General features: G+C 48.7%; 4 protein-coding genes and 1 long non-coding RNA gene across 7 annotated transcripts in view; 3 read left to right on the top strand and 2 right to left on the bottom strand.

Moving 5' to 3' along the window:
- Positions 1-2329: 2329 nt before the first annotated feature.
- LOC148936183 (uncharacterized) lies at positions 2330-6301 on the top strand. 3 transcript variants are annotated; one of them, XR_016139699.1, is made up of 9 exons: positions 2330-2958; positions 3023-3293; positions 3389-3598; positions 3698-3828; positions 4178-4354; positions 4448-4729; positions 4907-5006; positions 5132-5338; positions 6159-6301. It is a non-coding gene; the product is annotated as an uncharacterized LOC148936183 (long non-coding RNA). The 3 variants fall into 3 exon arrangements; XR_016139698.1 differs by having other exon boundaries at positions 4448-5006; XR_016139700.1 differs by having other exon boundaries at positions 4448-5006; positions 5132-5350; positions 6159-6252.
- On the bottom strand, positions 5990-15620 carry LOC148936182 (uncharacterized). Its single transcript, XM_089078691.1, has 5 exons — positions 15528-15620; positions 11589-15180; positions 10926-11507; positions 9744-9860; positions 5990-9494 (listed from the first exon to the last, which is right to left on the bottom strand). Exons 1-2 carry the CDS (start codon positions 15618-15620, stop codon positions 13111-13113), a joined length of 2163 nt encoding a protein of 720 aa, XP_088934817.1. The 3' UTR covers positions 5990-9494; positions 9744-9860; positions 10926-11507; positions 11589-13110.
- A 12592-nt stretch (positions 15621-28212) lies between these two features.
- Positions 28213-28872, top strand: LOC148936181 (uncharacterized). The gene has a single exon (XM_089078690.1). It carries the CDS (start codon positions 28213-28215, stop codon positions 28870-28872), a length of 660 nt encoding a protein of 219 aa, XP_088934816.1.
- A 30380-nt stretch (positions 28873-59252) lies between these two features.
- Positions 59253-59801, top strand: LOC148936180 (uncharacterized). The gene has a single exon (XM_089078689.1). It carries the CDS (start codon positions 59253-59255, stop codon positions 59799-59801), a length of 549 nt encoding a protein of 182 aa, XP_088934815.1.
- A 793-nt stretch (positions 59802-60594) lies between these two features.
- The window catches only part of LOC148936179 (uncharacterized), a 5588-nt gene continuing 5234 nt past the window's right edge, over positions 60595-60948 (bottom strand). Inside the window, exon 1 of the mRNA XM_089078701.1 lies at positions 60595-60948. This exon is cut by the window's right edge and continues 5234 nt beyond it. The gene's annotated coding sequence lies outside the window, so the exon portion shown is untranslated.

Raw genomic sequence — 60948 nt, 5'->3', positions numbered from 1 at the left:
GGCGATTCGCCCAAATGGGAGCACCGTAATAAATTACGGACTGCACGACAGAGGCATACAACCGTCTCTTCCTCTGTCCCGGTCCCTTCAGGTTCGGCATCAATCTACCAACGGCTCCTACCAGTTTCCTTACGCGTGGGATGACATACAACAAATGATCCCTAAATACGAGTTGCATGTCCAGAATGAGACCTAGATATTTGATCTTATTTGCTACATTAACTGTTGTTTCCCGAATTTTTATTTTAGGTAGAGTATCCGGCAGGGCAAGATTCCTTTTGCAAAAGACCGCCACTTCAGTCTTCTCAACAGCCACGTTTAATCCCAGTTTCTCTATTCTATTGACAACTGTGGCTGTATAAGCTTCCGCTCTGTGGATCGCCGTCTTAAAATTCTTGGCCACTGAGACTAAAAGTGTATCATCAGCATAATATGAAATGTGACATCCTTCAGCGTCGTCATCTCCAGCGAGTATCTGGTCGTATGCTATGTTCCATAATAGCGGTCCCAAAACCGAACCCTGTGGGATCCCTCTGGTGATCTGGAAACTTCTCAGATCACCATTCTTATCTGTGTATACTGCTTTTCTGTTGCACAGGTATGCTCTAATTATTGTTCGCAAGTAATCCGGGACACCTTTCCTTTCCAGCGCCATCATTATAACATTCCAATGTATGGAATTGAACGCATTTCTGATGTCTAGGCTAACCAGCACCGCGTAACAATTACCCTTGTTTGCAGCATCAACTATATCCAGTACCCTCCTTATGGCGTCTATCGTGGATCTGCCACTTCTAAAGCCGAACTGATAGCTTGAGAGCAGGTTGCCTTTCTCCAAAAATTCGCTCAACCTATTGGCTATTAATTTCTCAAAAAGTTTACCTACGGTGTTCAACAGGCAAATTGGTCGAAACGAAGACAGGTTATTCTTAGGTTTGTTCGGTTTATTCAGAAGTACCAGTTTGGATACCTTCCAGTCAGCGGGAAAATATGATTCCCGGAGGCACCTCGAGAACATTTTAGCAAATACCTCTCCCGCAAGTCCAACCGCAGGTATCAGAATCCTATACGTGTGCCCATCTGGTCCTGGGGACTTTCCATTGTTCTTTAGCCTGTTTGCTGCAATTTCCAACTCCGGAACGGTAATTTCCGGGACATCGCTCAAAGGCGCACACGGACGAAGACTCCAAGGCGCATCACGACCATCATCATGCGGAAAGAGATGCATGATAACTCTACCCACAAACTCCGGTTCAAGGGTCTCACAAATCGGAGGAGTGAGTGCTCTGAGTTTCCCGGTGACTATTCTGTAGGGACGACCCCAGGGGTCACTCTCTATTGAGTCAATTAGTTCCTGCCATGCTTCGTCCTTGGCTCTTGCTATGGCCGCCCCGAGTTTCCTCCTAGCCGCCTTCATTTCTGTCCACAATCGTTGCCAAGTCCATCCGTCTTTACGAGCCCGCGCTCTGGTGTATCTTCTTCTGGCCCTCCTGCATTCCTCCCGGAGCCCCGCGATGTTCTCACTCCACCAGTAGACGCTTCTTGCCCGGGCGTCCGTAAACTTTCGGCATTGCGACATTGCATGCATCCCTGACTATTCTCATTACTCTTTGTATGAGAAGGTCCAAGCTCATCATATCGACTCCCGTTAGAGTCCAAAAACCCGCATGAAGTGACGCCAGGAATCCGTCTTTATCGAGCTTACTAAGGCTCCACCTAGGGAAGTACTGGGAGTCTTCTTGGAGCCACCGTGTGGAATATCTATAATTATAGTCTTATGATCAGATGCGTTGTACTCGTCCGAAATACTCCAATTCGGAGTTAAGTTCCACAACAGACCATTGCCCCATGCCAGGTCAACCGTCGAGCTTCCCTGCGCCCTGCAGCACGTAACAACTTCAGGAGTGTTCAATAAGTTCAGTTTTTGCCCACAGGACCAGTCAAAAAGCATCCTTCCACGAATATTACTGCTTATGTCCTATTCATGGAAACGTGCGTTAAAATCCCCAGCCAATAGAATATACATGTTTTTAGCGGACGCCATAATGTTCAATAAAATTCCCAGGAATCTTTCAAACTCCCTAAGGGACCGACTAGGAGCAAAGTATACGCTTATAATTAAATGGTTGTCGGCCCTGGCCGCCACAATGCCCGGAGCAGAGTCATATAGTTCCCAATTATACGCGAACTTGTCGTAATAAATAAAGCCGCCGTAGGGGGGTTGTCATTCGATAAAAGCCATCTATCATTGTTCCGGCTCACAAAATATGGTTCCGAGATAACAGCAACGTGAGCCTTTGCCTCGATAATCGTGTTAGTTATTAAGTCCTGTGCTGTCGAGCATCTATTAAGGTTAACTTGAATAATTCTCATTTTGTGAGCTCAATGTCCATATTATTAGTGTCATCCGGATTATTCAGTGTATCGTTCCCGTGCGTACTGTTATCCCGACTGGTAGATTTCCTCTGCGGCGATTGAGATCCGTTGAGCGATCTATCCCTCAAATTATGAAGAGGACCGGGTAACACCGGCGGACACTCGTCACTACCAGCCCTATGTCCGTCAGGTAGGCCCCTCTCACTGCACACAGGACAGTGCGGGCGACATTTACATCTATTTAACTTATGTGTCGGATCTCCACAGATGAAGCACGAGCCAGATCTGTCAATCATGCTGGGACAACGATGTCTGGTGTGTCCTCTGGCGAAACACTTGTAGCATCTAACAGGCCTGGTCGGGAGCAGGTCCACTCTGACGGCCCTGACCCATCCCAGCTTCATACTGCCAACACCAGAGAGTTTAAGCGCGGACTGCAATGGGCATTGCACCCAGACGATTCCAAGGCCGTCTCTGGCGATCCTAATTGGACCGACTCTAACTGGACTCTCCGGGGGACAGCAGCCAGACGCAGAGATCTGCTGTCTAATCTCATCCGCCGTAACTGAATCGTCAAATCCCGTGAGTCTTAAATCTGCATTTCTATTTGGTCTATTGATCCTGACTCTTGGATCATCTATTACAGTTCTCATCTTTTCGACCAGTGCGTCAGCCTTTTCGGATGAGTCAGCATCTCTTAATTCCAAAAGAACTCCACCCGAGAGGGTACGTCTGACCCTGGTGTCCAGACCCTCAAGCTCCTGGTGTGGGATATTCTCTCTGGCCTTTCCAAGTATAGAAGCATATGACGGGCCGCCATCCTCCACGACTATTGAAACAGCCGCCGTATTAGGAGAAAACGCCTTCGGTTTGGCTCTCCTGGGAGCCACCGGACGTGGAGTACGCTGTGGAACTGGGTAATTGTCCTTAACCCTATCAGTTTGCTCATTTCCTCTCCCGAAGTCTGCATTCGATATACCGTTACCCGATCTTCTTCTCTTATTCCTTCTAGGAACTTCCCACCTCTCCGAATCCCTTCCCCCTACGTCAGAGGAAGATGCCGGCGTGTTATCCGCCAGTGACGGCATCAGACGTGGTCTCGGATGTTTTTCCATTCTTTCGCGTCGGATCTCCGGGATGTTGGATCTACTCGGCTTCCTATCTTTGGCTACTTCCGAATCATCGAACAGCAACGACCTCATCGCGTCCGTGAAGCGAACAAGTAGTTCATTCGCTACTTTCCGTTTTTCATTTCTACTATTGTCTGCCTTGATGACATTTCTACTGTTATTCTCAGTGTAATTAGTATTCTTTGTTCTAGTTAACTCCCGTGCCGCCGCAGAAGGACGACTACTAATTCCCTCATCCGAGCGAAGTCTGGCAACGGCAGAGTACGCTGGACGATCCACAGGATTGCTGTCAAAGGAGGACCTCTTGCTGTTGAGTTTATCCGTAAGTACTTTTACAGACTATCTAAGCATCCTATTTTCCTCCTTTAATTTATTAATTTCTTCTTTGAGCTCCTGATAATGGACTCCTTGTATAGCATCCTTATTTCTAGCCTCTTTCCTGGAGACAATATCCTCGATTGCTCCTTTCGCCGACCAAAGGTTGACTTTCATCACCTTACTAACCGGACCCTGCAAAGAGCTAGATTTCCTCCTGCAATTCTCCACTTCGCTGAGCCATTCCACAACTTGATTTCCTGCATCGGCTACACTGAGAAATTTTATCATGTTCTTTCTATCCTCAATTTCCAGTTTCTGTCCTATAGTTAGACGATCTTTCTCTTTATTTCTAGGAGAGGAGCCCAGTCTTCTTTTCTTAGATCTACCAGCCGAGTAGGCAGGACTCTCGCCAAAGTTAGCGGAGGATTCCATGCCTGCGTATGAGTATGAAACGAAGCTTACATCGTCGTCCGACTCGATCAGACTGATCACTTCATCAGTTTGCCCGTTTATATCTTTGCTGCATCCAGGTAAATTGCCAATTTCTCTATCCTTGCTACGGGAACTATTTTCCATAGGATAGTCGACATACTCTTGTGACCTGTCTACGTTCGCAATTCCAGGATCCGGGAATCTGGCCGAATCCAACTCCACATTGCTAGAAGTCTCCTTGGGATAGGAGTCATCCCTGCCAAATTTCTGGTCACTCATCTGATCAGATGATTCACCACCTACCTGCCCTACGCCAATTAACGAAGACCTACTGGAGGCAGGGACTCGACCTCCAGCGCCACGACCCTCCTGCTTTCCCACTGCAGGAGGGGTCCCGTTGCGCGATGACGACCGCACGGAGAGCGGGTTCTCCCCACGAGGCCGCCTCACTACCATCCGAGAAGCAGCGGGGGGTGATTTTTCAATCATTTTACTCATTGTTCATAAGTTTTAATTGATTTTTTTGACAGGAGTAATCCTCTCCTGTCCCGCCATTGTTGTGTTGAGGGGGGACATTTCAACACAGTCGTCAACAGAAAGACTATCCAGTAGATACACAAAATACAGCACACAATTTGATTTGTTCACAGAAGTAATCATCTCCTGTCCCGCCAGTGTTGCATCGAGGAGAGAAGTCTCCATGCAGTCATTGAAAAAAAATATCCGTCCAGTAGAAAAGAAAAAGCTCAGGTAAGAGACTTCTGGTGATATTTAAATCACATTGCTCACTAATGGCTGTATTAATCCTTCATTTGCTGCTGTTATAATACTGGTTTACTAATGTATAAACTGTATTTACACATGTTTATTAACAGATATAGGCCAGCTGGGACAACAACCTTCCACTGCTGCTCCCTCATGATACAGTGGCATGCCGTATCCAGTGAGCCCGAGAGATCAGATTCGATTATTTATATCGGTATGGACTACGCATACCTCAAGAGCCACATCGTTGGAAAAGAGCGAGCCTGAATTACACAGGACTTCAACGACTGGATGAGGTGTATGTTCAGCAGAACAATGTAAGTTAAAATGTACGTTCTTATGCTATAAACAGGTCTCAAACCTCGCTGCGTTTAAGAAAGACTATATAAACGTCTCGACTAGCGCATAAAGTTCCAAATCGTATCTTAATTTTTATCACTTAATGTTTCCAGTCATGTTGTATATACATAAATGATAATAACTAGTTAAAACAGTACACATAAAGACAAGAAAATAAAGAACGACTTAACACTACGTTATAATTAATATCAAAAGGTGGAAAAGATCAAAAAAGAATAGAATATAAAATTATAATAATATGTAAATAAATATCAGAGAATAGATGAACAAATGACACATGTAATGCTCCTATAAAAGGAAAAAGTTATAAAAATATACCGAGATCAACAAATCAGCAATACTTATAAAAATAACTTAATAATTAATTAGATAACTAACACTAAGTAATAACTGTTTATAATTTAACAGTTAAACAAATGATAAATAACAAATAATAACAATAAGAATAAAAAATTAAAATATTCGCAAAACATTAACACTACAACTCAACATGACTATGGAAACAAAAATGCCAAGTTCAGAATTATAGAATTAATACATATCTCAATTAAATAGAAAAGCCACTACCAAGAGATATGATATTCTCAAGAAATAAGTACAATAGTAATCTCGTTTAATTACATTTAATAGATGTGTAGACAAAGTACATTCTCACTGCTATTACTAGTCTAGCAAAGTTAGTATCGTAGACAAGAGATTTATTTTTGTAAGCAACAGCAATACAATGCATATGTTTTACTCAAGTACATAATATAATGTTAATCTTATTTGTTTCAGCAATATTCATCGAGGGAGAGACCCATATGCCATGAGCATCAAGCTACATCTCAGATTTATTACTAAAGATCTGATTGCGAATGTGATAACCAATGTAATTGATATTTGTAATACTTAATTATAATAAAGACAAATCGAAATAATATGTTCTTAGATTACTTTAACACAAAAAACATACATATGCGGATGGATTAAGATAATTAATTGACAATGACAATGTATAATAAGCTATCTTTACGCTTTTAGAAAAAAAAAAAAGATTTGTTCTAGTTCAAAAAACTGAATAATAAGAAATTGATGGATGCATGAGAGGTTGTAAAGTGCAATCGTCGTAGAATACATCCTGTTCTCACTCAAATAATTAAAGTAACCAGTTCAGACGATTATATTACTTAGACATATAAAATAAGTAAATAAGTACATAAGTAAGTAAATAATAAGTAGGAAATAAGTACTGCGCTTATAGAAACAAAAATAATAGTGTTAATGATGAGGCACAAGAAAGATATAACATAAATCTTGCAGTACAGATAAATTAACCTGGCTAACTAAAAATTACGCTATCAGACGATACAAATTAGAGCAAATAAGAATAATAATCTAGACTATACATATATATATATATATATATATATATATATATATATATGCGTGAAATGACTTAACTATTTATAAAAACAAAAATGCCAAGTTCAAAATTATAAAATTAATACATATCTCAATTAAATAGAAAAGCCACCGCCAAGAGATATGATATTCTCAAGAAAAAGTACAATAGTAATCTCGTTAAATTACATTTTATAGATTTGTAGACAAAGTACATTCTCCCTGCTATTACTAGTTTAGTAAAGATAGTATCGTAGACAAAAGGTTTGTTCTTATAAGCAACAGCAATGCAATGCATATGTTTAACTCAAGTACATAATATAATGTTAAATCTTATTTGTTTCAGCAATATTCATCAATGGAGAGACCTGTGCCATGAGCAGCAAGCTACATCTGAGATATATTGCAAAAGATCTAATTGTGAATGTGATAACCAATATAATTTGATATTTGTAATACCCAATTATAATAAAGACAAATCGAAATAATATGTTCTTAGATTACTTCAACACAAAGAATATACATATGCGGATGAATTAAAATAATTAGTTGACAATGACAATGTATAATAAGCTGTCTTTACGCTTTTAGAAAAAGATTTGTTCTAGTTCAAAAGACTGAAGTGAGTGTGAAGTGAGTATCAGAATTATAATAAGAAATTGATGGATGGATGAGAGATTGCAAAATGCAATCGTCGTAGAATACATCCTATTCTCACTCAGACAATTAAAACGACTAATTCGGACGGTTATATTACTTAGACATACAATAATAAGTAAATAAGTACCCAAGTAAGTAAGTAATAAGTAGGAATAAGTACTGCGCTTATAAGAACAAAATAATAATGTTAATGATGAGGCACAAGAAAGATGTAGCATAAATCTTACAGTACAAATAAATTAGCCTGGCTGATTAAAAATTACGTTATCAAACAATTCAAATTAAAGTAAATAAAATTAGTAATCTAAACTGTACATATATATATATATGCATGAAACAACTTAAATAGTACGAATTAGCGTGATTAGAATATATTTCTTATCTTATCTTATGATTATAACGTTTTCGAAAGTTATTCGCTCTATTATAAAATAATCGCCAAAGTTATATTAAATTCCATCAAGTACAAGTACAGCAAGATAAGCTGAATCGTTAAATAATTCAGACTGTGCCATATAATCTCAGTTGCTACATAACCATTTAATCATTTCCAGACAAACATCCCAGCCCCATGAAAAAGCGCAGGGAAACGACAATAAAAAAGAAATTTAATAACGTCAGACGATAATAAAATCAATTTATGAGTATCATACTCTTCCCAAAATAGCTCATGTGGCGCATAAATTAAGTATCAAGTTCCGAGTGAGAATATTACATATGCCATATTATACGTAATCATTTCAATTTTTCTAATATGTTTGTATGTAATAAGCCTGACTATAGTCAGTTTCTAGTTAACAGGTGTAGCCTACTTAGTAAAAATATAAGACTTAATCGGTATATACAGCGTTAATATAACTAATAGTAATGATTATTTACAGGAACTTAACTATAATAGCTCGTATGTATCCTATATTACAGCTTTAGGGGCACAGTCATTACCCCTGTCAAGGAGGGAGGCAGACGCCAGGCAAAATCAATTTCAAGTTTTCTCAAAAGTATATCAATTATCAAAGCAGAGGCATTACAATAAGGCCAAGGCGTATGAAGTTTATCAAAATAAATAAACTTAACTTGATTAAACCTTACGGTGTTAGAGCAGATATGTTCCCTCCCACAAAAGAATCCACAAAAAAAATTTTTACATGAAACAAAGCCAAGATGACTGAAGTAACAAAAGATCGGCAAAGATCAAAAGAATCGGCAAACGATATTACTCAAAAAATAACACACGCGAAATGAATATAAAGATTTCATTAAAATTTCCATGACGTACGCAACAGAGACTTTTCTCAAGAATAATATCATGATAATAGAGACGTAGTACTTGACAACTATTATCGATTGATCAAAGAATGGCATGGCAACACGTAATGTAATGCAATTCTATCCAAATTACATCCAGATTACATCTAATCTAAGTTCAATATGTCTAATTCACCTCTAGTAGAACTGAATAAACTGAGATTTGTACTATGTTAACACAAATGCCATCCGTGGCGCACAATACTTAGCAAAATCAATCCATTAAGTAAACCAAGATGCTTTAAACAAAAATGATACACAATACGTCAATCAATTCATCGGTATAACGAACGTTAGCTAAGATTAGAATAAAATTAATACTAATAAAATGAGTTATAAAATTATGTAAGTACAAGTGGATCGATTATTTGCAAAGTATTCAAGAACTAAAATTAAACTATAACTACAGTAACTAATTATTGACTAAAAAAGAATTAACGAAAAATATAATATGATTCGGACGCAAAATAGTTAATTAAACGATAAGAGTGTTTACAGAAGACGGATTCGTGGATTGTACGTCGAGAGTGAAGTAGAGCTTGTGTTACCACGCATAAAAAGCCAAATTGCAACATGCCGGTATCAGCTATCAAGTAGAGATGATTATATCAAATGCTCGAATGAGAAGTCTCTCAATGCAGCCCATACGTGTGCTCAGGCACCGAAATATAATATCTTGGGGTCGATAAAAATGCCAACAATAGATCCTTGGTAAGTTCCCGGATTACACAAGGCTCAATGGGTATAAAGTACGCTGATTCACTTCTAAAAAAGGAGAATAGTAAGTATTTATGAATATTAAACGCACATATAGTTCTCATCGCAGATGAGAAAAAACATTAATAAGGATGTGCCGCTTTTATGGGCTAACATCCTAACATTTAACGACACATATATGATGACTATATTTAGTAATTATGAGTATGAAACAATATTATATTCGAAAGTGATAAATATACCATCACTGGTAATAATAGCAAGTAAAAATAAAATGTGTGATATATGATTATTTACCTTGTGATTAAAAATACTGTCAATATTAAGAAACATAGAGGCATAACAACCTCAATTATTATATCATCAAGAGAAGACAATGACAAAACAGCACAGGAATCACAGGACAGCATCACACTGCAAAAAATTCACATATTTATACCTAAACTTAATTAAATTGTACTTATTATGACTAAATCGTTATATAAAAAGGCTTGAAATTTACTAATATGCTGAGAAATTAAAAAGAATGGTATATCAAGTACTGTCAGGTTATGACTGCTCAGTGTTGCCAACCCAAACATGACAGGGAGCACAAAGTGTACACCTCGTGTGCTAGACTATCCGAGAGGTGGCTCCCTCACACTCAATTCAAAGTTATAGAATATATGATAAATTACAAAATGTTTATTAAAAAAGATCAAGATCTTATAAGATATACTAAAAAATACATAACGTAGGTGTAAAAAATATAAATTATATATCAAAGATTGCAATGTGATGCAATTACGAACAAGAGACATGAAATACGGCACAAGGTTGCATACAAAATGAAATTTTTAAATAATCATTAATTTCGCAAGTCAACTCATAATGAGATTGCTAAATTAGAAAACTTGAATGTACATGAAAAAGGCACAGTAAATATAATGACTGAGTATAGATATTGTCATTGAATAAAAAAATAATCCTGTAAGGCTTGCGAACTTACGATAGTACATGGTGAATCAGCGTAGCAAGATAATATTACCATTACATTCAATACGTTCAATAAATAGTTCAATAGAAATATATAAACATATTCATAACATTATAACAAAGCAGTTAGAGTGCATATAATTTAAAAAGTTCATCAATTTTTATGCGACAGGCAAAGTTTCATGTTAACCAACTAAGATGCTAACAGAGTGTAACGACTCTACAATTTGACATATACATAGCAAATCTATATTATCAAGTAACAAGCTAGCAAAACTAAACGAATTTGTTGAGAAATTGCATATCTTCAGATTCAAAATTACAAATACTTAAAATCTTTCATACATAATAAGAAAAGGAACAAAGATCAGCCACGTGGCATAGATTATAATAAAGTGAATCAAAAAATTATAAAAATAGATAAGAGATTACGTTGAGCACTCCACTGCCAAATAAAGATACAGAGTAAAATGATACCAATTAATAATTTATGTAAAGACATACCGCTAATGTGTAGGCAATGCTTGTCCCAGATTGTTTTAACCTATTATTTAGATCCATTCAGATGTTCCATAAATTCCGCAAGATATCCTCATCGAAGCAGGAGAATGGAGGACATCCAGGAAATGAGAGCACGGAAAAGAATTCCAGATTTTCCAACCGATTTCGACACACCGCACTTATTTTCGATATATTTCCAGAGAACTAAATGATCCGATTGTTTCACAAAATTATAAAGCAACAAACTCCGCGCAGAACAAGAGATGGCTGCAATGACAAACATTAATGGCACTATGTATGGAGAGGAAGTAACAATGACGCAACAATTATACGTAGTGGCCGCCGTTTAGCCATCTTGCCAGAAATGTGAATAAGACGGCGAAAGACGGCCATCTTGGACACATGCCACGTACGACATACAGATTGAGTATTACATCATAATTTTTATAAATTAATTAGAGACAAGTACGATACTTACGATGATTATACATCATTGTTAGGAAAAATAGCTTTAATAATTATGACAATTATGGACAGATTTACAAGAAGACGTAACAGGGGAGCCTGCCGTGGCTGCAATAATCCCTGGAAACGGGAGATCTTCTGTCTAAGTACGATTAATATGTAAAAACATACAATTAACACAATTAATCATGCAAATTATACCCTAATTTACACCAAAAAATAGCAGGAATCCAATGAATAGAGTAACGTATATGAAAAGTCACATCAAAACTTATCACCAAGCACAAGGAGCGGAGCACGAGACACACACGTCCTACCATCACTGCAGCCACGAGCAGACTTTTTTTTTTTTTTTAACGAGGGGAAATGCCGTTAAGCGGCACGGAGTGTGGGACTCGGGACACCCGCAAATGAGCGCACGCCCCCCTACCCACTAAAACCCCCCAGGGGCTCGCGGACGCAAAGTGAGGGTGACCGGGGAACACATGCAGTACACATCCCGGCCACCCTCGCGTCGAGGAGTCTAAGACCCCATCAAAGGGGCATAATGCCCAAGGGCGGCTGAGGCACAGAAGGTGTCTCAGCCACCCGACACAACTACGTGTCGACCTGTCCCGAGCTTATTGCTCTGGTGGGGCAGGTCGACTACGTAGGACCCGCTGGGGGAGAGGGACCTCTCCCCCAGGAGAGGGAGGAGAACCTCCCCCACACCGGGCCCTTTTATCCGGCGGACCCTCGGGCGAGCTGCCCGGGGCCGCCTCTACCTCCATCTTCACCGCGTCGGCAGATCCCTGACTAAGAGGAGTGGCCGACACGGTGGGTTCCACGGTAACCCCATCCCCAGAGGGATGGGGCTCCGGGCGGGCGGGAACGCCCCGAACGGGGACGCAACCCGGACCGCCGGTGGCGTGAGAGGACTTACGTCCCCCCACGTTGCAGGAGGGGCAGAAGGACGGATTTCTACAATCCGCCCGTACATGCCCCTCCTGCCCACAATTGTGGCAGCAGAGAGCCAGGTCGCCACGACCCGAACACCTCTGCTGCATATGTCCCTGGGCCTGGCACCGGAAACATCGGAGTGGCCTGCCTTTGAGCAGGTCCACCCGAGCCGATGCCCAGCCCAGGACAATGCGACGCCCTCTCGCAACGCGAAGGGCCGCGGCTGCCGGACATTGGGCCCAAATAGTCCCAAGACCGGAGCCGCCGCTCACAAATCTCGGCTGACCGGTGCGGACGTCGGCAGCCCCACAGCCGCCTACCGCCGCGATCCGGTCAGCCACCTCCTTGGCAGTCACGGATCGGTCAAACCCGCTAATGCGGAGGTCAAACCTCCGCACGGGCCGACCGATCCGGACTGTCGGGTCCTCCTCGAAGAGAGCCCCCATGCGAGACGCTAATTCGTCCGCAAGGGGGCCCGCAGTAGCGCCGCCGGGAACCTCCATGAGGAAGGTCCCGGCCCTCGAGCGCCGAGGACGGATACCGTCCGAGATGCCCACCTCCTCAAGGGAGATGGCATCCCTCGCCCGGGCGATTACGTCCTCCAGCCGACGGTCCCCGGACACCGCGACCGAGATCGCGGCGGATCGGGGGATGCGTTTCCGGGCGGTGGAGAGGGGCATAATGCCCGCCCTCCGACCTCCCATTGATTGGGATGGTGGGGGGACAGGCGGGGAAGGAACTTTCCCGGCCGACTTCCCCCCCTTATTTCTCTTCTTCCTTCCCTTCACCACCACGGGGGGAGGAGGCTTGACAGCCGCCGGGGCACGCGGAAGACCGACACCGGCCGAGGGAGCAGAAGCTCCCGTCGATACCGGCGCGGCCCCACCGCCCCCCTTTTTGGCTGACGGGGGACAATAGACCGAGGTCCTAAGGCCTTAGGTCCACTCCCGCCAGCAGCTCCGGGTTTAAGGGTAGGTGGGACCGAAGTCCCACCAGCACCCTGCCGGGCCTTCTTTTTTCCCCCCTTTTTGCCCTTAGAGGCAGGAGGGGGTGGATGGAGAGGAGGAGGAGGAAGGGGCAAAACACCCCCAGCAGAAACCCTCCTGCTGCTGCGTCTGACGACGGTGGACCAAGAGGCCGCACCGCCGCCAGTAATAGGCTCCGGGACGGGGAGCGAAGGCCCCGCCACCGGAGAAACAACCATCTCCTCGGGGGGAGAGGGAGGGGGCGTCGAACCACCCCCAATGTCCCCCGAGGGACCACTCTCGATGTTCCCACCAGCTCCCCAAGAAGATGAAGGACGCTGGATGGGAATGGGGCTCCTCTTTTCGAGGGCCCCCACTCGAGCAGCCAGGCCCTGGAGAGCCTCGGTCATCCGGTCTAACGTCCGGAGAACCTCGGTGTCCAGGGCCTGCTGCGGCGCCACAGGGAAGATGGGGCGGAAACCCCGAGTCTCCCCGCCGCGCGCCTCTTGGCCCAGAGGGGGACCAGACCCGGCTAACCGGGTGGCCACACCCCCGATGAAGCCCAGAACTGGAGAGACGCTACGCAAATATTTATTTGCGCTTCGCGTCTTCTCCAGCTCTGCGGAAAGCCGCTCCACCTCGTCCCTGAGCAAGCGATTCTCGCTGGCCAGGGACGAGACCTTGCTGGGATCCGAAGACGATCCCATCCGTCTCGCGACGGTCCGGTATGAGGCATAAATAGTCTCCCGGAGAAGGTAGTGTTTCACCTTCATCCGCCGCGAGACGGATCCCTGGAGAGAGGAGGAGGAATTTCGGTCCTTCTCCAACTCATGCAGCCACTGAGTGGCGTGCGACGACACCTCGGAGGGTGCCATGTGCTCGATTTGTCGAGCAAAATGCTCGAACTCCCGGCGCTGGTCGCTGGTCATGTTAGCGACCGGGAGCGAGCCCACCCTGTCCTCATCCGAGGATATGTCCTCTTCCACCACAAGGCGGCGAGTGACGGAGAGGTGCGGAACCTTTCTCCTAACACCCACCGCCTTGGGTAGAGGATCCCCACTGACCCGCGCCCTCTCGATCTCTAAGACCGTCGGGGACGCGGGTCGCATAGGGGCCGTCCCTTCTTTGCGGGTGCGGCCGCTATTTCTTTTTAGCGGCCTGGAAGGGCCGAGGTCCGAATCGGACTCCATTGGAGCCCTTAGCCCACTAGAGCCAGGGACTCCGACGACGGCAATCGGGGGACGGACCACCTCAATCGAGGTGACCGAAGGCCCGACAACGGCGGGAACCGGCGCTGCCCCGCCGGATGACACCCCCCCTCCAGAAACCGAGGGAGGAGGATCAGAAGCCGCATCCACCCTGGATCCCAAGCAGACCACAGGTGTGAAGAGCTCATCCGCTCCTCCCCTAACCCTCTCAGGAGTATACAGAGGCCCGAAAGCCGCTGGATCCTCCTCGTACTCCGAGACCCAGTGAAGGACTGAACCCTTAGAGTCCGACGGCTCGTCGTCCCAACCTGGGACGCAAACAAACGCCCCAGATGGCGTGAGACGCTCATGGAATCCCGGGACGTCAGGGGTCAACCCCACGAGCGTACCCGGAATATCACGCCTGAAGACGATCCGGCCGCCAAGGCGTCTCCGAACCGTCTCCCTAATCACACCCCTACGGAACTGGGTGCGCCGTGTTACCACGGCCCCAGGAGGAATCCGTGGAATGCGACCCAGTCCAACGGCACAAGGCCTGAGCCTTGTATCCTGGAGCGAAGCTCCACAAGGCTCATACAAGCCTTCTCGTGCGATAGCCAATGGGCTAGCGAAGCTCGCCGACAACTCCGCTATCCGCCCGTCGTAAGATGACGACGTGGGGAGACCGGGACCATACCCCCCCTAACACGCCGGGACCTGGGGCTCCGAAACCCCTCGCCCAGTAAATTCGAAACCTTTTGTTGTCCATTTCCATGATATTTATGAAAATGGTTTAACTTCGGGGTGGCCTTCCCCTAGGTCGGTTGCCTTAGCCCGGCTAAGGAGCCCGACCTGCCCCGTAACACACCGTGCCGCCGGACCCAGACCTCGGAATATGTCCGAGCGGCCCCGACGGCACCCAGACTGTGGACCCTGCCCCGGAATACGTCCGAGCGGCCTCACAGCCCGTCTCCCGGGGGGAGCAAGCCCTCCCCCCATGGCATGTGTCTGCCGCACTGCCAGGAAGACTCAGCGATGCAGCGACACGCCTGCGGGAACACCCGCTCGATGGGCCTTAGACCCTGCGCCTCGCACCCGGGCTTTCCCGGGGCAGAACCCCGGTACTGCCAACAGGTGGTCATTGGAGCAGGGAGCCCCCTCACCACGACAAGGTGGCCCATCACGAGGGGGGCCACGAGCAGACTTTTTTTTTTTTTTATTGAGGGGAAATGCCGTTAAGCGGCACGGAGTGTGGGGCTCGGGACGCCCGCAAAAGAGCGCACGCCCCCCTACCCACTAAAACCCCCCAGGGGCTCGCGGACGCAAAGTGAGGGTGACCGGGGAACACATGCAGTACACATCCCGGCCACCCTCGCGTCGAGGAGTCTAAGACTCCACCATAGATGGGGTATTAAATGCCCCAAAGGCGGCTGAGGCACAGAAGGTGCCTCAGCCACCCGACACAACTACGGACTACTAGAGGATTTACGTCCCCTCACGTTGCAGGAGGGGCAGAAGGACGGATTTCTATAATCCGCCCGCACATGCCCCTCCTGCCCACAATTATGGCAGCAGAGGGCCAGGTCGCCACGACCCGAACACCTCTGCTGCATATGTCCCTGGGCCTGGCACCGGAAACATCGGAGTGGCCTGCCCTTGAGCAGGTCCACCCGAGCCGATGCCCAGCCCAGGACAATGCGACGCCCTCTCGCAACGCGAAGGGCCGCGGCTGCCGGACATTGGGCCCAAATAGTCCCAAGACCGGAGCCGCCGCTCACAAATCTCGGCTGACCGGTGCGGACGTCGGCGACCTCACAGCCACTCACCACCGCAATCCGGTCAGCCACCTCTTTAGCTGTCACGGATCGGTCAAACCCGCTAATGCGGAGGTCAAACCTCCGCACGGGCCGACCGATCCGGACAGCTAGGTCCTCCTTGAAGAGAGACGCTAATTCGTCCGCAAGGGGGCCCGCAGCAGCGCCGCCGGGGACCTCCATAAGGAAGGCCCCGGCCCTCGAGCGCCAAGGACGGATACCGTCCTAGATGCCCACCTCCTCAAGGGAGATAGCATCCCTCGCCCGGGCGATTACGTCCTCCAGCCGACGGTCCCCGGACACCGCGACCGAGATCGCGGCGGATCGGGGGATGCGTTTTCGGGCAGTGGAGAGCGTCATAACGCCCGCCCTCCGAACTCCCGTAGGTTGGGATGGTGGGGGGACAGGCGGGGAAGGGACTTTCCCCCCCTTATCTCTTCTTCTTCTTCCCCTACACCACCCCGGGGGGTGGAAGAGGAGGAGGCTTGACAGCCTTCGGGGCACGCGGAAGACCGACACCGGCCGAGGGAGCAGGAGCCCCCGTCGGTACCGGCGCGGCCCCACCGCCCCCCTTTTTTGGCTGACAGGGGACAACGGACCGAGGCCCTAAGGCCTTAGGTCCACCCCCGCCAGCAGCTCCGGGCTTAAGAGTAAGTGGGATCGAGGTCCCACCAGCACCGTGCCGGGCCTTCTTCTTCCCCCCATTTTTGCCCTTAGAGGCAGGAGGGGGTGGAGGGAGAGGAGAAGGAGGAGGGGGCAAAACACCCCCAGCCGAAACCCTCCTGCTGCTGCATTTGACGACGGTGGAGGACCAAGAGGCTGCACCGCCGCCAGTAATAGGCTCCGGGACGGGGAGCGAAGGCCCCGCCACCGGAGAAACAACCATCTCCTCGGGGGGAGGGGAAGGGGGCGTCGAACCACCCCCAATGTCCCCCAAGGGACCACTCTCAATGTTCTCACCAGCTCCCCAAGAAGATGGAGGATGCTGGATGGGAACGGGGCTCCTCTTTTCGAGGGCCCCCACCCGAGCAGCCAGGCCCTAGAGAGCCTCGGTCATCCGGTCTAACGTTCGGAGAACCTCGGTGTCCAGGGCCTGCTGCGGCGCCACAGGGGAGATGGGGCGGAAACCCCGAGTCTCCCCGCCGCGCGCCTCTTGGCCCAAAGGGGGACCAGAGGGGACCCGGCTAACCGGGTGGCCACACCCCCGATAGAGTCCAGAGCTGGAGAGACGCTACGCAAATATTTATTTGCGCTTCGCGTCTTCTCCAGCTCTGCGGAAAGCCGCTCTACCTCGTCCCTGAGCAAGCGATTCTCGCTGGCCAGGGACGAGACCTTGCCGGGATCCGAGGAAGATCCCATCCGTCCCGCGACGGTCCGGTATAAAGCATAGATAGCCTCTCGGAGAAGGTAATGCTTCACCTTCATCCGCCGCGAGACGGATCCTTGAAGAGAGGAGGAGGAATTTCGATCCTCCTCCAACTCATGCAGCCACTGAGTGGCATGCGACGACACCTCGGAGGGTGCCATGTGCTCGATTTGACGAGCAAAATGCTCGAACTCCCGGCGCTGGTCGCTGGTCATATTAGCGACCGGGAGTGAGCTCACCCTATCCTCGTCCGAGGATATATCCTCTTCCACCACAAGGCGGCGAGTAACGGAGAGGTGCGGAACCTTTCTCCTAACACCCACCTTGGGTAGAGGATCCCCACTAACCCGCGCCCTCTCGATCTCTAGGACCGTCGGGGACGCGGGTCGCAAAGGGGCCGTCCCGTCTTTGCGGGTGCGGCCCCTATTTCTTTTTAGCGGCCTGGAAGGGCCGAGGTCCGAATCGGACTCCATTGGAGCCCTGAGCCCACTAGAGCCAGGGACTCCGACGACGGCAATCGGGGGACGGACCACCTCAACCGAGGTGACCGTCGGCCCGACAGTGGCGGGCACCGGCGCTGCCTCACCGGATGCCACATCCCCTCCAGGACCTGGAAATGGGGGGTCAGAAGCCGCGTCCACCCTGGGTCCCAGGCAGACCACAGGCGTGGGGGGCTCATCCCCCTCTTCCCTTACTCTTACGGGGGTGAACATCGGCGCAGGCGTCGACGACCCCGCCGATATAACCGGAGGCTCCTCAGCCCCCGACTCCTCTGTGACGGAGTACGGAGAGCCTCCCCACCGCCGTCGACACGATCGAACGTCCCGGCTCGAATCCTCCACTCGAAGAAGACCGGGACGTCGGAGGCCAAGCCCTCAAGCGTGCCCGGCACTTCTCTCCGGAAGAGTATCCTACCGCGGAAGCGCGTGCGGATAGTCTCCCGAATCACACCGCGGCGGAACTGGTACCGCCGCGTAATTACGGCCCCCGAAGGAACCGGTTCGATAGGGCCTATATTTACGCCCTCAGGCCATGGCCTGAACCTGGTGTCTTGGACCGAGAGCCAACAGGCACCAGAAAGCCATCCTCAGCGATAGCCAATAGGTTAGCGGAGCTCGCCGGAGACTCCGCTGCCCGCCCGTCGTAAGATGACGACGTGGGAGAGACCGGGACCATACCCCCCCTAACACGCCGGGACCTGGGGCTCCGAAACCCCTGTAGCCCAGTAAGTTTGTACCCTTTATGTTGTCCATTTTCATGAATATTATGAAAATGGTTTAACTTCGGGGTGGCCTTCCCCTAGGTCGGTTGCCTTAGCCCGGCTAAGGAGCCCGACCTGCCCCGTAACACACCGTGCCGCCGGACCCAGACCTCGGAATATGTCCGAGCGGCCCCGACGGCACCCAGACTGTGGACCCTGCCCCGGAATACGTCCGGGCGGCCCCACAGCCCGTCTCCCGGGGGGAGCAAGCCCCCCCCATGGCATGTGTCTGCCGCACCGCCAGGAAGACTCAGCGATGCGGCAACACGCCTGCGGGAACACCCGCTCGATGGGCCTAGACCCTGCGCCTCGCACCCGGGCTTTCCCGGAGTAGAATCCCGGTACTGCCAACAGGTGGTCATTGGAGAAGGGAGCCCCCTCACCACGACAAGGTGGCCCATCACGAGGGGGGCCACGAGCAGACTAACCTAACCTAACCTAACCTAACCTAACCTAACCCTTTTTTTATAGAGGAAATCTTCCAGAAGACCAGTGGACGAAACTGGGGGGTGTGAGATTCAAGTGGGAGGCACGTCTAACGAAGAGCCTCCCAGCTTTGCATACCCACTAGAACCATCTCTGTCATCGGCCGACTGTTAGCGAGGGAGGGTCCTGGAACGTTGACAGACAACTCATCACGGACTCCTCCCAGTCACATTAACATTGACAACCACGATCCGTCCAGTACATACACAAGAACAAAAGTGACACATACACACATGCCTATACACAAAAGACCCAATGATCCATTCCCCCTACAAACAATATGTAGTTAGAATGGCTCTACAAGGTCCCTGGCGCCTCTCACTGGGCAGTCTCTGTACAGCCCTCTCGTATATCTCCTTCGCGCCCATAACAACCTCCGCGAATCGGTGAAAAGCCTTCCAAGCTTCCCTGCTATCTATTAGTGAGGTAATTAAATCATAGGCATTTTCAACATTACCAATTATTCGTCGAAGTTCCGCCCTCTCTCTGTTCCATGCAGAGCACTGGAACAGATCGTATCCGGTTCTCGACCGTTGCACCAGTCACAATAGGAGTGGGGGGCTTTCCCAATTCTATATATATAGGAAATCGTATATCGAAAACGCCGTGACCTCCCAACAACTGCGTGGTCCTGAAAGTGACCGCCCCGTAGTCGCACCCGGTCCACGCCCCAAGCCTCTCTCCCAGCGCAGAGACTACCCTATATCCAGGCGTATGATGATTGACGACGTCTAGTAGCTGTCGCCATTCCACGAGGGCCTCGGAATCCGAATCCGCCCTCAGACGGGCTCTGTCCTGTGGGGACAAAGGGTTCCCCGTTTGCTTAGTTATCCTTCTGATGTTCCAGTACAGTCTGCGGAGCTTCCTCGCCCTAACTTCGAATGGCAAGATGTCAGCCAATAAGAAGGATGAGTTTCTAGAGAGGGTACGATATCCCGAGATAACTCTCGAGGCTGTCTGTCCGAGAGAGCCCTAGAGACTTCTTCGGACAACAGCGACTTAAAGTCGAAACTCTTGGCCCAGACAGGTGCGCCATAGAAAATGATCGATTGAAGAACCGAAGCATATAGGGCTCTCCGTCTCTGGCCCGGGCCCCTCAGGTGTGGCATCAGCCGGACCAGGCCCAGTGAAATTCCCTTCATTTTTTTTTGGAATCAGAGCCAAGAAGTGCTCTCTAAAGCTAAACCTCGTATCCAGAATAATACCCAGATATTTAATCCTACATCCGACGGGGACCCTCGCCCCACCAAGGTTCAACGATCTGGTGCCGGGCATGAAAGGGGATCGCCCCTTAACAAAGATGGCAGACTCAAATTTATGTGGGGCCATGGTAAACCCCACAGCCTGGATCCTATTAATGATCATGATGGAGGCCAACTCCGTACGCGTTTTAGCCAATTCGAAATCCGGAGCCTCAGCAATCACTAGAGTGTCATCGGCATAACAACAAATTGAGCAGTCAGGAGGAAGGAAGCCCTCAAATAAGCGATTAAACGCTATGTTCCAGAGGAGTGGCCCCAAAACCGACCCCTGTGGAACCCGCAATTCACCTCTATCTCCTCCAATTCGCCATCCCTATTAACGTATGAGATTCTGCAATCCCTCAGATAATCACTCAGCGCGCTATATAAATAGTCGGACACCTCAAATTCCACGAGAGCTCTAAGAATTTCAGTCCATGGGACAGAGTTAAAGGCATTCGATATGTCCAGACTCACCGCAACCATGCAGTGGTCAGCAGCAAAGGCCTTTCTAACCACCTTTGTGAAGCGATGTATAGCATCTATTATGTGGATCGGCCCTGTCGAAAGCCAAACTGCCGGGTCGACAACAGCTCTCTACTTTCGATAAACAACGTGAGTCTATTGGCTACAATTTTTTCGTAGATCTTGCCGAAGGTATTAAAAAGACATAACGGTCTGTAGGAGGAATACAAATACAAGTCGAGCGGTTTGTTCGGCTTCCTAAGCAGAACCAATCTGGCGTGCTTCCACTCGGCTGGGAAGACACCAGTTCGCAAGAGGCCGGTGAAGATTGAGCAAACCAGGTCAGCACAATACTCGAACGTACCAGTCAGAGTCCGGTACTTTATGCCATCGGGTCCAGGGGCCTTTTCATTTCTCCTGAATCTGGCCACGACCAGTCGCAGCTCCGCCAATGTCACCTCCGATGTTTCCTGGAAATTGTATCCTCTCTCAGGCCTGTCCACATCGCCAGCCAATGGAAAACAGCGCACGCACAGTATTACGTATAAAGTCCGGCTCCAATGATTCGCATACGGGCGATGAGTAGCCTCTCAGCTTCTTGTTGACTATTTTGTAGGGCAGACCCCACGGGTCGCCCTCCAAAGATTCCAACATGTCGTCCCAGGCTTGATCTTTCACTATGGCCTGTTTCAGTGCCTTCTGCAACCCTTTAAGTTCCCGCTGCATCGGCTCCCAAACTGGTCTTGTCTTGTGCCCTCTGGCGCTGGTAAATCGTCTGCGTAAAATTTGGCACTGCTGTCGCAGCTCCTTAATCTTGCTATTCCACCAATATATTGGTTTTTTATTATTGTTGCATTTCCGAATGCGAGGCATTGACAGATCGCAGGCGCGTCGCACAACAGAAGTGACTCTCCTAATAGAAGTCCCTAGATCCTCCTCATGAGGGTGCGCCCAAAAGCCAGCGATCATTGCTGCCGCAAATCTGTCTTTATCCATTTGTTTCGTGCTCCATGTAATAAATAAAAATCGCTTGTTAACTCTCTGAACCGAAGGGATGTCAATTCGGTAGTCAATTAATACATGATCGGTATACACCATATCATAATCATTACGTATCCTCCACGATCCAACTGAGAAATTCATTGCTGGTGAGCACAGAGTAAGATCGACAACGGAGGACCTTTGAAGTCGAATACAGGTAGGTACTTCAGGTTCGTTGAGCAGGTATAAATCCAGCGAAGAGGCACATAACAATTCCGCGTATGTTGTTGAGTCTGTCCCACGTGTAGGATCTGGCATTAAAATCGCCCGCGATGATTAACTTTTTATTTCTGAGCGGCGCTATGAATGACCTTAAGTCTTCCAACACGAAGTCAGAATATCTCACATTCCGGTTAGGCCAGATGTAAACACTGACTAAATGTAGGGCTTGACACAAGCCGGGGGGCGGTGCTCCGCCCATGGGAAGAGTTTTTCTGGGATGACTGCGGGGCCGCTCGGACGTATTCCGAGGCAGGGTCCGCAGTCTCCCCGTAAGGCCATTGCGTGGATGGGCCATGAGGCCGCTCGGACGTATTCCGAGGCAGGGCTCACGGCCTAGGGCCACCGGGGCCGCTTAGACGTATTCCAAGGTCTGAGTCTGGTGGCCGGTGTAGTCTTGGGCACTCGCATGGGGAATTAGGGTCGGAGACTCTGCCTCCCTCGGAGGGATGTGAGGAATGACCCGGCCCATAGCCCCATGTGGGTATTGCACCCGTAGAGGCACCACGCTTGCCCAGGGCACCGCGACACGGGGATGATGCCGTTGTGTGGACCGGCGATGCGGATGTTACATCCCCGCATCGCCGGATAGCCCACGTGACAACTCCGGGTCACGTGCGGGGAATACCCACTCCCGGAGCGGCGGACTCACCCTCGAGATCGGATCCGATCGGAGAGGGGTCGCGGTGTGTGTGTTTATATTACGCAACCATGGCCAATTATAACAATTTCTAAATGTGCCGTCTTTAAGGGAGTCGCCCCCTTAAGGCGATGTTTGGGGTAAAGGATCCCCACCACGGGGTGAACCCTCGAAAGGGATACCCGTGGAGGTCCCGGCGGACCTGTCTCCGGATTCTCCGGAGTACAAGGAGTTCTTCCGGTTGAGAGGTGGGGGGGAGGGATATCACGTACCCCTCCTCGGGCACGACATCGAAGGAGGATCCCACCCAGCTGCGGGCTCAACCTCCCCGACGACCTGGGCCTCGTTTCACGAAGCCCAAGGCTCCGGAAGGAGATGGTGCCCCCGGCGCCCTGAAGTCGTCTCCGTCTATGGAGTCGGTGACGTCGGGCGTGTCGGCGGCTTCGGCTAGTTCCGGAGCCACTAAGAGGCCAGCCGCAAGCTCACCCTCCGGTGACGACGAGGTAGAGGTGGTGGGCGAGGAGCTGCCCATTTCGGCCTCCCTTCGCCCCCGCAAAAAGGGAAGGAGCAGACCAGCCATAGACCCCTCACACAAGGGGATGTTTACGGCGGCCAAGCGATTGGAGGCCAAGACGAAGAGGAGAGATGAGAAGGACGAAGAGGCCCTCAAGGTAGCCCTTGACCCCCAGACGCGCCCGGCACCCAGCAAGAAGCTGGACGCGATAATGGGCGCGGAGAGGGACATGCTGGAGGATCTCCGTCAACAGTCCACCGCCTCGGTGAAAGGACTCACCAGAGGGGCGGTGAACAAAGTGAGAAAGGTGGCTCAGGGCTCCAAGAATCTCAAAGGCGAGTGGCAAAAGCTGCTGTGGGATGCCACAGCAGAGATGGCCGCCGCCTGCGAGGTTCTGTACACTAGAGCCCTAGAAGTCTGCTTCTGCCCGAGACGGGGAGCGAAGGCTCCTAAAGGAAGAGATCTGGCAGTTGCACAGAGACAACGCGGACTTACGCTCCACGATCGAGGAGCTAAGGACGGAGCTGCGGGAGCTAAAAAGCTTTCGCAAGCGCAGGTCCCCGCCCCTAGTAGATACTGGGGCAGGGGAGGGCGGGAGGGGTACGGGTGAGGGAGATTTCTCCCCCCTGTGGAGATAAGGACGACGCGGAGGGGAGGGCCACGGATAGTTAGCGTGGAAATCTTCCCCCCCGCGTCTTGACCTTTGGCTCGAAGGGCACTGGGGAGGCATCCCCTCCTACCGTGACGGGAACCGCCGATCGGCGCTCGCCTCCGACCCGGAGGACCGGCGAGGGAGCTCCCCTGACAATCGGGGATTTGGAGGGGGCATTGGGGAAAATTCTCCCCGTTATATTGCTGGGGATGGGCATTAGTGCCCCTCAGTCTGCCCCCCTGGGCCGCCACCCTCCCTCACCCGGTCCCCCAGGAGAGAAAGCTCGGGGAGGACGAAGGAAGAAGAAAGGAAGGGGGAATCAAGGGGTGGACCCCTCCTCCCTTCCTAATGACGCAGCGGCGGGACGAGCGGTGGGGAACGTTTCCCTCCGGGGGACCCCCCGCCCGCCCGACGAACTAAAGACCCCGGCCATACGGGTGTCTCGCTCGACGGCAGCCCCCACTCCGGACACTGGTCCGGCGTCGTGGGCGCAAGTGGTGGAGAGGGGGAGGAAGAAGGGGAAGGGAGCTAAGGGGGTCCTCGTGACCTCCAAAACCCCCAACTTTCCCCCCTCCCAGTAAAAGACAGGGGAAAAAAACCCCCCGCACCGCAGGCCCGCCAGAGGCAGCCTACGGGGAGAACTAAGTCCTCGCGGGGTGAGGTTTCTCCCCCCCAGGGAAGGACGGCAGGGAGACCTCCGGGGAGGAAACCTCCGGACTCAGCGGCAGTCATTCTGACTTGCCCCCCTGGCGGATATGAAGAGACGATGCGTCTCATCCGCCAGAGGGTGAGCCTGGAGGAGATAGGTATCTCGGGGATACGCCCGAGACGAGCAGTACTCGGGGCTCTAATACTAGAGGTCCCCTGTCAAGATGGTAGGGCCAAGGCGGATGTCTTGGCCCAAAAGATGAGGGAGGCTCTATCCGGCCGCGACGATCCAGCGGCCGGAGAAAACTGCCGAGATACGGGTCAAGGATCTGGAAAACTCGGTCACTTCAGAGGAAGCGGCGGGAGCTATCGCGTCCCGCCACAACTTGGAAAGGTCCCTCATCAGAGTTGGCGAGGTGAGGCGTGCACCCGGCCAATGCGTTGGCGGCAGAGGGACGGCTGACGGTGGGCTGGGCGGTGGCCCGGGTGGAGCTTCTGGCGGCGCGACCCCTGCAGTACTATAAGTGCTTGGGCATGGGTCACGTCCGCCAGAACTGTCCTAATAAGGAGGACCGCAGTGGTGTCTGTTACTGCTGTGATGAGGCTGGCCACCGGGCCAATCAATGCAGAGGGAAGGTGGGATGCCTCGTATGCCGCAATGCCGGCCACGGGGCTGACCACCGTGTGGGGGATAAAGGGTGGCTGGCAACCCAAAGAAGGAGGCGACAGGCCCCTCCCCCCCTCCCGTGGTGATCAGCGCAGTATCACGGGCCGTGAGCGCGCTTAAGAACGCCCGGAAAGGTGAGGGAGAGTGGTTCACCCCACCCCCCCTCCCGAGCAGGACTTCCCCCTCCCCTACCCAAACGGGATTTGCCCCGCTATAGGGGAGGGGGCGAACCAATGGATGTGGGCCTGGAGGAGGCTACGACGGCCGTGTAATGGCCACTAGTCTCTTCCATGCCTGCCGGGCCCAGAATTTGTTCGTCCAAAGCCTGGCAGAGCATGGTTGTATTTTGGGAATAGCCGCCGAGCCCTACCGGGTCCCCGAAAACCATCTACACTGGTTCGGGGACCGGACGGTGGTCATTGTGTGGAGGCCAATCGCGGGCCTCCCCTCTTGCTCCTTAAGGGAGAGGGGGAAGGGCTTCGTCGCGGTGCAATGGGGGCTCATCTGCGTTGTGGGTGGTTATGCCCCCCCCGAGCTGGAGCCTCGTCCAGTTTGAAGATTACTTGGGGAGAGCGGGGGACTGCGTTCGCAGATTTCTCCCCCGCTCCGTTATAGTTGCCGGGGACCTCAACGCAAAGTCTGCGTTGTGGGGTTCCCCGGTAACAGACCCCAAGGGCGAAGCTCTTCAGAGCTGGGTGGTAATGCACGCACGCATGGGCCTGGTAATTTTAAATTCAGGTCACATGCGTGCGGCACAATGGGGAGTCACACATAGATGTGACCTTGGCGACTCCCCCGGCCGCGTGCATGATTAGGGATTGGCGGGTGGAGACCTCCGTGGAGACTTACTCCGACCATCTGTACATCTCCATGGGGGTCGACACCCGCGCGGCAATCGCCACCGGCCGACGGGGGGCGGCCCACGTCTCAAGAAGATGGACACCGACCGCCTAAGGACGGCGGTGCTCGCGGCCACCTGGCACGGCAATCGCCAGGTGGCCGTTGACGTTGAGGAGGAGGCCGAGAGCGTGGTGGGCATCGTTGCGGATGCCTGCGATGCATCCATGCCACGCTCTCGGCCGATTCGGCGGCGGGCTGCTACTAGTGGACGGCGGAGATTGCCCAACTTCGGGTCTCCGTCGCCCATGCCAGGAGGACGTAGCAGCGAACCCGCCGCCGGGGGAGTGTCGACTTTGGCGTCGCCCATGACGCCTACCGAGCCGCACGGTGGGCGCTGGGCGGCGCCATAAGAAAAGCGAAGACCGAGGCCTGAGGCGAGCTTATCTCGTCCCTGGAAATGGATTTTTGAGGGTGCCCATACAAGTTGGTCCTGGATAAGCTGAGATCATGGGCGCCCCCACTTACCGAGAGGATGGACCCCCAGCTCCTAGACAGGGTGGTGAGAACTCTCTTCTCCCGGGGAGACGGTTGGTCTCCCCCCCACCTGCCCCCGACCCGCGAACCGCAGGATGCGGAGTGGTCGGAGGAGCTGGGGGTGACCGGAAACGAGATGAGAGAAGCGGCCAAGAAGCTCGGCCGCCTCAGAGCCTCCGGCCCGGACGGTATTCCGGGCCGCGTATGGGCTTCGGTCATGGATGTGGTTGGTGCTCCCCTGAGGCACCTGTACGACAGGTGCCTCGAACATGGGGCATTCCCCCGGATATGGAGGAGGGCCAGCTTGATCCTCCTCCATAAGGAGGATAAGCCGTTGGACACTCCTTCGGCGTATAGGCCGATCTGCTTGCTCGACGACGCGGGAAAGCTCTTCGAGCGAATTATAGCGGCCCGCGTTGTCCAGCATCTGTCCCGAAATAGCCACAACATCTCGGAGGAGCAGTATGGCTTCCGTGGGGGGCGGTCGACGATAGATGTGATCGACCGCGTTAAAACCCTCACGGAGGCCACAACTGCGAGGGGGAGTTGCGCTTCTGGTGTCTTTGGACATCTCGAATGCGTTCAACTCCCTCCCCTGGGACAGGATAAGGGAGGCGGCTCAGTACCACCGCCTCGCTTTATATCTGCAGAGGGTCCTGGGTGGCTATTTCCGGGACAGGATGCTGGAGTACGTCAACGCTGACGGACTCCAGCACCGCAGGAGTGTCACGCGCGGGGTTCCGCAGGAGTCCGCTGGGGGCCCCTGTTATGGAACCTCGCGTTTAACAGGGTGTTACGGCTTGCCCTCCCCCCTGGCTGCCACGTCATCTGTTACGCGGATGACACGCTCGTGGTGGCTGAGGGGGACGACTGGGGGAGTGCCCTGGCGTCGGCGAACGATGCCGTCGCCAGTGCCGTGCGCGCGATCAGCGCCATGGGACTGGAAGTGGCGGCCCATAAAACGGAGACCATGTTTGTTTATGGCCTCCGTGGACCCCGCGAGGGTGCTGATCGATACGGTTCCCGTGGAGGTGGGACCCTACCTCAAATATTTGGATCTCACCTTGAATGGCTGATGGGGGTTCAGGAGACATTTTGATTCCCCGAATGGAGGCGATGGCTAACAAGCTGAGCCGCCTCCTACCCAATCTGGGAGGTCCGGGCGCCAAGGTCAGGCGCCTGTATGCGAACATCGTCCATGCGGTGGCCCTGTATGGGGGCCCTGTATGGGAGCCCACTAATATGGGCTCAGAGCCTGGCGGAGGAACAACGATGCCTCCGCCGGATGTGGCAGGTGCAGCGCAGAATTGCGCCGCGTCTCGCCAGGGCCTATAGGACGGTATCGCATGCGGCGGCCACGGTCCTGGCGGGAACACCCCCTTGACCTACTGGCATTGGGGCACGCCAAAGTCTATCGGCGTATCCGCCAGGTCAAGGAGCGGAGGGTCGTCCCCACTGCCAGGATCGTGGAATCTCTAAGACTGGAGGTGCGACGGCGGGTCATCGAGAGCTGGAAGGCTCGACTCCATGAACCCGCCGTCGCTGGCGCCCAGACGATAGAGGCCATCCGGCCCTGCCTGGAGGACTGGCTCGGCAGGACCCACGGGGGCTTATCCTTCCGTCTTGTGCAGATGCTGACAGGCCACGGATGTTTTGGCTGGTACCTGCACAGGATCGGAAGAGAGTGCACGGCACGGTGCCCGCACTGTGCGGCAGACGAGGACTCCGCGCAGCACACATTCGAGGAGTGTGATGCTTGGGTTGCGGAGCGCGGGGTCCTTGTCCCAGTGTTGGGCGGTGACTTCTCCCTGTCGACCATTGTCCGATGCATGGTCGAGACTTGGAGGGAGGTCTCCTCCTTCTGCGAACGCGTAATGTCGCAGAAGGAGGAGGCCGAGCGTCGTAGGAGGGAGAAGGAATCATCTCTCTCCAATCGGTTGCCCGGACGAGATGGGGGTATTGCGGCGTCGACTAAGAAGGCGCCAGCAGTTCCCCCTTGTCGATGATTAGACGGCCACTCGTATATTTGGGGGGGCTTTCTTCCCCCCCTCTATGTTAGGCCTGCCAACCGGCCCCCCCTGAATGGGGCCCATGGGATGACCTTCTCGTGTCCGGTGGACCCGAGTAGACGCACTCAAAGGGTTCAATACTCCCCGATCACGGAGAGTTGCGCCAGGGGGGAGGTGGAATATTCCTACCTCCCTCCCCCTTTACGGCGCTAGTGCACACGGGGTGAGGCGGGTTGGTGCCACCCGCCCCCCTCCCCTCCCTCGCCTTAATAAAAAAAGGGGGAAAGGGGCGAGTAGTCCACCTCCCATGGTGTGCTGGGGGAGTGTCAACAGCTCCCCCACCGGGAGAGGCGCGCCCTGCGGGGCGCGCGGGCGCGGGGCGATCGGGAAATATACAGCTGTGTTCCCCGTTTGCTCCAGTCATGCGCCTCGGACGGCACCCGTGTGGTTTTAGTGGGGACAGTCAAGGTTCCTGAGTCCCATACTCCCCCGGGTAGTTACACGCCCGGGGGGTCAGTGCGTAAAAACATTTCCACGCGTAAAAAAAAAATCGCGCAGGGGGCCAAGGAGGGCGGTCATCGGGGGGCCTGTTGGAGGTCTCTGGTGATCAGTGTGAAGGAAGGAGGGGCTTGCCAGGAAGAAGGGCGAGCTCCTTTGCGACTCCGGGATGGTTGTCGCCCGCCCTGCCAAAGGCACGGAGATCATTGGTGGGGTGGACCCGTAGACCACACCGGACGAGGTGGCCGCAGCAATTGCGCGGAATGGCAAGTGTTGGCCGGGGGAGGTGCGGGTCGGGGAGATCCGCACTGCTCCCTCCGGCAGGCGCACTGCGTGGGTGAGGTGCCCGGCGGCCGCTGCCCATATGGTAGTGGCCGCTGGGATTGTGAAGGTGGGGTGGGCTGCGGCGAGAGTGGAGCCATTAGCAGCTCGCCCCATTCAATGCCAAACTCCAGTGCATGGACGCGGTGGATCGGTCGACCGCGTGTGGTCGGCCGGGACACCGCGCCGCGAGTTGTGGGGGGGCGATCACCTGCCCCCTCTGTCTCGACAGGGGGATGCGGGCGGATCATCGGATGGGGTCCGCCCAGTGTGCTCGTCGCTCGGGTGTGAGGGCGAATAGACGGGCGACGACGGGGAGAGGAATACTCCCCCCGCCGGCCCCCCCTGACCCCTCAGAGGATCCGGCGGGGTGCGGCACTGGCACCGCCGAAGGCAGCGGAACCTCGAAGAAGAGACCGGCCTCCAGTAGACCCCGAGACGGAGGCCCTGAAAAGAGAGCCATTCCCCTCTGCGGGAAACTTCCCGCGGAGATGTTGGGGAGGGAGGGGGCAATGGAGGTCGAGTGACTTCGCTCCCTTCCCCCCAATGGGAGGGCGGTCACTTAGGGAATGGGTGGGTGGCGTTGTAAGTGGCCTGTTGGCCCGATCGCCATTTCCCCTCCCCGTTCGCGCCCCCATGTGCGCATGGGATCGCGAGGGTGGCCTTAGCCAGGACGGGGGGTTCCCCTACATGAGTGGGGGTCCCTCCCTCCCCGCGTCGGGGGCGTCTCACGGGGGGGATTGGGGCTTGGGCTGACTAAGGTTGGCCCTGGTCACCTCCCCTCGGGGGCGCTTCGGTCCTGGTGGGGACGACCGATCACTCTTTTGCTGCCTCCCGCTGGGACCGTAATGGGCCCTGTCCGGGGACTGGGGGCGATGGGGCCTTTGGTCGCCGCTGCTCACCTTCCCAGACTGGGCGCGGAGAGGAGCCTCGAGTCCCGCCTCGAGACTTCTCCCCATCGCGAGGGGATAAAATCCCGAGCGAGGGGTCTGGCCTGTAGGGCGGGACTGGGGGGGGGTCCATGAAGTATGCCGCTGGTGATTTCGTGGACCTCCCCAATCATGCCCTGAGAGGAGATAGCGGGGTTTTTTAGCAGGTATGGGGTGACTGCAGCATGAAGGCACCGCCGAGTCCCACACTCCTCTGGAGTTCGGGAAACTCCTGGGGGTGCGTAATGCATTTTTCTCCGCTTACAAAAAAAAGTCGCGCAGGGGTTGCGGTAGTGTGCGGACATGCTCCTATGGAGCTCCGCTATATCTGTTACTAGTGATAAGTATATAATCATTTCGCTGGATTAAATTAGTATCGGCTATTTCTATACATCAAGCGGATTGCATTGGTATAATTATTATGTTGGATATGTTAGAGATTGTCGGACAATAAGTTATTTAAGTTCTGAGTTGCGTCGGAGTATTGCTTGCTTCTGGCGACTCATGTCTTTGTGATATTACACTATTACGACTTATTGAGTTGCTTTAGGATGAGTGAGTGCTTAGTGGCCGATAATTGGTTCACGGAGTAATAATTAAGTCTGAGTAATTCTCTTTTACTCCTATTATCATTATTAAAAGTTGCATATATTACATCACGGCAGTTACGGACATGTGGCAGGTTAAGATGGTCGACTTGTACAGTGTGTGAACGATATATGGCCAAACGGCAATGAAGATTCTCAAACGAACAAGTGCCACGTGATCTACAGATAACTAACACCTATACCTCCACTCTCCTTGTCTTTCGTTTATTTTATTTTGTGAATCTCAGTTACGTACTAGCCTGCTCTCTTTGTCTGGTCACATATACAACATATAGGATAAATTACTATGATTATCAGTACTATCTTATTAATTTATTTAACATCTACCATAAGTACCTTGTCTTATCGATATTTACTCCAAATGACTAACGATGATACTTTATAATAGAGGCATGTATATATACATTTTGGTACATGCGATTATAATTCACTTTAAGAAATATATTAATTTACAACAATGGTTATGTTACTAAAATCCTAGGATAAAGTATATAATATCATAAATGTGAAATAATTTGAGTGCTTATGTCTACGTCTTATCCTTCCATGTAATAACTAATATAGTAACCACTGAACTGGACTTGCGTCATATAGTGATACTGCACACTCAGTCAAACGAGTGTAGTGAGTGTTGATTTCCGGGGTGTTTTCGGCTTCCTCCTCTCACTATGTGACAGTGAGATTGGATGGTTGCTAGAAATATTATCTCTGGCCTTTTGATGCTTTCGCCACAACAACTTGGCCTACAAATCCAGATACCATGTGGATGGATTACATGATATTGGAGGAATGACAGATGGATTTCAGAGTGCCTTTTGGAAACAAACGTATAATGATTTATAGACAGATAGTACAGAACAGGTGGGACGAGTATGTTATATTGATTTGTGTAATGGTTAGCGTCAGAGTACTAAACTAAATTTATTGTGGTGTCTCAATCTATGTTAATGAATTGTGCAAAATATGTAAAGATTTGTCATTGGAAAGACGTAACTATAGAGATAATTAAGCCATATAGTCCTAAGACATTTATTATTTAAAAAATATACATAATGCATTCTATTTCTTTATTTCATACTCTTTATCACTATTCGATCTACGAAATAATTTTCGATACGTCTGTGGCAAGTTGCTACGTCTTCTCTTTTACACTTAAACTGTTTCATTTGTATAGTTTCACGTGCTGTGTTCATATCTGTTTACTCATATTAATTATCACAAATAAAACTTATGGAAAATTATATTAAAGAAACCGGTTGATTGTAACGTATTATTATATCTTAAATTTTTACAAAAATTTATATTTTTGCTCATTACGTAATAAAATTAACAATAAAGATCTGCATTTTGCAATCTGGTTGTAGACCTGAGAGGGAATACACATTTGACACTTAGCAAGGGAGCCACCAATCAGAGGTGTGTTGACTGTCCTGTAAGCGCGTTGATGGGAAATGTGGCATAGGTTATATGCACGGTAGTATCTTGTGAGTAACCTGTTGTGTGTGCAACATATGCATACATATATTCTTGAATATTAGATTATTTATTTATCCGTCTGTATATTTTTCTTTATACTTCTCTATATTTTATTGTAGGAATCAGAAATTAAGAATATATATTATGAATAGATAAGTCTGTCATAAGTCACTATCATAAGTTACATATTTATGTGTATTTATATGTACTTATTTGTGTGTATTTGTAGGTTATATTCGTTTACTTGATAACATTTGATGCCCATTGTGCGATGATATTCTTCCTTTATGGAGTATGTCTCTTTTATTGAGATAATGTTGGATTGCTGCGCGGCACTGGAAGTGGACGCCTCTGTACTCGAGATCGTTAACTGATATGTGCTGGTGTCTTGTCTCCCTTGATGCGGAGATACGGTACTCCTAGTACATGAAAAGAACAGATTGATATATATCAAAAAATGAGAAAAAGAGGAGCGATTTGGATGTGTGAATGAATTGCTTCATGGTTGGAATTTTCTCGCATGAAAGGGGCTCTTCTCATCCGATTCTGCGGTTCGGTGACTGCCTCCAAGTTTTGAGAGTGAACTTATAATTATGTGGTGATCGTATAGTGAAGGACCTTGGCTGAAGGAAGTGGAGGAACTGAAGAAGTGGAGGAACTGAAACTTAAATTATTTACGGAGTTTATAAGACCATCGATTTATATCTTGATGTAATAGAGTAGTGATACTGGATTTTGATGCCAATTAGGAGACCTTTCCCGAGTTTAGGAGAATAGTGTAATTACGCACTGATACCTGCGTTGTGTTGCAATAGTCTCTTCCGCGCTTTTGCACATATAATGTGCGGAGTTTATTCTCACATCTTTGACAGAACTCTGGCGGGGCGGCATCCTTGGATGTGTGAATATCTTGCGTTTGACGGCCGGTGGGGTCCATGGGGTTGAGTTGGGTAGCGATTGTGTAACGCATTGTCATTAATTTATTGTGGCGTTGGTCGTTGCGTGGCGAACCGTTGTCTAACTTATGTATTATATTCTGACTTACGTGAGAATCGACTTTAATGTCCGCGTCTGGCGAATGTCTCTATATGAAAGAATCGCGCACCTTGTTTGTGGATTTTGTTATCACTGTGAGTAGATGGATGCGAGGGATGCTTATATAAATTTTACACGGTAGGCGGGATCGAAATGATTAACATAATCATATGTAGATCATGAGGTGATACCCGGAAAGGTTTTTTCCTCGATTAGATAATAAGATGACAACATATGAATAATTTAGTTCCTCTTAGATGGGGATATGTTAAATTGTTACATTAGAGAAAATATTTGTATAATTATCACTACATCTGCACAATAGTTCGTGTTGATGACATTTATAAGATAAAACTTATTATATTTATTATTATTAATAGTTAGTGTTACACTAAGAATAGGAATGCCAGCATATGAGCTAAAATACGTACATCTTTATTAGATATAAAAAAAATTAGAACTAATGATTATTATATCTTTTTACTTGCCGGTATATTAATATTGTGCAACTACAATAATTGGCTACGAGCATTTAATTGCGTATTACATATTCTGGGAATAACTCCGAACAACTGAAAAGACTAAATAAGCTAAATGATCGAGGTCTGCGCATTTTTATAAAACTTCTTCTAGAAAGGACTTGTAATTGAATATTGGGAATTAAAGCCTTAAGTTCTTTATCAGATAAGAGCGTTAATATAATGAATTGTGCTTGCACTCTCGAAGTAATTATAATCAAGGCATATATATTGTAACGTCCGGAGAGCCGCCATTTATATTTTTTCCCCTTCCACGCATGTAATATCACCTTAGTATAATTCATCGCCAGCGATCGAGAACGGCCATTGGCTCTTCTGCCGTTCCGCCTAACATGGCGCGCCCCACCACTATTATGTTACATAGATGTAATATTATTTTAACCGTCTTCTTCAATAATTATAAATATTAACATTTAATAACACATGTATTCGATTATCCTAACCACTTTCCTTACTAACTATAAACAACAATATTTGACATAATACACAAAATACTTCATAAATTATACTTTAAAAATATTTAAATTATAATAATAAATATAATGTTCCTTAAACATACCTAAATACCAGGTGTATGCATAAGTTTTTCTCGGTTTTTTAGTAAAAAAAGACACGTAATTTTCAAGGGAAATTAATTTTTTTTTATTCAAAATATTGGCCATCGGCTTCTACACATTTCGCCCATCTTTCAGGTAATTTATGAATACCATGCCAGAAAAATTGCTTGTCTTTTGCGACAAACCATTCGTCGAACCATTTTCCAACTTCCTCGAAATTGCTGAAGTGCTGCTCTGCAAGCGCGTGCCCCATTGATGCGAAGAAGTGATAGTCAGATGGCGCCAGGTCTGGGAAGTACGACGGGTGCGGAAGGATGTCCCATCCAAGCGATTTCAATGTGTCTTTCACTGGTTTTGCTGTGTGAGACGGCGCATTGTCGTGTAACAAAATCACTTTGCTATGTCTTCTGGCCCATTCCGGTCGTCTTTCGATTAATGCGTGGTTTAAATTAATCATTTGTTGGCGATAGCGTTGTGTATTAACGGTTTCGCCGGACTTCAAGAGTTCATAATACAAAATACCGCTCTGGTCCCACCAGACACAGAGCATGGTCTTTTTGCCGAAGCGATTTGGCCTTGGTGTTGATGGACCGGCTTTGGCAGGTGAAAGCCACGATTTTTTCCGCTTCGGGTTTTCAAAATAAATACATTTTTCGTCACCCGTCACAATTCGATACAAAAATGATTTCCTTTCGTGGCGTTGAAGCAGCATTTCACAAGTGACTTTGCGATTTTCCATTTGACGTTCATTCAAATCGTGTGGGACCCATTTACCGAGTTTATTGATCTTTTCCATTGCTCGTAAACGTCTGCTGATTGTTTCTTGTGATACATGTAATGCTTCTGCTAATTGCCGTTGAGTTTGAGTTGGGTCATCATCCAATAACTCCTGCAATTGCTCGTCTTCGCATTTTTGTGGTCTACCAGAGCGCTCACTGTCTTTCACATTGAAATCACCACTTTTAAATTGTCGAAACCATATCTCACATGTTCTAATCGATGGAGCGTGTTCACCATATGTTTCTACCAGCAAACGATGACTTTCAACAGCCTTTTTCTTTTGATTAAATAAAAAAAAGCAATGCGTGCCGCAAATGTTCTTTTTCAGGCACAAAACTCGACATGATCACTGAACGATAAAACAAAAACGGTAGTTTTTGGCGGACTCAACTTGTGTGTGTTTTAAATGTCAGACGAGCAAAATGATGTATGTGTCAAATTAATACGCTGCATACTTTTCGCTGGCGACATCTCTTAGTTAAACCGGAAAAAACTTATACATACACCTGGTATGATACCTGCATCAATAATAAGATCATGTTAATGATAACGATATTAATTTAATTTAATTGTAAGATTATTACTACAATAAAGCTCGCATTACTGTTACGCGCATCATCTCCAGTCAGCCACGCGCTGATTGGCCGACCAACGGCCGCCATAGATATGCACATCTAGCCTAGCTCTATAGTCTATGCCGCCGCCAACGCCACGTGCGTTGGCGTACCCACGCTACCGCCATGTTGCGCAACAGCGCCGCCGCAGGCACGTGCTACAACGCGCGGCCATACTCGTTCACTCTCGTGCGCGCCGTCAACCAAGTAACACATCGCTCCACGTGAGCATTTCGCGACATACTGTTGGTATCCTAACTCAATTTCTAATTTCCTTTCAACTTCTAGTTAAGTTCCTAATTAAGTCTCATATTAGTAATCCGATAGTGTTAAGATTATTTACTATTTACTAATTTATTTACTACTAGATTATTTAGTACTTACTACTTACTACTAGATAGTTTGTGTGTCAGAGCGCGAGTGTATTCTCTTTCCTTAAATAAATTTAGATTTTTGTGTAACCACGTGGTCAGTTAATTTCGGAATCCTCATCACCGCTTTTATCAGCATTAGAATAAAGCTTCGCGCGTGCAACTTTTAATTAATCTCCTGAATATAATAATATAAAGTTCGAATCACGTGTTTGCTTTTTCATACGATTCATCACGTCTACTAACGGAAGTGTTCACGAGGACACGAGGCAACTAGATGTTAATAGCAAGTCCAATATCGATTAACCGCTTAATCTATAATTAAAGCAAGAATTCCGATCGTTTCTGGGGGCAAGGTGTTGTGCGTCATCCGCACTTACCACGAAGGAAACATCGGACTTCGAGCACGTGGTAGCTCCTGCATTCCGACACGACGCCGAACCAATGCGTAATTGACTCGCAGCCGAATGTGATATCCTAACCCTAACTTTTTAATTAAATATAATATACACCTAAAGCCTCTGTCGAATGCCTAAGGCACGGAAAAATCGCGCGGGGCGTAGTAACGCTATACGACACCTCGAATACGATCTTCATGTGGCCGCGATTTTCGGTCACAACGCAATCATCGCCGAGGTAACCTTCGACGGGGAGTACGAGCTCCTGGTGCACGACCGTCTCTGAGGCGCCCTGCCCGCGCAGCCCACACCAGCCAGCACCACCCAAGAATCCCGCTCCCAGCCGCGAATCTCTCTCCAAGACTATTTGCAGAGAGCTTCCAACGAAAGATAAATAGCTAAATTTTTAATAAATTATTATAAGATATATGTATACGCGTATATTTCTCGCGCTATTTTCCCTGTTGCGTCAGCCGAACGTGTTCGTGCAAGTTCAACGATCGCTTCTACAAAGGGAAAGCCTGACCGGAAGGGTTTACGACCGACCCCTTTGTTTTTTTTGGGGCATAGTTTTTGCCCCGTCCGACGACTTCACTCGGAAAATGCACTCTTAAATGCTTGTTTCAAACTTGCTAGCTCCGATAATATTCCGTAATATTATTCAACAACATGCAGAGACGCGTTTTACCTTCGCGGATACTATTGATTAATTAATATGATGTGCTTCCCTCGGTCTGATGCCACTCGCGGTTCGCGCACGCATTCAGCCGCCGTATTCCAACATCGCACCGATTCAGTGCGCTGCATTACTTCCTTCGGTTATCGCCGTGTAAATAATTCAGCTGCTGACAATTATCCCAATAGCGCCGAGTTTCTCTGTTATCGTTGTAAGGAATTAATGCCCGAGGGCATCCTCTCTTACCGCTTGAAATTAACTCATTCATTTCAATTCGGATTCACCGGGTCCCAAGATTTCTGCGAATGTTGTCGTACCCCGCTTTCGTTAATCCGCGAAATCGAGCACTGCGACGCGTGTTCCGAGGTTTTCGTTGTTGCCCTAGAAGTACTTGAAGAAGAGGGAGAGGCTATCGAACACGTTCGCGCTCGATATTATCTTGACGATACTAACACTGCTTCAGACGTCATTGTCTCGCGCCGACTCACGAACTTCTCCGTCTCGTTGCTTAACCATGAGGAATAATAGCCAGGCGCGATTGCGCTAATACTAAGAATTAGATTCCCTGCTGTTCAATCGCACATTTATTCTAGTGATCAGGGATTCGTACGTTAATACTCCTTAACTCTTCCGAACCGCTGCTGGTGATTTGCCGCTCAATTGCTGGCAGCATCGCCGAGAGGCGAGCGTATTCCCGCCTTTGTCCGGTGCCATGTGGTGATTTGCTTGGCAATATCACCGCCCGCGACGAGACACTTTTGATGAAGAAGGTGCCAGGAAGTGGATGGGTGGGAGAGCGAGGAAATTGGCGGACGAGATTGAATAACTTCTCCACGTCGAAGTTCTCTGGAGTGCACTGTTTTTCAAAGTCGGCCGCAGAGCGGAGGGCGGTGGCGTATTGGTGTAGCGAGATGTTAGCTAGCCTCGGTTCTACTTCTATCAATTGCTCCGCGAGTTCTTCGGCGTGGCAGGTTTCGCGACGAATCCGCTTATTTGACTTCGTCTATTCGGGATGGCGTTCGTTTGGTTCACTATGTAAAAGAGAGTCAGATGAAAGAGAAATTGAGGAATCGAGATAAGGCAGCTTCACCGAATCAATCGGCGGCTTGCCAGGTTGGAATGTTGTGGAATCGGGGGAGGCAGCTTCACCGAATTAATCGGCGGCTTGCCAGGTTAGAATGTTGTGGAATCGAGGGAAGCAGCTTCACCGAGTTAATCGGCGGCTTGCCAATTTGGAATGTTGGAGTGTTTTAATGAGACAAATATGTACAGGTCGCGAACCAAGCTGCCAGTTTACCGCGGGAAAAAGTGATAAAGATGGACTTACTTTTTTTGTAGCGGCCGCTGGTGATGGTCGAGAAGTGTAATGGCTAGGCTGGATTGTCGAATCACATGAAAAATGTAAGAATCGCGCACAGATTCTAACTGATAAAAAAAATTTGTTGACAACTTCGGATGGTCCCGTCCGTAAAGGCGTGGAGCGATGAGAAGCGGGAAGAGAGCGATCCGCTCCAAGTCGCGGTTTTTAAAGGGTTCCGAAGAGGTGGGAATATCTGAGGGCGTGATGGATTTCCGCGTTGGCTTGTCGAATGATAGTTTAGGAAAATTGTGAGTATAAGGAAGGAGGGGAGCGGTGTGAATTGTGGTTGTTTTTATATTTCCAGATTTCCTAGCGAATGATGGAATTAGTTAGTAAAAATTTTCCCGCCAGTCCACACCCTCAATCATTCATTGGTGTGGCCGCCAACGGTCGCTAATTGTTTCTTCTTGATTGGCGTTTCCCTTAGTTTTCCCACCAATTTGAGGAGTGTGGCTCTCGAGCGATCCTCGAGCGTTTCTTATCCGTTAGGAATTTGCTTTTGTTAATATTAATTTTTTATTGGTAGGTCATAAACTTGTCGGTGCCGATAAAGCTGTTTATCCCAAGAATTTTTTTGATAGTGAGACATATCTCGAGAGGAATTTTTGTTTATTTATTTAGGGTTTCCTTAGATCGTTCGAAGCGCTTCGTTTATAGATTAGCAGCCGTTGTTTTTTTCTTCCCGAAAGAGAAAAATTTGTGAAGTCCCCCGGACATAACACTACACTAATCTAATCTTTTTTTTTGCAGATGTCAATGTTTGGTCGATACCCTAGCATAAAGGAAATGTTGGATAGCAACGTCCGATTTGCTCTTAAAAACTATCGCGATCGGATTCGCAAAAAAAAAAGTACATTGTGCAATCGCACAACATGTACTCGCCGGAGGAGCTGCGGGAGCCGTCGCAGGCTACGCAGCTTTTAAAGCGCCTGTATACGTCCCCGTCTCGACGCCGCTCAACGGTCCCAGAGATCTTTGCTTTGGTCAATGTCAACTTGGACCAGAGAATTGCTCGGGAAAGCACTATTCTCGAAACATATTGAAAGATCTGGGCATGTCAGAAGAACGACAGCGAGACACGTTGTTTCGGTATTTATCCATGAAACGAAAACGTAAGGAAATGAATGAAATGGAAAAACGAAGACGGACGGAGGAGCATGAGAGGGAAGAGACAGAGGAGGAAGAAAGGGAGGAACAAGGAGGAGAAGAGGGACCCAGCGCCTAATTCTCCTCCTTGCTCCCCCCTAGCACACTCACATGTACACGCACTCACACGTACACCGACAGGGCAGGTTTGGAGTCATTAAATACTGCGGAACCGACGAGGTCCCGTCCCTGTCGACGATACACTAACACAAACACGCACGCACGCGCGCACACACACACACACACACACACACACACACACACACACACAGAGTCACACTGACGCAAATACACAGACACATGCACTTACACTTACACAGAGGTGTAAATCCGACCTCCACGTGATACACCTCGGGTAACGCTAATGCCGGCGGTCCAAAAGAAAGATACACACATACACACACACACACACACACACACACACACACATTTTATATATATATATATATATAATACATGTATAGTATAGCATTACAAAAATATTTCTTATACATATATTTTGCTATAAATAAAGCTCTTAAACAAGAGGAACTTGATTGCGTGCTCAGTCTCAACGATGTTTGTTATCGCAGATATATCTAATACATCAGAAAATTATTCTTTCCTTCGTTTGGAATATCCAGGTATTAGTTCTCAAATCACTTGTGAGCCGTCAGGTATATTTTCTTTTTTTCCTTTTCTTTCATCCTTCTTCTCTCTTACTTATTTGCGCAGAAGCGCCACTGTATTAGACTATAGCGTCAATACCGGACGGTAACAGCCGGCTCTCCCGCCGTCCAACGTATGGTGTAGAAGCATCCTATCGTTATACACTATATACTATAGCGCATGCATTAAATATAAGTCACCGGAATAATTATCAACACCGTAGCATTAAGCGAACCAGTAATAAATATCGTCCTCTACTAGATAAAAATACGTATATAAACAATTCCTACTATTTTTATCATCAAACGAGCACCGTCACAATTATCAATTATAAATCAAAATTAATAACAATGTACTACAATATCATCGCACAACATTTCATTTTTATGTAACTGTATCTATATATATATATATATATATATATATATATATATATACACATTAACACATTAACAATTATATCTTAAGCATCGGTATCTGTAATAATACTATTGATCAGATTAAATATGGAGCATCCGCATTTCCGTCGACTGCGCATAGTCCCCTGCCGGCCGGGCCCTGATTGGACGACCGACGCACGACATAGAAACGTCCGTCCAATGCAGCACCACCACCGCCGCCACATGCGATGGCGTACCCACGCCATCCGCCATCTTGCGCCGGAGTGCCGCCGCCGCAGAGCACAGCAGCGCTCGCCGAAGCGCAGTCACACACTTAAGTTCGCGCCGCCAACCCGTGAAGACGCAACTCTTGTGCGCTCCGCGCGAGCGCCTCGCGACTCAACTCTCAAATCGAATTCAAGTTCTAGTTAAGTTAATCGAGTTCTAGTTAAGTATTAATTTTAAACTAAGTAATAATTAATGTTAATAATATCACTAGTCTAATGTTAAATCGCGAGTGTATTCTGTCTTATAAAATATATACAGTCTCGTACAACAACCACGTACTCTCTTCTTTATTTCGCACCATCGTCTCGTTAGTAATTAAAAGTGTTCGCGAGGTTCGTGAGGCTTCACGCGAGATAAATAAATAAATTCTTAGACTACGTAGCGTTGATTAAAACAAGAATGCCGAGCGTTTCCTCGAATAGGTGTTGTGCGTCCATCCGCACTTACCACGGAGACTCGAAATTCTTGGTCGCGATAAATACCATCGTTCCTACGCGAAGTCAAAACGCGACGCGTATTGGCTCGCTGCCGAACGATAACCATTGTTTTACTTCCGTCAATATTTGAATAATTCGAAGCCTCACACGAATGCCGAGAGGCAGGAAGAATCGTGGCGGTCGCAAGACCTTCATCCGGCATCTCGAGTACGACCTCCACGTGGCAACCATCTTCAATTACAACGAGATAATTGGCAGGGAAGCAGAATTTGACGGAGAATACGAACTCCTAGTGCATGATAAGCTCTGGAGTGGACGGCCAGCCCCGCCAGCACCCGCCTCCTCGACGTGCGATCTACAATTCCGATCTCGGATCTCACTCGAGGAATATCTACGTCGATCATCTTAAGTCATGGTAGGTGAATCAATTTGATAAGCTAAATGCAAGTTCCGCTGACCCACGCGTAAGAAGGCTCGCCACGCATACTCGCGATAATTTCATTAAACGACATATTAAAACTGCATGCCACGTGCATATTCCACTGCAACGCTTCTCCTCAACAAAGGAATTCACTGCGTAAGCAAACGTGATCGTTATCGCACAAGGATAGGGAAGACGACCCGACCGGAAGGGTTTTACGACCGATCCCTTTTTTTTGAGTACTGTTTATCTAAGCGTAGCGATTTCACTCGAGGAATGCACGTTCAAGTGCTCATTTTTAACCTCTTGAGAATACATTGAAATATCCGAAATTATTTAGCATCATGTGCGGACGCACTTCACATTTACCAGAATCTTTAATTAATGATCGAGAACCCTGATGGACGATATTACGTTGATGAATCGAGTTCTGCACCCGACGTGATTATTTCGCGGCGACTATTGAACTTTTCTTTGTCATTATCCCAACGCGAAGAATAAAAACCAGTTGAGGATATCCGACTCTCTTCCTCGATCCAATCGATTCGTTGCTGGCGATTTACCGCTCGATCGCTGGTAGCGTTGCCGACCGGCAAACGTGTCCTCCCTTGTCCGGTGCTACGCGGCGTACCGCTCCCGCGGACCGTCGCCGCCCGTGACGTAACACACTGATCAAATGTATCAAATAAAACGAACTATTATTAAAAATAAACAAAAAAAAATTAAATATTAATCCTATTGAAATCTTAAATTATATTAAATTAAATTATATTAATTTAATATAACTTAAATTATATTAAATTATATTAAATTATATTAAAAACAAAACAATTATATTTAAAGAATATAATATCCTCTTTCTATTTCAGGTCTATCATTACTTTTATCACTTGGAATACAAAAATATTTGTTAAACGTATACCTTGCTATAAATAAAGCTCTTAAACCAGAGGAACTTGATTGCGTGCTCAGTCTCAACGATGTTTATTATCGCAGATATATCTAATACATCAGATTATTCTTTCGTTCCTTTGGAATATCCAGGTATTAGTTCGCAAATCAATCACTGATGAAATGTATCAAATAAAACGAACTATTATTAAAAAATAAACGAAAAAATAAGAGATTCATTACTGAATGTAAAAAAAATTATAAAAAAAAAACTTAAATATTAATCCTATTAAAATCTTATTAAAAACAAAACAATTATATTTAAAAAATATAATATCCTGTTTCTATTTCCGATCTATCATTATTTTTATCACTTAGAATGCAAAATAAATAACAATGTTGTTTACACCTCACACTTGGACAATCTCGTTACTGGACTCGTTACGTTAATATTAATAATTGGTATAATTGCGTGTATGTGCGATACTAATTACGAGCTAATAGTGTTTGGACTATTAATTAACGTTAAGTATATACAACATATATATATGAAAAACTAGAAAAAATGTGCTGTCAAAAGCACACGTAATCCTGACAGGGGGACTCCAGCGACTTTATACCTTTTCATTGGTACATCGCGGTATCATGCTTCCTATTTAATTTCGTCCACGGTACAAGAGTATTTCCTTACTCTGCAGTAAATTTTATTAATGTTTTGCACCAATCGTCTTTGGTAACATCCATATTTTTGGATGCTGTCTAAAGCACACGTCCTTACGGGGGGACTCCAGCGACTTTATACTTTTTCGTGATACATTCCAGTATTACGCTTCCTTTTGATTTCGTCCATGGTTAATATTTTGCACCAATATACGGGAAATTCTCGTGTTTCGACGTCTTTCTCGTCTTCGAAATGATATGATTTGATACCAAGCTGTATTGTATAGAACGTGTCGACGAATACGTGTCTTCCTTCTCCACGTCATCCCGTATCACCACGATGGGCCGATCTTCGGAAATGTTGTCCGCTCCATGTTGCAACTATATCGTACCGTCTCTCTCTCTCTCTCTCTCTCTCTCTCTCTCTCTCTCTCTCTCTCGACGACGACGACGACGACGACGACAACGACGACAACGACGATGACCGTTCGTCCCATTTTATAGAATGGTCGGCGACTCGCTTTCCGTTTTACTGTCGTCATTCGCTCATGACCGCCGATTCCGTCCAGAATCCCCCCTCAACGGAGAACTACCTTGTCGCGGTGAGGGGACTCCCCGTCCCAACGTCTGGGGCAGGGCCAAGAGTTTTCCAGACTCACACAGCAGCGATGCGCGGCGAGGGATGCATGGCGCTAGGGCAGCAGCGTCGCAAGCGGTCAACCCCGGGGGAACCTGCCGCACCCCCGGTGGTATCAGACTTGCCCGGGTAATGGAGGCTCTGCCCGGGTCGATTTACTTTCCCCCATACTCGTGGGAACACTATGGGAATTGTAACATTAAAAAACTTTTTAGACGTAGAGGAGGAGGAAGAGAAGAGGAGAATGGTGGAGGAGAAAGAGGAGAAGCGGGACGATCCCGCGGTGCGTTTGCTCCAGCCGGCCCCGGTAGCGTTAGATTACGCTACGGGGTTCGACGTGGAGACGACGAGCGACGTCGACTCGCTTCTGATATGCGCGCTCACCCCGCTGCCTTTCCTCAGCGACACGGGCCTTACCGTGACGCTAAGACGCGAAAGAATACAAGTGAGTCAAAACGAGAAATTAATCTCGTATCTTCAACGTCGAAACTCACTTGGAAAATGACGAAACAGACCATCGTCGTCGACGCCGGAGGACAGATTTGTGAAAGAGGACACAGCATACGAGTTCGTCGTCGGACATTTCGGCGGCGACTCGCTGTTTGTCCTCTTCCAGATTAAGAGGACGGCCGCGGTGCTGGCGGGCGCACCGCCAATAACGACAAGATATAGCAAGGGGCAGCTATTAATAGCCCGTAAATTATTTTTGCGCGAGGTGATGGCCAGGGCGGCCAGGCGGATGCCCCCCCAGTCCGTGACGGCAACGTCCGGACTGGGGTGGGTGCAGGAACGTTGCGACGCGTTCCACATGCCGTCCCACGACTGGCCGATATACGCGGCGCACGTGGGGGAGATCTTGGAGATCTCCCTTAAACGCGAGTGCGGGATCCAGTGGCTCCGATTCTATCGGTGCCATCATGGCATTCGCCCCCGCTGACGCCGCCCTCCGACTTTTGTCGATTACATGCGACGTATCACATCCAGACGTGGATATGATACAGATTCATCGCGCCGACGTACTCCGCGCCGACGGGGACGCGCTTGTCGTAAAATTGGACGGTCGCGGGCCGGGTACGTTGCCCGGGAGGCAAATTGGAGAGATACCGCGTCGGGTTCCTCTCCAATTTTGGATATTTTCGAAAATATTGCTCCCTCCAATGTGACTCCCGGGTAACGTACGTACAAGCGCACAATCCGGCGGCGAAGAGCGCCAGACCGGCGCAAATGTCCCTTTTGGTCATCGCCGTTTTATGGCGCTTCTTTGAAAGTGATCGAGAAGCGAGGGCACAGAGCGCAGCGGCGGCCGCCCTGCAGCACACTCGAAATCTCCTCATGTACGCAAGCCGATACGCGGGACATGCCGGCATTGAGGATCGAGGAAGTGGCGACCCTCGATTCTCGCGTGGTGGAGGCTATGCCGACGGCCATCGGAGAGATCATGGGGGCGGAGTGCTCGACCATCGGAGCACTATTGGCAGATGGTTTGGTGTACCGCTTCACCAATTGATCGCGACATTGCGATCAATCGATCGGGACGGACGTCGCATTTTTGTGTAATATCATCAAAACGCACAACGTCCGCGCGTTGCAGACGCTCGACGATGTCCCGATCGTGACGGTGAGGCGGTGCATAATGGCAGAATTCCGCCTCCATTATTTCTGCCAAGGCAAGAACTTTGCCTATAATTATGCAACCGCTCGTCATATGTTCGGGGGAAGCGAAATGGTGCGTACGCGAGGCGGCCTTGTCCGCGTCACGCCGTTGCGTGATGACACGCCATTCGTTTTCCCTCTTTACGCCCCTATGTGCCCCTCCGCCTTATCGTCCTGCATACGGACGGTATGGCAGATTAGGCATGGGACTAACGGGCATCGCGCCCCGCGACGATCCTATTTTATACGTCGGCATATGCCTCGCCACATGGGCATACGAACGCCACGTGTGGGCGTTGCGGCCCACAACGGATTATCCGGCCGAAATATGCCGGAAAATGCTAAACAGCTATCCAGCATTTTTTTCGGTCCATTTCCTGGCGGACCAATTGAAAAACGACCGTGGGCTCAATGACTCCCCAACGATTCGAATAAGGCGGCGGCGGCGATTTAACGCCGATACTATAGCCGCGAAAATTATCGCCCGGCCGAAATCGGCGATATGCAGGGTCATCGCGGCGACCCTGCCGAACGACGCCGCCATAGTTCTGTGGCGGGAATGGCGTAATTTCATACGTGAAAACGTACGGATCATTCCCGCCGCAGTGATCGAGGGTAAAACCTCTGATCCCAAGTATTGGGTAGCTGTCACGTCACCATATGGCAGCGTCGTCGATATCGACGCGACGGCTCGGGCGATAAAGGAAACTAGTAAAGTCCGCCATCCGCCGCATTTGTCGCCGCCATCACCATCATTATCACCACCACCACCACCACCATCGTCATCGTCGGCGGATAAACTAGCGCAAACTCCGCGCGTTATATTGCGGCGAATCGACGTGGATTCGTCGCAATTTTTACGTCCGCGCACGCCGCCACCGAAGCGTCAATCGGCCCGCCTAGCCGGAGCGAAGGCCCTGTTTTCGGAGGGTCTTTCTCCGGATACGCGTAGGCGGCGAAAAAACCCCCCGATAACCTCGGGCTACGCATCCGGAGGGTTTTCTACGCCGCGATCCGCCGTCACCACGCCGACCACGTCATTGCCACCGCCACCGCCGCCACCAACGCGACCACCGCCAACGTCATTGCCACCGACATCGCGACCGCTGCCAAGGGCGAAACGCCCGATAGTGCTCCTCCTGAAGCGGGCCCGTCGACAAGTCGAGGATCGAATCTCGTCGACGAGACGAGACCGCTGATAGCCGTGCCCGTGCCGGAACTGACGCGCGAGATAAGCGTCAGGCACGGTTCACCGAGGAGCATGATTATAGGCTCCTCCAAGTTGTACGAACTGAAATGCCGCGAAACTTAGAAATTTACAGCCTCCGTTCAGAAGAGTTACAGTTGTTCTTTCTGGTGGACGCTGTGACCATGAAAAACAGAGTGGCGCAGCTAGCCGCGGGTCTCGGAGTACAATTCCAACGAGATCACCGGCTGATGCTGCAGCGCCTGCGCCAGCTGTTGGCATAATTAATTTTGTATATATAATTTTGTATATATTTGTATATATTTGTTATTGTATATATTGTTTATATTTCGTTGTTTGTATATATTGTATATATTTCGTTGTTTGTATATATTTGTATATATTTCGTTATCGTATATATTTCTTCGTTATCTATTTATTTATTTATCGTTAATATACACTTTTTTTATAATCGATTTATTATTTATACATATGTTGTGCATTTATTTTTACATTGTTATAATTTATTTATTGTTGATTTACACTTTTTTTAAATCGATTTGTATACATCTTTATTTTATTTACTTTTACATCAGACATTTATACACGTTTATATTACTGTTACGTCCGTGGTTCTGGAGGAAAGATAATACCTTTCGTCAGGAGGAGGAGAACTCGGGTGGACGCACGGAACGACGTCGTGAGGTCGATCCGCGAGTCGAACGCGCGTTAAGGGGGGCAGGAATCGAGTCAGCGTCGGTGACGTTATTACCCTTGCCTGCACCCGCGCTATCGGTGATCCATTTTTTGGTCAGAGAACCGAATCTCTTTTACCAGGGATGGACCTCGTGCGATCCTCAGGGAGCCGTGAATGGTTCGGGGTCAAGTTTAGGGTAAAGAAATTGAGACGGAATTCGAGTTAACTGATTTAATAATAATAAAAAAATGAATTACAATGTTATTCGAAAATTTTTCTGTGTACATTGAAGGGTTGAAATACTGGTTACAAAAAAAGAAAAAAAGGTTTTTTATACATAAATTTTGAATAATAATAAATAACAACAAACAAAAGAAAATCTGGATTTTATATACCCAATTGTTCCAATTGGGGTAAAAAATTGGTAATCGCGAACATGTCGATGGGATCGGGTTGTAGGTGTGGCGGGGGATCAGGGTGAGCGCTGCGGAAAGCCTTGACTGGGAGGTAGGGGAAAGGATCACGGGAAATATACATGGGGATGGTATCGATAATTTGGTGTTTTGAGATCTGATCCCAAAACTGGCTGTCGGGTTTGAATCTTCTTTTAATGAAGAAGGTGCCAGGAGGTGGATGGATGGGAGAGCGAGGAAATTGGCGGACGAGATTGAAGAACTTCTCCACGTCAAAGTTCTCTGGAGTACATTGTCTTTCAAAATCTGCCTCGGAACGGAAGGCGGTGGCGTACTGTTACAAGGTGATGTTAGCTAGTCTCAGTTCTACGCCTATCAACTGCTCCGCGAGTTCTTCGGCATGGCCGGTTTCGCGACGAATCCGCTTATTAGACTTCTCCCGACGGTGTCGCAATGCCCGTTTCGTTCGTCTATTCGGGATGGCGTTCGTTTGGTTCACTATGTAAAAGAGAGTCAGATGAAAGAGAATGTGAGGCAAGAGTGGTAAAAAAAAGAAAATTGAGGAATCGTGATAAGGCAACTTCACCGAATCAATCGGCGGCTTGCCAGGTTGGAATGTTGTGGAATCGGGGGAGGCAGCTTCACCGAGTTAATCGGCGGTTTGCCAATTTGGAATGTTGGAGTGTTTTAATGAAACAAATATGTAGAGGTCGCGAACAGCCAGTCTACCGCGGGAAAAAGTGATAAAGATCGACTTACTTTTATTGTAACGGCCGCTGGTGATGGACGAGAAATGTGGCTAGGCTGGATCGAATCACACGAAAAATGTAAGAATCGCGCACAGATTCTAACTGATAAAAAAATTTTTCGACAACTCCGGATGGTCCCGTCCGTGAAGGCGTGGAGCGATGAGAAGCAGGAAGAGAGCGATCCGCTCCAAGTCGCGGTTTTTAAAGGGTTCCGAAGGGGTGGGGTGGGAATATCTGAGGGCGTGATGGATTTCTGCATTGGTTTGTCGAATGATAGTTTAGAAAAATTGTGAGTATAGAGGAAGGAGGCGAGCTGTGTTCTCTGAATTGTTTTTATATTTCCAGATTTCCTAGCGAATGATGGAATTAATTAGTAAAAATTTTTCCGCCATTCCACACCCTCAATCATTCATTGGTGTGGCCGCCAACGGCCGCTAATCGTTTTTTCTTGATTGGCGTTTCCCTTAGTTTCCCCACTAATTTGGGGAGTGTCATCCTCGAACGATCCGATGCGTTTCTTATCCGTTAGGAATTTGCTTTTGTTAATATTAATTTTTTATTGGTAGGTCATAAACTTGTTGGTGCCGATAAAGCTGTTTATCCCAAGAATTTTTTTGATAGTGAGACATATCTCAAGAGGAATTTTTGTTTATTTATTTAGAGTTTTCTTAGATCGTTCGAAGCGCTTCGTTTACAGATTAGCAGCCGTTGTTTTTTTTCCGAAAGAGAAGAATTCGTGAAGTCCCCCGAATGTAACACTACTAAAAGATGTTTATTAGATTCGAAAAAATAATTCGACTGGATTTGAATTGATTCGGAAGCCTTCGCTTACTACCAAGCTACACTTGGTCTGCACCCAAATAAGGAGGGAGGGTGTGCGTCACGAACGGCGGGGCCCGAACCAGTCGTGAAAACTCGTAATTATTTTGCGAAAAAATATCACCTCAGCCAGGAATCGAACCTGTTTATCTTCCGTTTACCCCGGCCAGGCATCTTATCTTCTTTCGACTACAGAAGCATGTAATGATATTTATCGCAAATAACGTGTCTACGATACACAATGATACGCAATGATGTACATTTATCGCAATATACATATGCACATGTATATTCTCTCGAATCCCCACTCCAAGAAGAATTGATGATCCTAGTTTCTCGATGAATGTATGTCTCCTCTACGGTTAGCTCTTCGTAATCCTGATATCCGTCATGATCGCTTACGGTCGTCTATCTTTTATGATACGATATGCAGTTGCAATATACAGAGCCAAAACATCAAGGTGAGGATTGGATGTATATATGGCTTGCACTGATCCTTTCGAATGAAAAATTTCTTATGGTTTTGCTTTCGATTTTTATGATGGTGGGGGGGGCTTCGACCCCCACTTCCCCCTCGACAAAGGCGTGCGTTCTTTGCGTAACGTTCGTATTAGTTCTGTGCAGGTGGGGGGGGGGGCTTCGCCCTCCAACCCGCCCTTTGGACGCCCTTAACGAAGACGTACGTCCTCTACGTAACGTCCGCATTAATTATATAGGTGGAAGGGCTTCGCCTCCGACTCGCCTTTTACTGCTACTCGCGGGGCTTCGTTCCCGCCATCTTCGCACCTACAATCCAACAATGCACATTTTTTATATCATGTAAAAATGGTCCAAAATTTGTATGTCCAAAATGCGTTTCAAAAGATTCCCTATCGACTGGTATAATAAACCCAAGACCCGTTTGTTCCAACTTTTCAAAGAAATAAAACCTCGGGACTGAAAAATTTTTCAAAAAAATCAAAATCTGGTTCTCCAAGGTGGGCGATAGATCTCAACGGGAGCTACCATTTTGGTCCTCTGACCCACTCCCTTATCGTCCCCCCTTCCCAGTTACCGTTGTTCAAAGTAGAGTCCCCACTCTTTACGCCGTAACTTTTTTGTTTATTAATTCTTAACGACGAGCCTGCGCTCGTTCGACGTGGCCGACAGACCGCTACAAGACCCCACAGGGGCGTCCCTTAATACCCGCTGGTTGGTGAGTTACGGTAAAAAAGTAAAAAAAAAAAATTTCACGCCCCGAGACGAGGGGTGGGGCCATCCCGTAGAACTCGACGAGGCCTGACACTTTGGTCCTGCAATCCGACCCCCTACCACTCACCCCTTCCGAGTTACGACGAGTCAAAGCTCCCCGGAGTGGGGATCCGTATCTCGAAAACTATTGGTCGGATCGAAAAAAGTTATACGACTTATTTGTAGAGCTCGACGAGCCCTTTCGAACGAGCCGTGGCCCGTCGTTAAGAATTCATAAACACCGGAGATACGGCGTCTCGAAGTTTCAACGAGAACCCCTCCACCCGATAGCGAACGGAGGGGGAGGGATGGAGGAGTGGGGGTGGGAGTGGTTCAAGGTCTTGCCGAGGGGAACCCAGTCGCACCCCCCACCCCCTCCCCCACCTCGTTTGGACGCTACGGGGGAGGACCGAAACTTCCCCCTCCCCCCCAAACCAATATGACGGTCGTCACCCTCGGGTCTTCTCCTACCACCACCCGAAGCATGAACGTTAACTTCGAAAAACAATTTTTTCGAAAAATAATGCAGAAGCATGTAACCCTTCGACATCGATGCCAAAGCCCTTCAACATCGACCCAAATATCCACGCCAAGAAGGTTTTGCTCTGATAGGATTGGAAAGGTGTGTTGTATTACGAGTTGTTACAACCGGGTGAAACAATCACGGGTGATCGCTACCAACAACAGCTGACTAATTTGAGCGATGCATTAGAAGAAAAGAAGCCATTTACTGGCCAAGTACGTCGTAAATTCTAAAGCTCTTGCTTCATGACAATGCTCGACCACATGTTGCGAAAGCGACTCAGAACCATATCTTTACGTTAGGCTGGGAACTTCTCCCGCACGCGGCGTATAGCCCAGACATGGCGCCTTCCGATTACTACCTATTCCTGTTGCTGCAGTATCATTTGGCTGATACACATTTCGTGAGATTTGAAGAGATATGAAAATGCATTGATGATTATCGCTTCGAAACTGGTGAGCTTCTATCAAGGAATTCGCAAGCTACCTGAAAGATGGCAAAAGGTCGTTGATGCAAACGGGGAATATTTCGCTGATTAATATTTTTTTTGTTTGTTTTTTTAATAAAGATTGAATTTTACAAAAATAAGCTCAGTACTTTTTTGTACATCTAATATAATGCTATTCCCTGGCTGCCTCTATATGTACATTTGCATATCTTTTATTTGCTGTCTATATATTTGCTTTTTAATTTTATTTTAAGCTCACTTAGTCATTGTTGCGCCTATTTTGTATAATTTTTTGTTGTACTTCAGTAATTTATTTAAATTACTTTCAGTAATTTTAGTAATTTATTTAAATTTTTATCTCGTTGGGCAAGTGCTTACTTTGTGTCATAATTTTAGTCTGTGCATTTAAATAAAGGGCGTATAGGGGCTAGTAGGATATGGTACTCAGTGCCCCTAACATTTTTGAGTATGCACATTTATAATAACCACTTTGTGAAGTGATATATTTTAACATAATTAATAACGTGTATATAGTTTATAAAAGTAAATTGATAACATCGTTCGACAATTATTTTTATATATATATATATATACAGAGTGTCCCAGATCAATGGAGACTATTTTTGTGTGTAGATAGAGCGGGCTAAACTGAGTAGAAAACTCTACCATTTTGCAATTTCCGCGATAATTATCAAATTATTAAGTTTTAAAAATCATGGCATTAGCCCGGCCCACCAGCAAATGCAAGCGCGCGGTAAGATATTTCCGCCCGATGATCATCGTTGCTAGACGCGTGAGGAACTGTTTTCTTCAAGCGACAATAGCTACACACGAGCGGCGCGGTCGTATAGTACCGCCCACATCTTTTTAATGAAAAAAAAAAGAAATATTGAAACTATTGTTTCCGCACCACCTTGCGATAGATAGCATGATGGGCATTTTTTTAAAAGTGGTATCTTCAGTAGGTCTAATCCACTGTTTTCCAGGGGCTGGCTCCTTCGGGAGCCAGTACGGACCTCGCGCACCCGGAATACCCGAGCTGGTGTGACTGGGAGAGAGAGAATGTGTGATGGATGCGTGAGACATGGTGGAGGGTCCTTGGATATTCCCGGTAGACTAACCAAGAGGAATAGTTGCCCCCCGACCGGGCTGGGAGATTGAGGCTGGCGTCGCGACCTCTGGGGTAGTAATATGGGTAACCATAAGTCCTGCAGCCTCCTCCAGGAGACTGCAGGCAAAGATCCCGTGTACCCCCATGTATGGTATCACCCCGTGATGGCCGCTCTCCTCCCAGTGGCTGGAGCCTATACCGGGGTTGAAGGGGGTCCGAAGGCATGTGTGTGGGGAGTTATATGGCTGATATTCTTCCATACCCGGAGCTAAGTAGGGTAAATCGCAGCACCGTCTAGTCTGAGGCACGGATATCCGCCCTTCGGAGGGATACGGGTCCGTGTAATAGAGGTGACGTTAAATCTTTAGCATCATTCATGGCGCGGGCCTATTCCATAATCTTTTTCAGTAGAGTCTTTTATTACAAGTGCAGATAGAGTGGACCGCCTGACAAGCCGCTTTTCGGCTTTTGTACTCTTCACTAGGGACTCCTTTTCAGCGGGGAAATAGCCCTACCGCGGTAGGGCTCCCATGATGGGCGAACCGCTTATTGTTTTCTGACTAGAGATGGATCCGCAAAATTTCAATTCTCCGAACGGATCTTTTGTATCGACCGAGGCTATATCCATGACACGAATTTGACCACTCCTTCTGGAACGCGAGTCACATCGGTGAAGGATGTCAAGGTGCACATCGAGCGCTTTCCCGTAGCTACTCCTAGGAGACTCAGTGTAGGCCGTGCTTCCGCGCGATCTCCTGCGCTGAGCGAATGATCGGTGAGCGTGGCTGATCTCATCATCCATGATGCGGCGATGCTGGAGAGACCCAACCCGAGGGGTCGCCCACCGGGCCCCAATTACAAAGGCCCATACAAACCGGTCCCAAAGGAGGCCACCACTGTGTGGCCCACTGGAGATTTGGGGACCAGGTCGTCTCGCTTGGAGGACGATCGACTGTCTTCGTCCAGCAGCGTGGGATCTCGAACGACAAGGAAGAGAAGAGCGATCGTTGTCGATAGCGACGGGTCGGACGGCGCGGGTAAGGATGAACCGGAGGCGATCGATGACCCGGTTGACCTTCAGATGCCGACGATTCATCTTGGAGCCAGACTGGCATACTTTGCCGACGAAGCCGAGTCTCTCCGCTCGAGATGTGGTAGGCTGAAGGGGGAATTCTCTGGTAAATTCCGTTCCTACTTCGGCAAGATGAAGATTATCTCGGAGGAGCTTACCAGAAAGGCCGAGGCCAAGTCGGACGACGATAAACTGAGGCGTACGGTGATGTCGCTCTCCAAGGAAGTTAAAGCCCTCAACGAGGAGATCCAGCATCTGAAGAAGGAGAATAGGCACCTTACTCTGGAGAGCCAAAGGTCGCGGGATGAGCGTATTGAGCTCCTGGATGTTCCGGCTGCCTCGAGGGAGGACCGCTCTTCTCCGCGTCGCTCAAGGAGGTCCCCTAGGAGGTCCCCTAGGGATCCTCCTGAGGAGCTCAGGAAGAAGTTGTACAGCGAGGTGTGTGCTCCCCCCGCGCGGGATGATGGGGGTTCCTATAGCCTCCCGGTGGTTGAGGAGAGAGTGGCCTCGGTGGTCTTTAGTCGGCTGGTGGAGTTGTTCATCTCTCATGGGTTCCTTGGCCCGAGTTCCGTGGCGCATGCGCCTGAAAAACGTAAATCCGCGAGTTCTTCTGTGGTTAAGAGAGTAGGAATCAAGGACAACAAGCCTAGGAAATCCTCGACCGTGAAGTCTTTGCCGGATCACTCGGACCTGTCGGCTACGGACGTTTTCCTTCCCTCCGTCACGGACACTGACGGAGAGTGGAGGACGGTTGATAGAAGGATGAAGAGGAAGAGGACCAATGGAAAGGATAAGAGAGACTCGCTTCTCCCCCCCTCTCTACCCGGTCTGGGGAGAGGGGGAAAGGGAGTCCCTCGGAGAAGGGATTCGGGGAAGGATGAGGATATGAATCGGCGTGTGAGCGATTGTCGTCGACCCCCCAGGTCCTCCGTCGTGGTTATTAACTTCAAGGACAAGGAGATGATTCCCGAGGCCTTTAGGAAGGTCAGGGAGATGGTTCCCCTGAGTCAACAGGGTATTTCTCGTACCAGCACAAGATACACCGGTGCCGGCAATGTCCTCATAGAGGTACACGGGGAGGACAACTCGGCCAAGGCGGATCTTCTGGCCGACAAGATCAGGCAAGTGGTGAGTCCCAGTGTGAAGGTCATCCATCCTGTAAAAATGACTGAAGTCAAATTATACGGTCTAGAGGATTCCATGTCGAGAGGAGAGATAGTAAACGCGATTGCGAGTACGTGTAACTGTAAAAGTGTCGGTATCGATCCCAGTGCCCCTCTAAAACTCAAACAGAACAGGGAACAGGCTCAACGTTGTCTGGGTCAAATGTCCTCTCGTAGTGGCGTTGAGGCTCGTGCGGGAGGGCCGGTTTATGATCGGTTACTCCAATGTCAGGGTCACTCTTGAACCCCAGAGAAAGATGCAGTGTTACCGGTGTTTCGATTTTGGCCACTTGAGCTCGGCGTGCAAGAGGTATCGACAGATCCGTTCGTGCTACAAGTGTGGTGAAAAGGGACACGTAGCTAAGCAATGTTCCGGAGTGCTTCGTTGTGTTTTGTGTTTTGAGGCGGATATTCAGCACAATCATCGAATCGGTAGTGTGCGTTGCGGGGCGATCAAGTTCCCGGGGAAGCTCAAGCCAGTTCGGAGGCTGGATGCTGCAGAGAACGTGGAAATGGACCTCCATAATGACTAAGGTCCTTCAGATCAATTTAAATCATAACAAGATGGCACAGGACCTGATGATCCGCTGGATAGAGGAGCGCAGGATTGCGGTTGCAGTCGTCGGATCCCTACAGGCCTGCCGGTTCGGGTATGTGGTTCTGTTCGGATAATCTTAACTGTGCTGTCCTAGTGTTATACAATAAGGGTGTGACGTCAGGAGAGCCAACGGGTAAAATTTTTCCTTTTCCTTTTATCCCACCTGCGCAGAAGCGCCATTACTCTAACCGCCGAAATTGGCAACAACCGGCTCTCCTGCCGTCGACGTACCACGTGATGCGCCTTACCGCCAGTACACATACACCATAGTAAATATAAGTATTATATAGGCAATCTCACAGGTTGCAAATTATTAAATAACCGATAATAGTAAGCATTTTTCCTAAAATAATATATATATGTATCATTGTATTGTTGACGTGTTATTCTAAACACGTTATTTGCGATAAATATCATCACATGCCTCGGTAGTCGAAAGGATAAGATGCCTGCTCGGTAAGCAGGAGATCCAGGTTCGATTCCTGGCTGAGGTGGTATTTTTTCGCAAAATAATTACGAGTTTTCACGACTGGTTCGTGGTCGGGCCCCGCCGTGACGCACACCCTCCCTTATTATTATTTAATAAAATTAAATAATAATAATAAATAAAATAATAAATAGTAATAATAATTACCACCTTCCTTACTCATAGCATAATCACCGCTAATTTACACCGTTAAATAATAATAATACTAATAGGTTAATAGTTAATAATTAATAATAAATTTAATGATAATAGTCAGATTAATAATTAGCATGTCAAATATAACACTTACATCAATAACAAAATCATGTTAACGATAACGATATTAATATAATTAATTGTAAGATTATTACTACAATAAAGCTCGCGTTACTATTACGCGCATCATCTCCAGTCAGCCACGCGCTGATTGGCCGACCAACGCCATAGATATGCACATCTAGCCTAGCTCTATAGTCTATGCCGCCGCCAACGCCACGTGCGTTGGCGTACCCACGCTACCGCCATGTTGCGCAACAGCGCCGCCGCAGGCACGCGCTACAACGCACGGCCATACTCGAGCACTCTTGTGCGCGTCGTCGATCAGTGAACACCGTGCGAGCGTCGTTCCTAAATCCTTGTCTCGTTCAAGTCTAAGTGTATTTCAATCTCTAGATTTAGTTCAAATCCTAGCTAGTAATATTTCAATTTCTAGTTTAATATATATAGTATTCCGTACCATCTTGTTCGTGAGTGTAAGTAAATTCAGTGAATATCTGAATATATCGATTTTTACTTAACGCCACGTGTTCTTCATTACCTCATCCTTTGACTCCGAGGTTCCGATAATAACGGATGTGTTCGCGAGGCTAAAGAGGCAACGGGCGTTTATAATAACTCAAGTCTTCTTTTATCGAATAATTAGTGGCTAAAGCGAGAATTCCATTCTGTCACCGGGCCAAGGTGTTGTGCGGAGTACGCACTTACCACGAAGGGAACAACGGACTTCGAGCACGTGGTAGCCTTCTATCCGAAGTGACGCTGCTACCACAACGTCTCTTCGCAACATTTCTCAATCTCATTGCTTTAATAAATTAACACTCGCCCGTATGCCTAAATCGCGGAAGAATCGCGCGGGTCGCAACAACGCACTTCGGCGACTCGAATACGATCCCCACGTGGCCGCGATCTACGACCACAACGCAATCATCGGCGAAGGAGTGACTTACGACGGCGAGTACGAACTCCTCGTGCATGATCGCCTCTGGAGCGCCCTGCCAGCCCCATCCGCGCCCGTAGCAGCTTACCAAAGAAGCAGTTTTCGATTACGTATCTCTCTCGAAGAGTATCTGCGTAGAGCAAACACCGAAAGGTAAGTGAGAATTATGCATTGAGTCTTATTCCCGGTTGCTTTCGCGTTTTCCCACCGGGCATACGTTTGCACCGGTGAAATATAAAGTATACGTATAAGAAAATTAGATGTAAACGAATATAAGTATATTCGTCGTGCTCAGGATTCTTTCGGGTTACATCATTCGCTTTGTTCGCGTCGAGCGACCGCCGCATAGTCGCATCACCCGACCGAAAAGGTTTTACGATCGACCCCTTTTTTTTGCCTCCCTTGCTACTTTCCTTTAAGGCATGTAGGGTTTTGAGTCGCTCTACCGTTGCGTATAGAAATATTCTAGCTTCGAAATATTATTTAACGTTGAATATTCGCCGCGTAATGTTAACACCCGTTATCTGATGTAATGTGCCCGCCTTGTTTCCTCGAACCACGAGACCCGCGCACTCACCCAGCCGCCGTATACAAATATCGTATGAGTACGGTACGTTGCCTTACCACATTTGGATATCGACACGTAGACGACACTACCGCCAAATCGTTCCCTGCAAGGAAGGCAAGGAGGAAATACCAGAAGGGACGCTTACGTATCGTCTGGAACTGGCCCACGCGTTCCAGTTTGGGTACACTTTCGCCCGGGATCATTGTGATAACTGCCGTATCAGTCTCGTGATAGTCCGTGACATCGAGCTTTGCCCCGAATGCACCGAGGTTTTTGTCGTATCTCTGGAAGTACTCAGGGAATTAGGTAACACCACAGAAAACTTCTGCGGCCGATATTATCTTGATGAGACGAATCCCGCTCCCAACGGCATTTTATCGCGCCGACTAAATTTCTCCATCTCACTGATCCGCTCACGGTCAAATAATTACTCGACGTCGGTTTAATCGCAAGGTCAGCCGCGTAATTTGCTGAAATTCTTCGGGAGCGTTCTCAATAATTTGCCGCTGAGCTTATCGGAGGGGTCCCCGCGGTCTTGACGTAACAAGGGTTATATCTCGTCGTCCTTTGCGTTACCGACTTTGTGGCTGTCACGATCAACGGCTACCTGGTTATTAGTTGCTACTCGCCGCCTAGCAGAACCGTGGTGGAGTTTAACGCGCTTTTAAATAACATTCATGACGTGATTGGTCCTAACTTGAGACTAGATTTGTCATCGCTGGTGACTTTAATTCGCGCTTGACATATTGGGGTGATCGGATTACCTCTGACCGTGGCGAGTTGTTGGAGTACTGGATGGAGTACATGATGGATCTTTACGTAGCCAACGATCTCGGAATTTCCACGTGCGAGAGAGTTCAGGGTCGGTCGGTTATCGATCTGTGCCTGTCGAGCGACGTTCCGCGTAGCTCTGTCAGGTGCAAGGTGGACGAGTTCAATTGCTCGATGTCCGATCACCGGTTTATATACTGGAACATTGATCATCCTCGTTCCGATGAAATCTTTGCTAGGTGCCCCGTTATAGGCTGGAGTGCCGCGCTCCTCGATAAGGACAAGTTCGAGGAATTTTTCCGTATTCAGTCCTCGCTCACGGAGGTTGATCATTCCTCGTCGAACGCGGAACGGCTGGCAGCTCGGTTATCTGGCGACATTACGATCGCTTGTGACGCGTCTATGCCGAAGATCCGGTCTCGTCATCGGAGAAGGGCGTACTGGTGGTCCGAAGAAATCGCGCTCCTTCATTCCGACTGCAACAAGGCGAGAAGGAGATACGTGAGGGCACGGAAAAGGAATATCTCAGCTGGCGACTTGAAGTTCTTCGCCTCTCTTACCGTCGTAGTATGAGAAGGGTCAAGTCCGCGATCTCTAGGGCGCAGAAGGCTGCGTGGGCTGATTTCATCGATGAGATCAACAGGGACCCTTGGAGTCGCCCATACAAAATCGTGATAAGGCGGGTCAGGGATCGCGAGCCCCTGGCCCCGATCGATTATTTGGCTTCTCTCGTATTGGCGAGATCGTCTGTCTTTTGTTCCGGTCCAGAGAGAAGATAAATTGGGTGATGTCTCGATCTGACCGTGATCACGTTCCGGAGGTTACGGCTGCTGAAGTCGAAATTGCGCTCAAGAAGTCGTTCTCGTCGTACCGCACCGGGCCTTGATGGCATTACCGCCCGCGTAGCCTCAATGGCTCACATTGTTAACCAGCGTTGCATGCCGTTATGCTATACTCGTTGCCTCAGAAGGCGTATTTCCGTCCATTTGGAAGCGCGCGAGGCTCGTTCTGATCCGGAAGCCGGGTAAAACGGACGACGCTCCTTCGTCCTTCCGTCCTATTTGCCTTTTGAGTGATCTGGGCAAAATATTGGAGCGGATCATAGCGAATAGGATTTTAGCGTATCTGCAATCCCTTCCGAATGGGGGCATCAGCCCCTTTCAGTGTGGATTTCGCTCCGGTAGGTCTACCTGCGACGCGATCCTTCATATGAGGAAGATTGTCGATGAATACACCGCGCGGGGTAACCATTGTTTGGCTATCAGCCTCGATATTAAGAATGCCTTTAATTCCCTGCCGTGGAATTGCATCGTGGAGGCTTTGTGTTTCAAGTCCGTTCCCCCCTATTTGATCGACGTCATTAGGGACTATTTGTTGAATTGATCGGTGATCGCGGTCAAGAGTAACGGCAGATCGGTGACCTATGGGATGTCGTGTGGTGTCCCCCAGGATTCGGTCCTTGATCCACTGTTGTGGATCGTTGCGTACGATGCCATACTCAATCTGGGTCTCCCGGGAGGCACGCACGCCGTCTGCTTCGCGGACGACACGTTGTTGTTGGTGTCGGGCGAGTCGAGGGAGCCCCTGCGACACAGGGCGAACCTCGTTTGCGAGATAGTGCTAATGCACATTAGGAGTTTGGGCTTGGAGGTCTCTCCGCCTAAGACAGAGGCTCTCCTTTTCTGTCCTCGCGGTGCCAATTCGGATCCTTTACGGATCT

Source organism: Pogonomyrmex barbatus, unplaced genomic scaffold (assembly GCF_055798465.1).
Source record: "Pogonomyrmex barbatus isolate J1 unplaced genomic scaffold, ASM5579846v1 scaffold28, whole genome shotgun sequence".
Lineage (NCBI taxonomy): Eukaryota > Metazoa > Arthropoda > Insecta > Hymenoptera > Formicidae > Pogonomyrmex > Pogonomyrmex barbatus.
This window is presented reverse-complemented; position numbering and strand designations above follow the sequence as displayed.

What these genes read in the sequence shown, in the direction of transcription:
- LOC148936182 (XM_089078691.1), bottom strand. Translation starts at nt 15,620, where the DNA reads ATGACCACCTGTTGGCAGTACCGGGGTTCTGCCCCGGGAAAGCCCGGG. An exon ending in TCGAGCGGGTGTTCCCGCAG is followed by an intron (nt 15,181 to 15,527) that starts GCGTGTCGCTGC and finishes CCGGCGTGTTAG; the next exon opens with GGGGGGTATGGTCCCGGTCT.
- LOC148936181 (XM_089078690.1), top strand. Translation starts at nt 28,213, where the DNA reads ATGCGGCGGCCACGGTCCTGGCGGGAACACCCCCTTGACCTACTGGCA.
- LOC148936180 (XM_089078689.1), top strand. Translation starts at nt 59,253, where the DNA reads ATGGAGTACATGATGGATCTTTACGTAGCCAACGATCTCGGAATTTCC.